The sequence below is a fragment of the Seriola lalandi genome, unplaced genomic scaffold (genome assembly GCF_002814215.2).
Source record: "Seriola lalandi dorsalis isolate HSWRI2012SDOR001 ecotype SW California unplaced genomic scaffold, Sedor1 jcf7180002054893, whole genome shotgun sequence".
Classification (NCBI taxonomy): Eukaryota; Metazoa; Chordata; class Actinopteri; order Carangiformes; family Carangidae; genus Seriola; species Seriola lalandi.
Genome location: NW_019525445.1, coordinates 88,661 through 159,568, shown reverse-complemented (window position 1 = coordinate 159,568; position 70,908 = coordinate 88,661). Strand labels below are relative to the sequence as shown.

Sequence of the window (70,908 nt, the reverse complement as noted above, 5' to 3'; positions counted from 1 at the left end):
TCATCTAAGGTTAATGTTTAAAATGCTGCTCAGTTTAAGTTGGAACGGTACTTATATCTGAACATCGTCACCCATACGTGACTTTGATTTTATTTGGGTCAAGGTAGCTGGAAAATTCTTTTCTGTGCAGTCCATAGCCATTGTCACTTCTTGGTACAGGAAGGATGAGGTCTAAAAAAGCCAGATGAGTTGTTATAGGATGTAGCAGCATGGAACAGTACAGTACGGTCTCTGTGGTCCACATGCACATTATCCACAGGATATACCGAACAGAGTTGGCCTCTCTAAGAAGAACAAATAAGCAGCACCAAAAACCCAGCTGAGGCTGATAATGTGTTTTTTCCTCGTGGTTATTCGCTGACTGTAAATGAGATTAATTATTGTTGTATTATGCTGCTGCGGATGCATGCACAGTATGTGTGTAATGTTTCCAGCTGAGGTGGTGACAAACACGTAAGATAAAACAAATGTGTCTCTGCAGAAAGTTTGTTCTGCTGGCTGATGAAAACATCAGAATCAGAGTGAAGTGAATCATAGTTGTACAAACTAAACTGTGCTGTAATCCTTCTCTTGAAAAATACATCTAATCTTATGCTGTTTATCAGTACATTTCATCCCCCGGATGTTTGTGTGCACAAACAGAGCTGTATTATAGATTGGTCCCATAGCTCGGAAAAAAAAACACTCAATACAGAGACAGGCAATCTGTTATTTCTCAGGAAATTTTTTTTATCGCTTTTCACTTTTACTGTGTATTTGATTTAATGGAAAGTAGCAGACAAGATTAGAGGAGAAAATCTAAAAAAAAGGCCTTGAGAAAGACTCAAATTAATGGTAACCTTAGATTATGTGTTGTCTCTTTTTTCTTTACAGTCATTTTAAAGTAATTATACTGAACTGATAATCGAATGCAGGTGACTAGCAACAAAAAAAAAAAATCCTTGTTGCTTTGTTATCTTCAAAATCAGCCAATTTTGTGTTTGTGAATTTCAAAGTATGCATATATGTATGAATATATATATATATATTATGAACATAATCCATTCACCTATTCATCAATAATCAAACATAACTTCTAGGAGACAGGATTATTGATAAAAGATCAATGAATGTCTGAGGTCACTCATTTACATTTTACTCAAATGGACTCTAGAAGGCACCTAGGACGAGGGAGTGATAAGGACAGGTGACGAGTTTAAAACACACCACAGAAAGAACAATTCTGAGACAAAGGAGTAGAGGAAAAAATGATATACTCAGGAGCAGACTATAGAACCAGGGAGCAGGGATATAATATCAAGGGATGGATAGATTAGCAGTTAGAAAGTGTGGCATGGAGAGGAGAGAGAGAGAGAGAGAAAGAGAGAAAGAAAGAGAGAGAGAGAGAAAGAGGGGAAGGGATAGGACAGGGAGAGGAAGAGGTGTGGGGAGGAATGTGCTGGGTCTAGACAGACAGGAGAATATGGCCATACTGACTTCCTGTGTCTCACTTCCCATAGACAAACATATAAAAGGTGTAATGGAGACAAACAGAGGGGGAGAGAATGTATAGCAAAGAGATGTTGGATTAAAATGCACATGACCTTTTGCCCGTATTTTCTGACTAGCCATGCAATAACCTTTTTTTTTTTTGCTCATTATGGTTCCGGCAGTAGTTTCCCCTGCAGGCATCTAACAAACTGTTTGCAGGCTCCACTGCATTTGCACAAATAGTCCTGACCAGAATAATGACTCCAGATAAGCTGGGTGGTCGAAATCATAATTGACTCAGGCGCTGGGGATGAATCCTGGTGTTTAAATGAGCACACATGCTATCACTAATCAGTATTTTAGGCTGCATGGATGTTGCTCTGCGCTCTTTGACAATAATGCCCCAAAGGATGGTGTGAAAAGAGATGAAACTGAAAGAAAGAGAAAAGAGAGAAGTTCTCACTTGGGTTTAAGTGGTTGTGTTTTAAGCAAATATAACTTGGTTTACATGAACAAAAAAAAAAAAAAAAAACTGGCCACATGAAAAACTTATGATTTCAACTGACATAAATCCCTCCTGCTTCTCTCCGCCTTGTTTGTGATTTTACATCAGCCTCAAACAAACACATTTCACATCATTAACACAAATGAGTATTGATTAGGCAGCATGAATTAACACTTTGTTTGTGTTGGGTTGTTCAGTTGTTGCTGAACTGCTGGAGCTCTGCTCTCAATGAGGCTGAGAGTGTTTGAACTATACCACACGTGGTGCGTGTGGGAGGCTTTCTATGTCCTCTATACAGATGCAGGCTGTCCTCTGTACAGAGGATATAGAACATTGTGTTCAATGACGCAAGGAAATAACTCAGATGCTAGGTACATTCTGTGGTATGTGGGGACTTTTAACGGTTTCTGGTGTCTGTATATAGCTGTAATACTTCTGACTGAGACTACAGGGCTGAAAAAGAAACTGGATGACTGGCTGTAGTAAAACAGAAGAAACAGAAAGTTAATTATATTTTGAATTTGTGTTCAAATGTGTTTAATGTGTGTGTTTAAAAAATATTAGTATTTAATAAAGGGTTATGTTTAGATTGCCCTTTATTGTGTTTTCTTTTTCTTCTTTTCTTTCTTTTTGCATTTCAGTATTTGGAGAGCATTTCCCTTATCGTTTGTGTTTATGGGGCCAAGACCAAGATAAACAACCACACGCTGACATTGCGGCAAGAATCTAGAAAAAGTACAGTGCAATAGTTAGGCCAGGGTGTAGGGTTTAAAAGGACAAGTGTGTATGGATTTAGGGGGATACATTTGCAGATATAGAAAATAATATTTATGTATTAATTAGCGCATAATCCATTCAACAGTAGCCTATCACATTGTTTTACTAAGACCACTAGAGGGATCAGAGTTGGTCCTTTTCAAAAATGTATCAAAGTTAAAACTCTGGTCTCCAGTTCACCATGCTTTGTTCAAATATTTTCTCTCATCTTTTGAATGCTGAACAACATTACAAAGTACAAAGACGAATGTTATTTTGTATTCTGATCTGTATTACAGATCAGTTCATTATATGTAAGAAAACTGGTATAGCTTCAGCTTTAGATTCCACCCTGTTGAAGACAAGATGGTGAATAAATCATGGAATATGAGAGAAAAGTTGTGCTATGCGTTTTGATTTTGACCGACTGACTGGCACCACGCTGTGTGCAGTCTCATAGCAAGAAAATTTCAAAATCTTCAGACAGTGCCATATAATCCTTGAGGTTTTCATTATACTGAACCCCATTTTTGATATTCCACTAAGTGGTAAAGAATGACACCAACCAACAAGAAGATGATCCCAAATGTCACCCTGCATGACCTGCAACCTCTTTGCCAACAATAAACACACAGCATAGCCGTTCCCTCGTGCTGTAACCATGGATATGGTTGCTTCTTTATTTACTAAGATTCCCATTAGCTTTTGCATTGCAGCAGCTATTCTTCCTGGTACTGCGTTAGCCGTGTTGTTTGAAAGTAGCACTTTTTCTTCTTCACTGGCTCAGTTGGTCTCTCCCCAGCTGCATCTGCACCTGCAACCTCATCATCAGTTGTTGAGTCTGTGTTGGGACCTCTCGTTTTCTCTCCCTCTCCACCAGGCTCATTTTGCACGCACGTTAACTTAACAAGGGCTCCAGACTAAACTTTTCCTCTGGTAGCACTGGTGCTACCAACCCCGAGCACATGATTTGGTCGCACTGTGACCAGATGTTCCTCTTTTGCTGTGTTACAGGCCGTTTTAAACTTGAGAACCATCTCATTCTCCTCCATGGAGTGATTGCTCTTATCAAACTACTGAAAGAGGTGGGGAGGGGCCCAGTGTTTGGCTTCCCCTCAGCGTTTGGGTTTCTTACTGTCGTTGTGCAACTTTAAAGTTTCAAGCTTGAAGTCATATGTAACTTTTCCACATTAAAATGTCTAAAAATCCTTTGATATATACTTGTACCTTTAATCAGTTTGAGAGAAGGAAAAAAGTCTCATCAAATCATCATAATGAATCAAAATCTTTTTGCTGAAATTTTATCCCAAACTAAATTGCCAGTTTTAATAAGTGTTCTTATTGTATTTTATTTGTACCTTGGAAAATCATGATACAGCTAAATGTTAATCAGCCTGCACTGCGGGTTTTGGCTTACAGATGTATTCCTTTGACAACAGACAAATGGTAAACCAGCTTTGAAGAAGTGAAAAATCAAAATCACACTAAGTCAGTTATCCATGTAGATTAAAAAACAGGAAGTTTGAGTAAACTCTGGAACAATTATTGGTATAGTCAGTTTAACTCAGTTTAAACTAATTAAAATAAAACTGTACTGGTTGATGAGAACCTGTCTGAGTCTGTTCTCATTAACTGTAAAATAATATAAGTAATGCAAAGCAATTCTTATTATACCCTATTAAACCACAAGAGGAAGAGCTCATATTACTGTCTTGCAGTCTGAACTTTTGTCTTCAAGCTCCTCTAACCTAGGTTCAACATGCAGCCATTTTTTTCAGCAGTACTTAATTTTTCAGTGTGCTTATTGTGGTGTCGGTGTTGTGTACCACAACTTCACCTATGTGAGTGTCTCATTGAAATATAGTGAAACTAATTGAAATGATCCGATTGATCTGATCTGATTGAGTAGGCTAGTGGGATGGAAACAAATGGGAATAAAGTCTAGTAGGGTTCAGGTTGAAGATTTGTTGAACTGCTACAGTACAGCTACCCAGCAGTCAAAAACAGAAGTGTGGTTTTTGTTTGGCAGCTCAGCTGCACTGCAGCCATGAGATATACACTAAAAGCCAGTCCTTGTCCTCTGATTGGCTACTGTCCTGCTGTGATGTCATCAGAGCTTGATTATATAAAGGGTAACGGGCTCAGCTGCTTCAAAAGGGCAAGTGAGTGAGGAAAGAGAGAATGGCAGGCTGTGTGTGTGTCACACACAAAAGTAGACATTCATAACAGCAAGAGGAAGAGAAGCTAAAAGCTGCTGACAAACACATTATGATGATACTTTGTGATGTGGATTTAAAGGCCTCTGGATTATCAAATCACTGGATTGTAAAGCACAGGACAGAGCCTGGAGGTAGGAAAATTAACTGCAGGTCTAAAGACATATGCTACATATACATCTATCTATCATCTATATATATATATATATATATATATATATGTATGTGTATGTGCGTGTGTGTGTGTGTGTGTATGTGTGTGTGTGTGTGTGTGTGTGTGTGTGTATGTGACACACAAGTGTCTAATTATTCACACATTACTGAAGCATAAAAGGAGTTTAGTGTTGAATTACATGGTAATGGATAAACTAGTAGCATTAAAATGTTTATAATCATTTTTACACAGTAAAAGACTCGGATCTTCCAAAGTTTTAACAGTGTATTACAGTAGTTAAAAGCTGACGAATGAAATTATAAGATAAAGTTGAATCTTTTCTAACATATAATGAATTGATTTTGTACATACACGACAGGTGTTAAAACTTTAAAGTCTCAAATATTTCAAAAGGATCGTTCTGATTCTCTTTTCTTTATTCTAACAACAGCCAAATGAAAAGGGGATCTGGCCAAACATAATTGAACAGAAATTAGTCAGATTTTTTCAGCGTGTTTTTCTCACATTTAACAAATCCAAACTAGCTTTCATCTTTGACATATATGGTTTGATTTATCACGACAGCAAAATGTTTTATGACTTGTGCTTGTGCTTTTCAAAGTGCACAAAGACATTTCTCTTCCCTCACAATTTGGTCTACTGTCGTCAGTTTATTCTACTAAGCGCTGCAAAAGCTGGGTGTTTTGTGTGCGTGTGTATTTTTGTGTTTGCACATGCACTTGTGCCTGTGTGTTGTGTTTGTGCATGGACTATTGTGGGCACTTTTGTGTGTGTTTAAGTGCTCAGTGTAATTGCCACCGCCAAGCTTCCTCTGCTTAAATATTGGGCTATTTATGTCTCTGTAAATCTTTTGTGTTTGATTCTTGGCCTAAGGGAGACGGTCAAGTTTCTTTGTGTGTGTGACTGTTTAAACAGCTCAGGGAGGGAGAAGAGCAGAGCCTCTTTGGCAAGCTTGACTATGTGTCAGTGGAGGTAGCCGCCCAGATTATTGATCTAATCAGTGGGGGCAGTGAATAGTCATGAGGCACCATGAAAGATCCATCGATGTAAAAGGTGGCAAGGTTAGCTTAAGGCTTTATGAGGAAAGAAACAAGTGCACTAACCATTTTACAAACATGAATCTAGATGAAATAATTTGGGCGGTGACATTTAGCCTGGTATTAGATGTATGTAGGTGCATTATTATCTGACTAGACGACGCCTCATCCATTACAATTGAAACAGCCTTCAAAGCATCAGTGATGAAACACTGAAACTTGCCCCACACACTGGCACCTCCATATTCTCTAAATGTAAACACGTTGATTTGGGGACACTTAGGAACAATGACAAATTTTGACACAAAGGTGCCTGATGAGGACAGCAGACAGACAGAATGATTGACAGCACACCAACACTGATAATTAACATTCGCTGCCTTGTAACACTAATGTAATGACACTGTAAGGCTCTACTTGTGAGATGATTGTCATAAGAAAATAATCTCATTATGGTCCGCCCTGGCATTTTGACATGCATCCCAAAATTCAACACTTTGCTCATTGACCAAAGGAGAACTGGGTAAACACTTGTGGATCCATGCAACTATTTACAGCCTGTGTTAATATGTGTTGTGAGTGTGTTGGAATTAAGTCAACATACATAAAAAAAACCCAAGTGTGCATGAAAACAGAAGTTAACCAAACAACCTCTGGAGGTGCATTGAAAAACAAATGCCGTACATAAGCTGTTCCCTTTTAACTGTGTGTATGAGAATAATGCAAAAATAAAATAAACTGCCGCACAAAGCAAACAGATAAAATGCAGCTCAAACAGTAATACTGTAGGACCAGTTATGATCCTAAACCATTGCTTACTACAAAACCATCTCTGCTGTCAATTACACCATAAAAGAGTTTTTCATGCTCAGCCAGCCAACCGTGTGTAGATGAAAGCTAATGGCTTTTTTTTTTTCCTATACATACTGTTTAGCCTTACTATGAAAATAATTGAGTAATTAAAAATGCATTATATCAAAATTTCAATTTTATGTGGTGGTGCCTCTGAGCCAGTCCAGGCAGACTCATACACAACATACAGTATGTATTGTACTCACTGCAACATATGTTCAATGCAACCATAGCAATAAGACAGTATATTTAAGCTGCCTGGTCTTACTCTGGCAATGTTACTACGGCTGCTGCCCTTTTGCAGATACTATTGCATATGCTGCTTTAGCATATGTATCATTCCATAAGCCCCAACTTCCTCTGTGAAAGTACACATATGTTCATATCTGTAAGATAATGGCAGAAACTTTAACCTGCTGACCTCCCTCATGCTACTTGATGTTGACCTTATATTCTGATATCGTATGCACACTCATCTCTCTGTGCGCGCACACACGCACGCACGCGCACACACACACAAATATATATAGCATGTATACAGGCACAAACACATAGGTTTGGCACTTGCAGGAAACGCCCTTCTTCACTTACCACTACAGGTAACTGCTGCTGATGCTATAAGTGTGTTTGCAACATTCAACTTGTAGTGCAACATATAGATAAGTGCAAGGATTTAAGGATGATGTAGCCCATCTTCATCAACACTGAGGGGAGTAAAGAAAGACTTTAAGCCTCAACTGGACACACAACCAATACTGAAGACGGCAAAATCCCACAAACAGTGCAAACAACTAAATCCCCATAACACACAAGCAAATGTAAAAACATAAGCCACCCATCTCTTAGAGGTGCTCCTCCTATTTAAACTGCTCTCATACAGGATGACTCAAATTCAAAACTGCAGCTGTTCTGAATTTCAATCACTTTAAAAACATATATAGCTAGTCTTTATTTGTTTTAATCCGTTATGAAGGAAGCCATGTTGTTCTGTGTGTGTTATGACTATAGATCATGGAACCTGTGAGCACTGTGTCAGCACAGGTTAACCAATCGCAGCACAGCAACTCCTCACTGGCCTCTGATTTGTCAGCGAGCTCGTCGGAGTACAGTGACCCTGAGCTTGTGCTGCTGGGTGCTGCAATGGCCATTCTGGTTCTGGCCATAGTTTTTGGTAAGTTACAAAACATTTCATCGTTTCAGTTAGTCAGCGGATTTTTTTTTTTGGATTAACTGATTGTAGGGTCAAAACTAAAAAATATTTTTTACAGCTGATTTAGACGACATTCAACTGTCTCAAGTTACATTACTCTGAATGTATATTTTCTTCTGTCAAGGTAACGTCCTGGTGATTACCGCCATCCTGCGGTTCCAACGACTCCAAACAGTCACCAACCTCTTCATCGCCTCTCTGGCTGTCGCTGACCTCATCATGGGCATGGTTGTGGTGCCCTTTGGCTCCAGCTACATCCTGCTGGAGCGTTGGCAGTTTGGAAACTTCATGTGTGAGTTCTGGACGGCCACTGATGTGCTGTGTGTGACAGCCAGTATAGAAACACTGTGTGTGATTGCTCTGGACCGCTACCTCGCCATCACCTCGCCACTCCGATACCCAATGCTGCTCACCAGGTATGACCCAAGATGCTGACATTTTGGTCTGGTTGTGTTGGTTCAGAATCAAAAGTAATTCTTACTGAATAGGTAATCATATAACTTTTCAAAACTTCAGGCCTGGGTTGCTAAATGAATATAACATTTAATAGATAAATCTACAGTCAGTCACATAGAGACGATAACTGCCGCTCCAGTCTGCATGTTCAAACCTTGCAGCATGTTGCACATCCAGCCAAGCCACAATCAGTGATGTCACAGCAGGTGTTTTCTATCTTCTCAAAGGCTGTTGAAACCACACGTTTTGGGTTATGACCACAGGTGCACCATGCTAGAAAATGTGAATCCATAAAGATTTACAATGGTAGCATTCTGCTCTGTATAACTCAGTGTGGTTAAATCCTTCCTCCTGCATAGCTGGATATGTTCTGTAAATCTTCACTGCCACTAGATATCCCGCTAAACGACCAGCATCTCAGACCAAAACAAACGCTTTCCTCGGCCACAACTTCCCCTCCCCTCCCTTCAGTTCTCAGTCAGCAAGGTGTTAAGAAGCCGAGTGAAAGCGGCCACTAAGCACACAACAAAAAGTACAATGGCATGCAGTTACCCTGTGTACATAAGAGCCAACAAAAAACAATCAAGCCACAACCATTAACCCAGGCTAACATGGCCGTGATATGCTCCACAGCAATGCTAGCAGCTAGCCAGCTAGCGATAGCGACATTTGCCGAACAAATTCATAACAGCAGTTAGCTAACGTTACCATGGCAACTGTAGCTCCTCATTAATGGAAAAAAAAAACGTGTAACATTATGTAGCCATTAAGTTACTTACATGTGGAGGAGAAGAAGCCATGTCTGAGTCAAGCTGGGGTCCTTTAGCCGCTGGTGGAGCTCTCCTCTGCTAAAGCCAGAGCAGTACTGGCTCCAAGGTCCGACTGAGAAAGAACCGGACGCACAAATGAGACGGTAAAAACTTTATGGATGTTTTTATTGTCCACTGGCCGACCAGGATTTGAGCCGGTAGTCCCCATGTCCAGTCCCTGTGCCCTGGTCTTATCTCTTTCTTTGTCTGGGATGTTTTTGGGCGAAAATGTGGTTCTATCAGTGGATGACATTCTGGATGTTCGTTTCACCTGAATGCTGCACACTGCACTGTGCAATCTCACCTGTGGGCGGTCCATATGTGTTTATGAACATGGGGAAGGCCAATGGTTTAACAGGAGGGATCCACATGCACTGACGCGCACACATACATGCACTAACATGCACGTGTACATGCAGTAACAGGCACATGCTGCCAGACCAGATACCAAAACAAAAAACAGAGAAACTCAGAGTACAACATACATAAAAGTTTGCTGCTACATTATTGTTAAAACAGCTAAAACGTTTGTTAAAACAGCTATAATTCATACTTTTTCTGAGCAATACCAATGCATGATGAACCTACAGAGAATTATCTCCTGAATCTGTAGCGCTCCTTGGTTTGACAGAGCTTTTTTAATAGTGATCATAATGTCAAACTAGCACAGTATTTCTCACTTATCTGTGTTTTCACTAACATATTTACAATATCGTCTCTTTCTAACAGGGGTCGTGCCTTGGCCGTGATCCTCGGGGTTTGGGCAGTGGCTTCCCTCATCTCTTTCCTGCCCATTCATCTGAAGCTGTGGGTGTCACGTGAGGATGAAGCTAAGCGGTGCTTGGCCGATATGTACTGCTGCGACTTCAACACCAATGCGGCATATGCTGTGTCCTCCTCCATTGTGTCCTTCTACCTGCCACTGGTGGTAATGATTTTCTTGTACAGCCGGGTTTTCCAGGAGGCGCAGAAACAGCTGGAGAAGATCAGAGGCAGGGAGAGGCATTTTTATAACTTGCATTACACTGCACAGCTGGCTTATCCCAATGATAGCCCTACAATGAATAAACTCAGGGTAGAAACTGAGGTGGGAGAACAAGCAGGACAGGACAGACTAAACATGCAGAAAATGGGAGTAAGGACAGAAAAGGGGGAAGGAAAACACTCCACTACAAAGCGTCTAAAGTTTTGTCTTAAGGAGCACAAGGCTGTAAAAACTCTGGGGATTATCATGGGAACATTCACACTGTGTTGGCTGCCCTTCTTCATCCTCAACATCCTCATGTCCTTCCTCAACTTGGGTGACATTAAGCTGCTCTTCAGACTCCTCAACTGGCTGGGATACTCCAACTCAGCTTTCAACCCGCTCATCTACTGCAGCAGCCCTGACTTCAGACACGCCTTTCAGGAAATACTCTGTCTGAGGAGCAAAGTGGGAGGCTGGGGAGGGAGGAGAGGATGGGGATGGTGCAGAGAGAGAGATTGTTACTCCAAGTCCCCAGGTAGGACGAATGGGGACTCAGACCTGAGTGGTGTCAGGGGGGTGGACAATCAGCAGACGTCAGCATGGGAGGGCCGTCAGGAGAGCTCTATCCGAGACAGCCCGCTCACTCTGGCTCTTCCAACGTCTCACTGTGAGCAGGTTTTAGAAGTAGCTCCAGGTTCTCTGACAAACTGGCGGGCCAACAGTTCTGCCAATGGGAGCTTTAAGGAAAATATGGCTTCTACTGCTTGACCAAATAGGATGTCAGAATACACACTGTGCAGTAAACACTAGTTTGATGGAGCTTATATTGGTTGTGTCTTTTCGGTCATTTTGAGGCTGCAGCTCAGTGCGGTTAGAAAATACCCCATTAAGTGTGCTTCAGTCAATGTTACTTTTACTTGTGTTCATTGTTCCTCTTTGCTGCTCCAGATCACAACTACGACAGCGGCTACACAAGTAAACAATGTTTAGCAAGATTCTTTAAAAGAGGCCTGACTTAAACCTTTAAGTGAATATTCAAGGCATCGCAACACAATGTATTGAGGCACCAAAAAGCTGAATCGCATTCACAACGATTCAGTGCAAAAGTTTGCAAAATGTATCGCCTCAAAAATTATGATAAACACACAACAAGAAAAGCTGCATTCACAGAGTGAAACCAAACAGTAGGAGCTTCATCAAACTGGTATAACAGGTTTATTATTGGAAGGTGTTTCTGTTATTTTGTCAACCCTTTGTTTATAGAAAATGGACAGCAGACAGGCGATGTCATAATGGACTGCATATGAATTGCTACTGAAATACAGGACAAATAAGAGTAAATTATTTAAGGATAAGTGTGCTGTTCCCTTTATCACAGTAAAGAAGAGAAAAGGCTTTAATGACAGCTGGACAATAAAATACCCCAAAAAAACAGGAATCAAAATATCTTGCAGGCTCATGCATTCCAAAATGCTCCTTTACTGAAAGCTGCTCATTTTTATGGAGTGATACCTGTGATGTCGTTGCACCAACTGCTTATCATCATGGTAGAACATTCAGAAGGCAGAGAGCAACACCTGGAAGGATAGCAGCTGTGAATGTGTCTCAGTTTATTGCTAAAAAAAAAAAAAGAGTTGGAGCAGTAGCCTTTTGTTTTTAACACTGCATACGGTATTTTATACCAGGGCCTGATTGGTCAGTTTGGATGACTGGGATTCACATGAAAACATGCGTTCTGCATTTTCTTAAAGCCTAAATAAGCATCAATCAAAGTTAAACAATACATTAGTTACTAAGAGTCAATAACTCAGCTGATCTGCTCCATTAAGACTGTGTGGGTGTGATTTGATCGCAGAAATCTCTCATGTTAAATCATGAAAACTCGAACTTTGGCAGAAAATTGTGTGTTCTTGTATGATCCCATCATCCACAGTAAGAACCTGACGGAGAAAAATAAGTTTTCAGGGCCTTTTGAGGTGAATTTGAATAAACATTTAGATATAATCCCGCTGCAGTTGTTAGGTATTTATTAATTAAGACCTGCCTGTGGCCAAGCTGCAACACAAGGCAGGAAGCACAAGCAGGAATTCAGCACCACATTTACAGGGCTAATAACTCTGTCTGCCAAGAATACAAGTGCAAGTCGCAGATCCAAACAAAGCCTCCACAAAGCAGAGATAAAAAAAAACATTTTGTCTGCCCTGTGGCTAAAAGTCTTATTTGAAAGAGAGGGTCACATTTGAGGATCACTTGTAATAACCGACCTCAGACTATCAGACTATCTCCCTGTTATTCATTCCTTCCTAATAAACCTCATAGCTGGTGCAAAACCATTTGTGTATCAGACCTGAGACCCAAACTTGTGACTACTGCTCTTTCTCTCTCTACTGCTTGTTCCTTTCATCACATATTTGCTGGCTCTATTTTCTCTGTGTCTCTCTCCAAACATTTCTATCTATCAACTCGTAACCGTTATCCTGTCGGCTTTACTTCTTTTATAGTAAGGACATTGTAATCTGTCAGACGGAGCTGGGGAGATCACCAATTCATGCAGTGGAATCTGTTCCCATAACATTGTGCTGCTGCACTCTGTAAAACCATAGCAATCAAACAACACATATTTTAAGTGCTTACCTTTAACATTACTCAGAAACTTGGTTGAAGGGAAGATCAATATCATTATTTTGCAAATTCATCCTAAATACTGTGTAAAGACTCCCTACATCAGATCACATTATACTCCAAATTACATTTGGGAAATACCCTCCCCAGCCCAGCCTCTACATGTATAGCTAATTATTTAATTAGAGTAATAAAAAATAAAAAAACCTGAGGGTCAATAATTGGCAATGGTGTACTGTAAAAATGATCTACACGTGTCTGCTTGCATGTATGATTTGTGTACTTGTGATTATTGTGTACTTGTTATTATTGTGATTATTGATTATGTGTGCATTTTAAAAAAAACTTGAAACATGCCACTGAATATTTGTAATGTACTGAAGCGTGAGTGAGATTAGGATTAACCAAAAAGTCAGAAAAGACAGTAGTTTAGTTTTCTCTTTGAAATCCAATTGAATTTTCAAATTCAACAGAATTTGAAATTAAAAAAAAAAAAAAAAACAACTGAGTTTCAAATGCTTTCCGACGGTTGTCTGAATTTGCTGTCATGTGTAATAATTGAATTTATCCGAGCAAGAGTTGAGCCAAGAGCTGTTTTATTGTGCTTTTTGTATCACATCTGTCTTCATCAGATTACACACGTCGAGCAGCACTGAAACACTGAGTCTACACTTATGGTATTAGTGTGTCTGTCTTGGGAAACTTAGCCACATCTGAAATGTGCTTTGTTGAAACTGAAGTTTAGCTTGTCAGTAAAGGAACGGGATTCTTTTCTACCTCCATCAGAGTCACATGAATGTCATCTCATCTCTGTAAATATTTATTTGAACGCTGTTGTACATGTGTGTGTGTGTGTGTAAAAGGACGAAATTTTGAAATTGTATCGTTTTGAAAGTGTTGCTAAGCTATGCCTGTGTGTGTGTGTGTGTGTGTGTGTGTGTGTGTGTGTGTGTGTGTGTGTGTGATCAACATAGTCAGGTCGAAGTTAAAATGTGCCAAACATGACTGCAGACAAATAAGGTGAAAAATCAGCTTAACATCTAATAAGACTGTTCACAGCTTCCTTTCTAACAAACGGCCTGGAGCTATTTGGCCAAACAAGTCAGGCTCACTTAGCCGTCTATACAAGTCAACCAAATATGTGTAGCTTACAACCTTCTTTGGGATTTGTTGCGGTTGTTGTTTGGTTACAAATTGCTTTTGAAAAAGAGCAGTGCGGGAACAGATTCTTAGACTGATTGCTACTCTAATCCTTCCTTTTAACGGGGCCGGCTGCTGCATAACAACGTTCCCATCTTAGCATTGGCGCGCGCTGACAATCGATAATGGAAACAGCGGTTTTGTCATGTAGCCAGCTGGGCTAAAAAATCATTCTGACAGAGAAGGAGCTGCACGCTGTTGCCCAAACCCAGCATTCATCAAACAATCTAATCAAAAAGCCGGCCATAGTTTCTCCCAAGGTGTATCATAAAAATTTCCATAACCCTGGAAACTTGAAAAAACTTCAAGAGGCTCTTTGTCAACAAATAAGATGAGAATGGAAATGTGATTCACATCGCACTGCAGCTTTAACCTTTTTAACTAAGCCCACTGGACAGACGCCTTTTGTGCTTATCCAGTCATCCAAGTCACTCTTGAAGACTCGGCTCGTCTGTTTGCATTCGAGTTTACGCCTGTGAGCGTGTGTTTGTGTGTTTGTGTGTGTGAGGCATGACGTACAGTGACAGGTGCAGGCGGTCACAGCAGCTACAGTATCAGCTGCTGCAGGGGAAATACAATCAGCTATACTGCCTCAATACACACTCACACACATACACATGCACAGCAAGGCACTGTGTGTGTGTGTGTGTGTGTGTGTGTGTGTGTGTGTGTGTGTGTGTGTGTGTGTGTGTGTGTGTGTGACCTGTTTCCAAGGAACAACTTTCCACTTTAGGTATGTTAAAGTTAATGTATGCCCTTATGTTGTGTGTCCTGTATACCAACTGTATGTACTAGTGTCCTGGGTATTGTGTTCATTTTCATTTGTGTTTGTTTTTTATTAATAAAATGTGCAATACGATTGTCCTCAAAATGTTCGCAAGTTTTGTGGATCGCCTTTTGTCAACTCAACACCAAGACGTTTTACAAGTCTGTATCCACACACCTACCTGACACACAGTACGTGCGTCACTGCAGCAAGATGAGAACATCAGAAAGTCCATGAAAACAACATTTTCATCCTGTGTTAAATTTAAATCATTAAATCTGTGCAGATAGTGATGGCAAAAATAAAAAAAAATGCACGCTTCACGTCACATGGCTCTGACCTCGGTTTTGGAAAGAATCATGTGAAAAAAATTTCCCCTCGGTTGTTTGATTACATAAAACTGTTTATTTTTAATACTGAGAATTTAATTTGAGGGATTATTTATTCTGAAACCATACCATAATGAAACCTTTAATTGAATGTTCTAATGTTTTATTTAATTTTAGATTGATACATCAGATATCACATGGATATTAATTGCAGATCCTATTCCTGCTCTGTTTATTTAGATCTTTTCTCGCTCTGTGTCTGTTCATGATGTTTTTGCATTATGACACCAATTGAAAAAGGACCAACTGAAGGAGGCATGTTTTGAAATGTTTTACATCCTGTCACCTTCCTTTTCCACACGTGAGCATCTGCTCTCACTTCCCTGTCAAACATTAGTCCGGACGTGTCTGTGCTTTGTCTTGTTAACTGGCATTACAGAGCTGACAACAGGCAATCACAAATATCCTGTGTGATCACTCACCCACAAACACACAAACATTTACACCCGCAATTACAGCCCCACACATACAAGAGGACACACATACATATATGCACACAAACACACCCCTGTTGACAGGCAGATGCAGTTTAATCCCTGTGAATAAAAACAGAGACCCTCTGGGCTGTGCCTCAGGCTTTTGTACACAGTACACAGTGTAGAGGTATGCCCTCCAGATAAATACAGGCACACACACACACACATACACACACTGGAATACATATGTAAAAAGGCAAGACATGCACATGTGCACACACCCACAGATGCTCGCACGTCATATGGCAAGTACACATTACTAGACACGCGCGCACATACACAGACACAAATGCCAACACACACACATACACGTGGCATTGCAGAATATGCAGAATATACATGCATGGATACACAATGTCCTGAATGTGTGTGTGTGTGTGTGTGTGTGTGTGTGTGTGTGTGTGTGTGACTGTGTTAAAGAGAGTTGTGCCAAGTGTATCTTATGATCACGTAGAGTTTATAGATGGGGAGCTTGTGTTGCTGCCTGAACTGAAGCCGACCCAATATCTCCTGCCAAAAAGCAGGAAAGACAGTGAGAACACACAGGTCTTCTGTGTCGCCGTCAAACACGTACAAAAACACCACATTTCTGAGAAAGTGTTGTGGGGCTTTCCAGCAACTAAACACAGCGATCCTCCTTATCAAATATCAACAACCTGCATATTATCTCTAGTTGCGACACATATTAATTTTTCTTTTTCAATTGTAGGATCAGTTTTATACTTGTCAGTCACATAAAGGAGCTCCAGATACACGGGATCACACAGGTGTATGTAATGTTTGAGCTCAAGACACCATGAAACACATAGTTTCATTGAAGCAAAAAAATAGCGAGGCAGCTTCCCTCCCATTTTCTCCTTTTGGAAGAATGTATGCATGGGTGCCTGGATGCATCTGTTTGTGTGTACATGCATGTGTATGTGTGTCCCGGGGTGACTACTCTCCTACAGTGTGCTGCTGTTTGCACAGAGACATTACATAATGTTTGTCTGTCCTTGGGTGCTAGGGTGGAGGCATCTGAGAGTCACTTGATGCAAGTGTCCTCCCTGAACTGAAGCAATAAACTGAAAGATAGCAAGAGCGGAAGAGTGAAAGAAGAGACATAGTCAAGTTTTGCACATCAGACTCAACACAGAGGCCCAACACTTTATGAATTGTACCCATAAGCAGTGGGTAATGAGCGGTATGCTATGCTTCCCTAAAAATGTCCACAATTGCTTATTTACCTTAAGCATATATCTTTGGTGTGTATGTCTTACTGCTGCAGTAAATCTTTTTATTTACAGATGGGTGGCTGAGAAATGTCTCAGAAGCTCATGTGTCTCACACCAAACACATTATGGTGTCTTCACACAGTCAATCTCAATCTGGTTTGTCAGACAGATTACCCACCGCTATCGCAATGCCACTCACTGCATGATGATCGCAAACTACATGGAAAAATCTAGAAAATAAAATTGACAAAATAAGATAGATGTATTGTGTTAAACTGTTGCTATAAAACAGAAAAAAAATGGTATAAAATACATCTGATTTGTGAGATTTTAATGCATACTGTGTGTCTATTTCAAACCATATCGCTTCAGAGAATACAGCAAAAAGGCAAATGTAGTGTTCAAGTTTCCTTTCAGACACTTCCAGTGCAGTTATGGCCATAGAGATGGTGTCTTTTGTGTACTAAATTAGCCCTTTCCTCTATCAACCACAACAACAACAACGACAACAACAGATGTGACAATTTTCTATCATAACTTTACCCACCACCTATGCAAAGGTCTATTAAACAGCTATTAAGAGCCCTCTGACTCCGAGACTCAAGGACACACACAGACATGAAGCCTTGAGATGATAATCTGTCCCTTGTTATAGTTGCTTCAGTCAGGCTCATGTCCATAAGTGAGAGAAATCCTTTCACCCTTCACAAACTGAAAGCGCCGATGTGCGTTTGTGCTGTTACTGAGAACACAACAACTTTTCACATCCAGCAGCAGCCTCAGGGTTGTAACCCCTGTGAACGCCTGTGAACTACAACCAAACAACCACACACATCAGCTTATGGGAAAAAGCAAAACCCTGTCCAGCCACAACATGACTCAACACTGCACTGATCAGTTGTAGTTGGTAGCTTTGGTCTATAAATAAGGCCTCGCTATCTTGCTCGCACGTCAGTCTGTGGTAGCACACACTGATCCAGTGAGTAACTGTAAATGAGACCCTTGATCTGGCTTTGGATCATGGCCCTGATCACTGCTGCTGTGCTCAATGTGGAAGTGGGAGGTACATAAATTCTGTATTTGCTTTGTTTTCTATTTTTCGGTTTTTGTTGTCTTCTATAGCCACACATAACTGCCATTAATTTGATACTGTATGAGTTGCGATAAAATGTGATCAAAAACACTTCGATTTTTGTAGAAATTACAACAAACAAGATCAAATCTGTTAATTAGCGAGATGTGGAGGTGCTGCTAGGTGGATTTCTTTTTAACTTTACAACTGAGAGTGCGCTCAAGCCTCTTAAATAACTCTTTTCCAAATTGTGAAGCCATTCCTCAAATAGCTTGGAAACTAAGATGGACAAGGGAGATGGTAAACATGGAGAACATTGAAGGTGAGGCATCTCAAGTGACACCTAATCTGGGCTGCACCATAGTTAATGCGCCAGAGTTCAGTTTACGTTCACATCAAACATCAGAAAGGGGAAAAAATGTGATCTCAGTGACTTTGACCGTGGTATTATTGTTGGTGTCAGGCGGCTGGTTTGAGTCTGAAACTGCTGATCTCCTGTGATTCACACATGACAGTCTCTAGAGTTTTAACTCAGAATGGTGAATAAAACAAAAAAACACCCAGTGGGCTGCAGTTCTGTGGACGAGAGAGGTCAGAGGAGAATGGCCAGACTTGGTTGAGATGAAAGGCTATGGTGTCAAAACTTGAGGCAGATAAGCTACAACAGCAGAAAACCATGTCAGGTTCCACTCCTGTCAGCCAAGAACAGAAACCTGAGGCTGCAGTGGAAACAGGCTCACCAACACAGGACAGCTAAAGACTGGAAAAATGCAGGCTACTCTGATGATCTGGATTTCTGTTGAGGTATGTAGATGGTATAGTCGGAATTTGGCATCAACAGCATGAATCCATGGACCCAACCTGCTTTGTGTCAACGGTGGAGGCTGGTCGTGTAATGGTGTGGGGAATGTTTACTTGACTCACTTTGGACTCTTAATACCAGTCAATCAAGGTTTGAATGCCACAGCCTATGTGAGTATTGTTGAAGACCATGTGCATCCATTTATGACACAGTTTACCATCTTCTAAAGGCTAATTCCAGCAGGATAATGCACCATGTCACAAAGCAAAAGTCGTCTCAAAGTGGTTTCATGAGCGTGACAGTGAGTTCAGTGAACTTCAGAGGCCTCCCCGGTCTCCAGATCTGGGTCCAACAGAACACCACTGGGATGTGGTGGAACAGGAGATTGGCAGCATGAAAGTGCAGCTGACAAATCTGCAGAAATGATGTGATGCAGTCATGTCAACATGGAGCTCAAATGAATGTTTCCAACATGTTTTGGAATCCATGCCATGAAGACCTGAGGCTGTTTGGAGAGCAGAGGCCCCATCTAGTATTAGTATGGTGTTCCTAATTAAGTGCTTAGTGAGTGTGCAGTGTGAGCTGTTAAACACTCACAGCTGTCATACCAACACACACGGGACCTGTAGATCCTTACAGATGATGAGAAGTGGAGATGTCTTTGTACCACACAAATCCTAAGATCAACCTTCAAACTAAGAACAGCCTCTTAAGTTGTGGATAGTATTTGGGGCCTTAGTGGTGTTCTGGGAGTTGAAAGTCAAACAGTTCTCAGCTTGAGGTGTTGAGCCTCCCATACCCTCTGTATAGATGTCCATGACAGATCCATATCTTACTGAGGCCAGCAGGAGTTCCCATCCGGCTTTTACGTAGCTGAGAGAAGAATTTCAAAAAAACTTTTTTATGATATGTTTTATTCTACTATTCTTGTTTTTTATTTTACAGGCCACCCTAAGTCCTACCAAAAAATATATTTTAGTTTGTGTCTGGGAAGATTGAGATATTAACTTTTTTACTTGTTTGTTATTAAGTTTATACGAGTGAAAAAATGTGTTAGAGCCAAGTATTTTTTGAGATGTTCAATGGAGTGCCACCCTGGAATAGCTTAAAGGAGGTAAGTAAGTTCTGCTATCGCTACATAGCCAACATTAGCATTAGGAGCTGTTTACTCACCAGTCTAGAAGAAACATTGTGAATCCATAATCAAACCTCATTCCTTTACTCACCAAGAGTTGTCTCCAGTGATGGAAAGCAACGCCAATGTTAACTGTTGTCTCTCTCACGTCTTTTCTTCTACTGAGATTAGCATGCTAACCAGCTAGCCCCGGCTGGTCTCGTCACTTTTCCGATAGCAACTCACAGTAGCCTCCAATCAAGAAACCATGGATAGTAGATAGATAGATAGATAGATAGATAGATAGATAGATAGATAGATAGATAGATAGATAGATAGATAGATGGATAGATAGATACTATCTATAGGTATTTTCTGTCAGTATTTTATGCAGGTGGAAGTTTAATAGTTTTCAAACAAGTTTTGAACAAGTTGCATAGAGGTGATTTTCTTTGTTACATTGGAAACAGCTTGATGCACACAGGAAGTACTAATGTATAAAAGCAGCCACCTCTGGACGTGCATGACAATATAACTGATGTTAAAAATGACATGAAAAGAATATTCAGTTATTGAACCGCTGTCATGGGTGCTTGAATATTGTGATTGTTTTTCCCATGAGCTTTGTGGTGACTGTGGGTTTTGATCGCTCAGTCACATGCTAGGTGCCACTTCTGCTCACTATGCAGGGTCAAAAAAGGTCAGCGAACAGTGGTGAAAAGAAAAATTGATACTTGAGTTGTGTGTGTGTGTGTGCATGTGTATGCGTGCGTGCATGTGTGTGTGTGTGTGTGCGCATGTGTGTGTGTGTGTGTAATCATTGTATAACCTTTTTGTGTCGCAGCTTCAGACAGGTTTGTAGCTCACCGACTGGACACTTGTGGTGCTGCCAACACTGCAACATATGCCGTCACACCAGCTGACTGGGCTGCCTTGGCAACAGGCTGCATGTGTGTATGCATGAGTCCGTGTATGTATATGTGTGTGCATATTCATATGTGTGTGTGTGTGTGTGTGTGTGTATCTGTAGCCTGTGACAATGAATGCGTCTGTGCAACACATACTGCCTGCCTGTCTGTGTGTGTGTGTGTGTGTGTGTGTGTGTGTGTGTGTGTGTGTGTGTGTGTGTGTCCATGGTACAGTTCCAGGGGAGCACAGGAAGTTAAATATTCCTGATTGTCCTGCTGTCGGTCGGTATTCCATTTGGCAAACGCTGTTGGCCGTGTGCGTTGTCCACCATCCAACCTCGATCTGACCTACAACCAAAGGTAAATGTTGTATAGAGTTTATATGTTGTTGAATGCCATTTGCATCCACTCATTACACATACAAGATTAACTTTATTTCTCTCAGTACAAACTTGACACCAGTACTGAAGGGAGTCTTTGGCAAGAAAATGAATGATGATCGGAGTTTTCTCACACTGAGAAAATAAAAGTCACACTGACCTCAACTGTTGCTTCCACTGTACATTAGGCTTGTCTGATGTCAACATAACAATATTAGTAGCACTGGTGTTTACAACTCATAAGTTGTCTGTCTCTGTCCCTAAGAAGCCACTGTACAATCACCGCAAATGAACAGCATCAGATTACATTACATCAGGCCCGATTAGATCTAATTATCTCAGGATTAGATCATCATCTAGACACCTTTTTACCCGGGCAGACTGAGCGCCACGCCAACAGAGAGAAGAGAGACTAAGCCACTTTAATTCACGCTGGTTGTCTGAGGTTGTCTTCGCTCCTGTCGTTTCATTGTGACTTTTATTATCCAATCATGCCAGGATGCATTAGGAGGCAACTCTGACAGAGAAATCTAATTTGACTCACGCTGCTGCCGAATAATCCAAACGAGGAATGGAGGTGTCTCAGGCTCACATTGTGATCACATTGCTGTGTTGCCTGGAGGCAATCCAGCTATGACACACACAACGGCAATGTAAACATACATAAGGAGAGGAATAATGGAGATACACAAGTAAGGAGGAGGTGCGCACTTTCAGGCCTCTGAATGCACCATCACGACAATCAGATCTCAGAAAAAATATGGACACAAGGCCTTCATGTTCAGAAGTTTTGTACCAAGCTACCAGTTAGTAAAGCACCTATTTAATCCTTCCCTTGTCAAACAGGAGACTCAGCTGGTTTATTTCATTATGCAGCTAATTGCCCTTTAAGCTCTGCCAAAGCCTGCTGGATTTTTCCACAACCAAGATGGAGAACAAACGTAGAACGTAGAATGACTTCTTTTTGTACTCAAGGATGGGCAATACAGGATGATGATTGGATTTTGAACTTTCTCATAAAATTTCATCCACATTTGTTATAAATGACATACAGTGTATTCATAAATGCGCTGATTCAATTTCCTGCCTTTTCATTTGATAACCAGGCTACGGCAGAACAAAATTTACAAAGGCTACTCAGAAGTCATCAAGATATGCACTATTCCTGTTTATGTTGAATTTAATATTTTGTAATAATCCACAACCCTCTCTTTGTCTTCTTTCTGGCGGCGCCTGAAGCTGTGCTGATGAGGACGATATCTATCTGATCATGTGGGTACCTGCTGTAAAAGCTGAGCGACCATACGAGCAAATGACGAAAGTAAATGTTACGACCGTGAATGGCTAAACTAACTGCTCACAGTCGTGTCTTTGTAAAGCCTGATTTAGCCTCCACGCTGTGTTATCTCCCTAACGTGGGTGGTGGATCCGAAATTTGAGACTGTAGCTCCTGAGGTTTATCACAAAGGAACATTTTATCAGACAAACTGAGAGAACACCAGCAGCCTAAAGCAAAGAAAATAGATGTCATAATCCTTTCATAGTCATATGTAGAGTTTCTTCGATATACATTGATACCATGCCATAAAGCTTTAAACAGATGCTTTGATGTGTTATTATAGAAACTTTTTCGCTATTACTAACCCTTATTAAAAATCATCCTAGATAGATAGGGACATAAATGTCTGCACCAACAACTTGGCAATCCAGCCCTCAAAACTACAAATGTGAGCCGCATGGATTTATTGTAAGGGAAACATGAATCCACTAAATTTTGTGCCAATACTTAATAATAGTAGTTGTTGAGAGGTATTTAATTGGATAAAGGGATAACTTTGACCTGCTGCTGGTGCCAGAATAAAAAAAACAGAGATCACCTAAATTAGTGGGATTCCTCCTCTGAGCTTCATAAATGTCAGCACAAAAATTCATGGCAATCCGTCCAATAGTTGAGACATTTCTACAAACACACCACAAACATGGCTAAAAACAGTGTATTTGTGCAATTAAAATTGGTCAGAACTTTTATTTGTCGCCATATTTGTTATAAATATATTAATGGTCACTTAATTCAATGTAGTTACTCCTTTAAATGGGTCTTTGTTTGGCCTGTTGTATATTTGGACCTGATTGGGGCTCAGATGATTAGGTCCCTTTTTTGGTCACAAACGTGTAAGAACAAAAGGATGAATCATGCACAGTAATTTATCACACCTCAGGTTAGTATTTCACTGTTGAACTTACTCCTTGAAACATGCCACTGTCCTAAATCACCAGCCGCGAGCAGCAAAGTTATGTAACAAAGATTTGTCTTGGACCTCGGCGATACTCTGGCTGTGAGTTTACATGTGCGACAGTGTAATGCACCGAGTGTAAAGGTTTACATCAAGGGAGATTAAAGTTGTCCTTTTCCAGCAAATGGAGCATATACAATAGGTGGTGAGAGAAAATGAAGACGCATCCAGAAGAGAAGCAAATCTCCATATGACTGAGCTTTACCATAACAAGTCAGGTCTGTGTGAGGGCTTACACACACACACACACACACACACACACACACACGCACAATAAGAGAGAGAAAAGCAGACTCTGGAATGATAAGATATACGAAGCCACCAGTACTGCAGCAGTAATGCCCAAAATTAGTAAGGGGAGGTCAGCTCTAGCTCTACCATCTCCTACCACTTCCCTCTCTCTCCCTCCCTCTCTCTCCCTCTCTCCCTCCCTCTCTCTCTTTCTCTCCCTCGCTCACTCTTTTGTAAAAGTGAGTCAAAGCAGTCCTTTCAACCATAACGATGCTAATTTACGGTTTCATTATGGTTGTGTTGATGTATTAGTACTAAGTTCTGCAAACTGGACGTCGGCTATGGTCTCATGACAAAGTGTTGCATGTTGATAGTAATACTGATAACAAATAGAGTAATTGTCTAATAAAGCATCCATTTCATTACATTACAGCACCTTAACGTCCAGGCAGTGTAGTTTAATGTAATGTGATGAGTTCAAAGACTAAAGTTAAGATTTGTGACAGCACATAGAAGAACTCAGATACTTTTCTGAGACCTCTTTTGTTTCAGCATCGAACACGCCTTTGATTCATCTGTGTCAGATTAGCGCGTGTGGATATTTGGATACTCCCTTTATTCCTCACAGATTTGTCCCGGTTTGGTCAAAATTGAAAGGGGAGTGTGCATGAATCACATAGTTGAATTGGTTGGAAGGCCCCCACCCACCCACCCACCATCCACCAAACTCACTTCACCAAGCTCACAATTGTTTTTTCAGCTGCGAAGCCCATCCCGACAACATGATGCTGCTCCCATGCTTCACAGAAAGGATGACACGGGAAAAGGAAAACACAAAGTTTTCAACAGAGCTCTAGTGCTGCTGTCACGTAGCTCTGAGCTCTGTTCTATACATTTTGGATTTGTAAAGCGTTTGCACAAGTTATTGTCCTTCCATCGACATCTCCCATTGCACCGCTACGCTGTTCACACTCTCAACGGTAATCCTCAGAGGGGAAGATATTTGATTTCATTGTGAGATTGGAGCTGCAGTTGTGGTATTGGAGACACGTATGAAAATGCATCTTTGCTGTCTGAGCATTTAAACCACTTACAAACAGGAAACAAAAGGCCCATATACATACATACATACAAATGATCGATATATGAAAACCTTCTGCTCACCCAAAGGAAGCCATTTTCATCACCTATATTTCCCTTGTTTTGTTTTTCACAACAGTCAATCACATGATGACGGAGGTTTTAAATACTGAGTTTTTCAGCACGAATTAACACTGTTTTTGTTTAGCAAGTCAAGTTTTAGATGGGAAAGAGCAAAACAAAGTGGCCACGTGGTCTTAGCTACATTTAGAGCATCTTACACTGAATAGCACTTTTATCCTCAGGGTCAACTTGACCTGAATCTTCACTCTGCCTCCATCCTGCCCTGTGTCTCCATCTCTCTCTGTCTTTTTCTTTTTTTTCCCGTTTGTTTGTTTTATCAGGGAACTGTGACACACTGGAGAATCAGCGAGGGGTTGCAGTTGGAACTGAAGATGCAGGTAATAGCAAATCAATGAAGGGACAATCAACTGTGCGCCGTCTGTCATCCTCCTTTACACACAGCTGGATGTGAATGCATTTAAAAGCTCCGAGCAGCTAAGTCTCTCTAGTAATCATCAAATACGTTCCGTGGTCATATGGGTGGGGGGTAGTGCTTGACAGATAACAGTAAATCAATGGATCAACCAGCAGCGCTATCTCCAACACAGATGGGGCCGTTGAACAGCTTCAAATGGCCAGAGAATTTGAACGGCAGCATCAGACAGATAATAGGGCAGATGTAAGGGTGCAGACTTTGGGCCAGTTCAAGAACCGCGCTGTTGAGAGTAAATCAATGACAAGCCTATTAACCTCTGTGTCAGCTGCTCCGGTGGCTGGATGAAAGAGATAGAAGGAAGAGAGGCTGCTGAAGAAGAAGAAGATGAATAGTGTAAGAAAGGATGTGGGTAGAGAAAGCAGAGATAGAGATTACAGAGAAATGCCAGATAAAGAAAGACAACTTCAAAAGTCTGTGAAAAGAAAGGAGTGCTGGTCAGTGTCTGGAAAAGTCTGGCTCTTTTCTTTTTTTTCCCTTGATCTCTGTCACGTCTGTCTCATGCCCCCCGCCCCAAACTGAAAAATGATGCCCTGCATGGTTATTTGCCTGCAGAGGAGAGACAGCTGAGTAATTATTGCCTCAGTGGCGAGGCAGTGAACCACCATGGTGTGGCTATTTGCAATTTTCTGCTTGTTGGATCAGATGCCTCAGATGCATCTGATCCATGTTTTTGTTTTGTTTTAACTGCATATGAATGAACAATACGAAATACATCAACATAAATGTGACAGTAGTTGGTCGACATCAGACATGAAAACCAACAAAAAGGGGCTGATAGTGCCGTAGTCTTTTAAGTAACTACAGTAGAAGAGCAGGTCTAATATTTTTATTGATTTTCAAAACACGAAAAAGAAAGCAGTGTTTCCTGAACACGGACACTTCACCACGTAGCCTCATCACTCCGATTTTCTCTTTTTTCTTTGACCAACACACACACACACACACACACACACACACACACACACACACACACCATACACACACACACACACACACCACAGGGTACCTCAGGCCGCAATTCACACTCTCCAGCACCATCTATTGACCGAGACGTGCACAAGCAGGAGCCTTTACATTTATTCTTTTGTATCATGATCATGCTTCAAAAGTTAAAGCCGCCTCACACAGCAACATTTCTAATTGATCCATGGCTGGAAAAAATATGTTCACAGCGTATAAATAAAACCATAGGAAGAAATACTATCTGAACATAGTAAACACTACATAAGTGTCCGAACGTGTGCATCTTTTACTTCTGCTCAGTAAGAGACAACATTTACTGTGGCAGGTTGCACACACACATACAGAAGACGCTGCATTTTATTTTTTAAACCAGAATACGTCATATTACCTCAAAAACATTTTTTGTCATATACATTTCAAACCTGTTACAGTAACACAGATGTGTTGTCTTAGCATACAAGGTCGACCAAAACTGAGTTTCATTCATTTCATTAAGAAAACCATTTAACTGCCATCACAGTTAATTAGTCTTTCTGCTGATGAAATGCTTTAATGACACTTTGTGGGTACTTTGCCATGATAACTATAAAACAAGGTCACTAGAGGTCACTATAGTTCTCTCAAATGAACTCGTCACACTTTCCACGTGTGTTTAGTCAATAGCCTATTCTTGCCTTCAGTCAGTCTGTGTGGGTAATATTTCACAGCCTGCTGGGGCCTCTAACAATGCTACAGTGAACAAACAACGCTAATAGTAGTCTGATTCAGTCTAGTTCACATATATATATATATATATATATATATATACATATATATATATATATATATAAGGCAGGACTGAGGATTCTGCTGAATCTCCTGCTGTGACCTTGATCACAGATATGCAGCAACATGTCAAGTGTATTCTCAGTAACTTGTTACATCATCAGACAGTCAGAAAAGGGTTCCTCCTACATAAATGTGTCTTCTTTCTTTCAGTTCCAAGCAATGGGAAATTATTGTAATTCCAGACAGCTTTGTTGTAAATTTACCCTCGCTATCCCGTTGCTGTTGTGTGTGTGTGTGTGTGTGTGTCGGTGTGTCAAATTACACTCAAGTCTCTTTAGGACAGTCCTAAAGATAGTGACCAGGCAGGAGTGTGATCATCTGGTGTAACATTGCAGCATTCGGATGCAGAAATAAAGAGAGTATAACTGCTACAGCATGACAGGAGGAGAAGAGAAGAGAAGAGAACTGAAGATTACAACACATTGTACAACTGTTGAACATAAAAGAAGTGAAAATTAGAAAATAGGTGTTAAATCTGACAAACCTGTGTTAAACATTAAAACCATTGATAGTAAAATCAATAAAATGCAAGAGAGAATAGAATAGAAAAGAAAAGAACAATAACCACGTGTCACTATATCATATATAATATATCATCATATAATAGATTAGATCAGAAAAGAAAAGAAAAAGAAAAAAATGTAACATCACTCTTTTATCTTGTGAAATGTGCTCTGCCTTTGCTGTGTACACTTTAAAACATCAAAAACTACTGATAGTCTAACACCTGGAAGCCCAACTAAGCAAGGGAGAGTAGAATAGAACAGAATAGAATAGAAAAGATGACCCAGGCCATCAAATGCTGGATGACAGGGCCCATCGGGACAGCAGGAGGGCTCCCTTGATATTCAAGAACACGGGGATAACTTGATGTGTCTTCTTCAGGACAGAAAACTGCTTCTCTGAACACAAAACCGTACCGGCACATTTTTGTCACAACACATTATCATCAACAGAGTCCAAACTCTAAAGCAAACATGTGCTTCCCCAAAGAAGATGGCATCCTTTTTGTGTACTGTGCACTTCTCCTTTGTTCTCTCTTCCTCCTTTCTGCCCCTCTCTCTCTCTCTCTCTCTCTCTCTCTCTCTCTTTCTCACTCCTTCGCTCCTCTGTCGGTCACCTTGTCATGATGCGAGCCTCTCTCTGTCCTTCTTCCTTCCTCCGCCTTCCCCACAGATGAAGAAGATGATGATGATGCCTTCTGCGCCCCGCCAATGCTGAGAGGAAGAGGAGAGGAAGGAAGGAAGGAAGGAGGAAACTAAGGGAGGACGGGAGAGAGAGAGGCGGAGGGGGAGGGAGAGGAGGAAGGAAAGAAGGGAAGGGGAGGGGGGAAGAGAGAAAAACGAGAGAGAGAGGGGAGGGGAAGGGAGGGGGGCTAGTGGATGTAGCTCTAGCTGTGGGCCGGGGGGTGAGAGCTACCTAGCCCGGGCTGCTCTGCCGAAACATCCATGGGTGGCTGTGTCGGGAGCCACCACGACTCCTCGGGCAGCTTAAACGAGAACTCGGACGGCACTGGAGGTAACTTGCAGGGTTTAACAACGTCTTTAATGCCTACTAGCTTGGGTTTTTTTGGGGGGGGGATAGGAAGAGGTGAGAGGGGGGGTTCCCCGAGGCTTTCTGCATGTTGTCCTGGCTGGAGGTCTTCTTCCCTTCCCTTATATCCGAGCCAGACAGAGCCGGAGACAGACCCAGCAGCCCTCCCGGGTATCCCCCTCCACACAGCGGGCCTTGAAGCGACAAATGACGCCTCGTCTCCTCGCTACTTTACAAACTGGGAAATATTTACTGTGCGACGCTGCCTCCCTTTGTTCTTTGGTGTTGACTGAGCTAGCCGGCTAAAACGTAGCCTGGTTAGCTTGCTAGCTTTTCTGCATAACAAATATGGGTCACAGACGGCGATGGCATGCAAGGGAAAGCACAGAGGAGAGAGTCTGATTTGAATTAGGTCTGGACTGTGAGACTGCTTTTAGGTTATTCTTCGCGTAATGCAAGCTGCACTTGAGAGTATTGTTTGGCTTGTGTTTCCATCACATTTTGTTATGTATAAGCGATGTTGGGAGTATTTTTAGTGCTGCAAAGTGTTGAGGGGGTGTCAAAACTTACGGGGTGCTGCAGCTTTATGTAAAAGGAAGTGTGTTTTTGATACTGCAACTTGGACTGCGGTTATGTTTAGTGTACAAGGCCTGAGCGCAGAGAGCAATAACATGCTGTCCGTCGACTGTGAGCAGAGCAGAATAAATACATAACAGAAGACTGCAGGTTTATCGTGTTTATTGAGCAATAAGCAGTAGTGCATGTATTGAGTAATACGTTACTCAATAATAATGCATTAAATTGTGATGAAATGCTTATTTTTAAGGGTACACCAGTTCTTTTCTGGTGTAGAATAACTTGGATGACTGCTTTCAAACAATCAAGTTGCATTTTGTTTGTGGGCTGGTACAGTGTTACCTTCATTACGTAGTTTACAGAGGTGACACTGATAATTTTGGAAAGAGAGATGGCTCCAGTTTGCATAAAGGTCCCAGTATAGAATTAAACCGGGGATTGCAATTAGATAATATGCATCTTAACCACAAGGCCCATTTTTTTTAAATAGAGATTTCTATTAAGATGAGATGCTGTAGACAACTTTGCAGTGCAGTTTCCTGGTTTGTCTGGTCTGAGGAAAGGGTTCAGCTTCTGGCCAGTGAGTTATTTTTAATCACAGATGGGGAGACAGAGTGGGGCTGGGGGCTGGGGACCGATCTCTTAGAGAGGCTGAGATATAGTGTGGCTTTCTTGATGCCAACCTTTTTTACCTCTAAATATGTTTTGACGACTTGCTTGACTATCTCCCAGACTTCCTACCTGTCTAGATGTCACATAAACAGGTTTTAGGGGTCCCTTTATCTGTGAAATGTGTTGCTACAAGAGGCTATGCAGTGTTAAAACAGAAGCATCCAAGCACCTGGTACTTGACATCTCGCTTGATGCTGACAAGAGACAAGGCAATTAGACCTCAAGACATGTAAATGTATCTGCTTTCACCAAAGCAGGTGTCATAACCAGGTCTACCTACTTCGAGGGTGTTATTTTTTTGTAAAATTGTTACACGCACCTATCCCTATGTATTTTCTTGCGGCTGAAACAGATTATGGGCAGACACATGAGCTGGAAAGTATGCAGGAGTATGAGGACATGGCTGAGCAGTCAGGTTGGCCATAACATAAGAGCCTATACACAGGAATTCATGCATGCAGTTTCTACATGTTACAATTTTCAGAATATTTTTAATGTGCATAACCTGTTTTCATTTGAGTAAAAAATAAAATCCATTAATTTATATTTATATATGCTCTTATCTGTTTGAGTTTACTAGTGCAACACCTGAATTTCCCCTCACGTACATCTTAAATCTAATCCTGTACCAATGATCCGCTGTCACTCAATTAAGTGCCATAATCTGGTGGCTTCATTAGATATTTTTAAAAAAGAGAGCATTCTCTTTGTGTGAGTTATAGTTATACACAAACAAATAAGGAAAATAAAAGTGAGCATAAACCATCCGTTAGAGTTCTTACTTACTACAAACAGCCAGTTGAAGGTTGGTGTTATCAGACTGTGCCATGTGATCATCACAGTGCATGTGCACCAGCAGCAGGTGTAATGCAACACCTTGATCCATCATCCTTGTCTCTCCACTTCTCTCTCTCTCTCTCTCTCTGTGTTGCAAACACACACACACACATTCTGTACACAAAACACGTGTATACTCTGTCCTGTACCTGTCGTCCCCTTCAGTGGTGATCCAGATGGTGTTGTTCATCAGCCATTCTGCTGCAGATGTTAGAAGCTATAACGCTAAACCTTTGACTGGGTTTAGTAACATAACACTTCTAGCTTCAGTTCCTCTGTGTGTGTGTGTGTGTGTGTGTGTGTGTGTGTGTGTGTGTGTGTGTGTGGTGTAAGCTCATGTTTAATCTGTCATTTGGGCTTAGTGTTGTACTTGAAAGACTGTTGATAAATACTAACTCTTCTTATTCCCTCCTTCTCCTTTACTCTCCATCCCTACTCGTCATTTTTATCCTCTGTGAATTCCCCTACCTTCTCTTTCTGATTGACTGATCTTCTATTCCCCGTCTGACTACTTTCTCTTCCCTACATCCACTATTTGTTTCTGTTTTTGTTATTTCCTTATTTTGGTTATCTTTTCCTCACCTACTTTCCCCTCCGCTTTTGTCTTCTTTATCCACCCTCCTGTCTTCCTCTGTCTTTCTTTTCGCTCCATCTCTCCCTTCCTCCCTTCCCAGTGGCTCTAGGGCGTAACCAGCCCCTGAAGAGAGAGCGGCCTAAATGGAAAAGTGACTACCCGATGACTGAGGGCCAGCTGCGCAGCAAGAGAGATGAGTTCTGGGATACGGCGCCAGCGTTCGAGGGCCGGAAGGAGATCTGGGATGCGCTGCGGGCTGCGGCCAGCGCCTTTGAGAGCAATGACCACCTGCTGGCTCAGGCCATCCTTGACGGAGCCAGCATCACACTGCCGCACGGTAACACACATTTCCACAGTGGTATACGCAGCAGATAGTGTTTGTTTGTACTCTCCATGAAATTTCAGTTGGGTGGAGGGGTTTGGTTTGTGGAGGACATTACAGTTGATGATTACCAAACTCAGGAATTTCAACTCCCTCTTTCCAAGATCCCTAGAGAAACTAAACTCAGGAAATCAGCTGTAGAGAATTTGTTTTGTTTTTTTTTTTACAGGAATTTAGATTTTGTTTTTTTGGGTTAGTTTTCATGAGAATCGAGAAAAAAAAAAAAAAAAAGAGGCAATTAAATCTTTGGAAAAACATTTTTGATATATAATAGCGTATGATGCACAACTGACAGTTTCTTGCCAAAGTTTTTCAGAAACTTTGGTGCACAGTCTCAGAATAGCCTTCATGCCTCTCCAGCTTAAAAAGTAGAAGCAAACCCCATGATGAAGCAGCAAGTTCAAGCACGTTTATGAATGGTTCATATTGCTTATCTGGATGAAAGAGAGAGCTGTCAATGATCTATTGTCAAAAAAAGAAACATCAGTTTGAAACTAACGCATCTATGGACCTACAAAACCATGATAAGATAACATTTCTGCCAGATCATGACAGACGTTCCTGCCGCTAGACAGCACATTGATAAAGAAAGCTAAAGGTTGTAGTAAAGCTTCGCCAGGAAGTGTCTTATACTTACTCTGTAGTTTCATCTAATGTTGAGCTTCATAAACAGGTAAACTGTGACACACATTACTGTTCATTTGTGTTTGGGTGAGCGGCTTCTATTTGCTATCTTACACAATAATTGACTTTTTTTAGTGAATATGGATCTAATTACAAGCGTCTACAGAATTCAGCCTGCAGTTAAAAGGAGTTAAAGATCCTCTAAGTGTATCTCAGTGACCGCATATTAGAGCTTAGGCCATCACAAGGAACATCCTGAGAGAAGGAATCGGTAAATAATAAATGGAAAGGGGCGTGTCCTTGGTCTTCTGAAAGTAGGATTTAAAGAAGTAATCATTCACGTAAGTATAATAAAGATAGAGCATCTTTTAAAAAAAACACACTCGAGAACGTTCGCATAGAACAAATCAATATAATTGACATGGCTCAGATTCAGGAGGCCAAACAACGCTGCTCTGTAATTATAAGCTGCTTGTGGATGTGCGTCATTCTCTTTATTCCTTATTCATTTCACCTCAGAGTCATATTACCTCAACTGAGGAAAGGAAGGGTCACCTTTTTTGTGCTGAAATGTTGTTGCCGTAGTGAGTTTTGGAAGGTGTTGTGTTTTGTCCAGATGGTGGCATTTTCGGTTTCCACTGTGTCTTCAGACTTTCATGTAACAGTCCAGAAGTGTTCTTGTTTTTTTTTCATTTTTAGTGAAAATAAACGCCATTAGCTATTTTAACACTAATAAAATAAAAAACAAGCTGAAATGACTGGCTTGCTCTGATATAAAACATGTTCATGTCCATAAATAACATGGTGGTAAGCAGTAATTATGATTCATTTCATGTTTATTAGAAGTAAATTATTTCTGAGGGTCTGGCCGGTAACCTTCGTTTTATCACAGGTGAACTCCCCTGTATGGAACTGGGGTGGGGGGGGTGGGGGGGGTATTCAGTTAATGGGCCACACTAAATCTGAATGTCTCAAAGATATAAAATTGCTTCACCTGAATCAGATTTGGGAGGAACAGTTACCAACTGATCCGTTTTTTTTTTATTGCATGTAAACGTTGTCTGTGTCTTGCCGTGCTCCCTTCCTCTCAGTAGTTTGGCCAGGTCAGATCAGAGCCCGCTGGGCTGCAGCTGTAGATTCCCCAGACCTGATGTCACCGTTGCTCTCATCCGGCACTCCAACTACAAAGAGCAGTCAAATCGCTTTTCACCACTCGCAACCTAATGCTTCGCCCTTTTGCCTTTTAAGACTTTAAGAGTGACGGTAATGGTTGGTGTCAGATCTTAGTTTTGGTTTTCTGTCGCCCCCTTCTTTGTTTTCAACATTCCACCTGATTACTCTTCATGAACAATACGTACACACGTTCGCTCCACCACTTAGCGGATGAAAAGGATGTGAGCAGCTCGGTGTAACTGGTGATCAGTTTCCAGCTGTGCAAAAGGTGATTGTATTTTCATCATTTCATTACAATTCATCCTGAAGGGGACATGGATGGCAGTAATTGTGACATATCACTTCAGTCCACTAAAGCGAACCTCGTGGTGGAAGTCCGTAGACTTTGACTGTATGAAAATAGAAATGAATGGCAATCCAACCAGTAGTTACTCCATTACTATAAAAAAAAACATATTATATAGTGGAGACGTCGCTGTTGCCATTCAGGAAATAGAACTGAGTATTTAAGGTTTTTTTTTTTTTTAAACTCTCACTTTGTTCATAATGGAGATTTTTCACTCTCTTCATCAGATGCATCAATTGATGGGCTCATTTTTTCACTGTATATAATTCGATTGGAGGCTAACTTGATCCGTGGTCATCAAATGTGTCTCTGTGAAGCGGATTCACGTCTTTGTACGCATGATATCATTGTATTAACAACAGACTACTTTTATGTCGGTCATGCAGAACAGGACTGAAGCAAGAAAGCATTACTCACGTAAACAAATGTGTTTCTCGCTTCGGTAAAATCTAACCTCTTTAATTTGGTGCAGGTTTGATCCCTCCTCACAGGGATGTTTTTCAATCTGAACTCTACTCTTGATTCATAATGAAAGTCCACTACCAAAAGCATTAGCACCACCTGGAATCCATTAGCATTCTGCAGCTGAAAGATAAACACCAAGGTGAAAGCCAAATGGACAAGAGGAAAAAAAACAAAAAAGCATGTGAGAATTACGGACAAAGAGATTTATATCCAAATCATGTTTATACATTGTCAGTGAACTTTTTACGTTTTTACATTTATCTTGTCTTTATAACAGCCTTTTTAGACATTAGCTATGACAGCTTCCACATTTTCAACTCTCTGTCTCTGCTGGTATCTCTCTGTTACATGAAAGGGATTTAATGCATTTGTAATTCTGCAGTTGGGTGTGCTGACATATCGACACACGTCAGCCGTATCAGAAGCTGTTGAGTCTCAGTCATCAGATTCACTTGAACATGTTGATATTTCAGTTATGTTCCTGGCAGCAGCAGAGAGCTTTAATACTTTAAAAACATGCTTCCCAGTGGTGTCACTGTGTTGGTATGCCAGTAAATTATTTGGTTGCATAAGCTGAAAGAGTTTTCCTAGATATTGTTAAAAGCTTTCTCACGATCCGCAGTAAAGTATGTTGTTATGGGGCTTGAAGTAATTAATGTAGTTCAGTTCACACCAAGTGGACTGTGGTGAGGGCTGTTGTCATCGGCGTTACTACACAGTTCAGCTTTAGACACAGAGTAAGTGAAGTGCTTGCTCTCTGCCTCTCACGCTCGCTCTGGTAGACCATGTCCTGTGGCGTAGAGCGGCCTTAGCGTTCTCACCTTGACCACAGCAGCCGTCATCTAGAGCAACATCATGTGGGCCTCTGCTGACTCATCTCAGCCTCGCCTCGTACCACAAACCCGCCTTCTCTCTCGAGTGGCTTGTGTCTCAGTTTGAGTCATGAAACAACAAAAAAGCACTGGAGAAGTGGACTTTTTTTTAATCCTGCTCTTTAATTATTTGGCTCTAGTTTTAAGTGTATAAAGGGCGACATCATTACTGTCTTCCCAAATCAGTTAAGGGACAAACAGGCTGTTTTTTGGATTACTCTTAAAGGTAAAAAAAACTAAGGCAGGTAATCCTTGCAATAAAAACATCTTATACCACAGTACAATTACTTTGTGTGTTCAGGTATGAAAAGCAGAGACGAACTATAATGCGAGCGGACCTGTCTGAAATCCCCCTGACGACCCCTGGGGTCCCCCCCCCCCCCCCCCCCCCCCCCCCCGCGAATACCACAGTATCAAGTTTCTGTTTTCAGAATAATTTGACCTCTTCACTGCAGCTCTCTCCACTAAGTCTTTACTCTCACTGTGTGAATCACAGTGGATCAGCAGAGTTTTTTAATGTAGTACTCCAGCAGGCGCATGACACTCCCTTCTCTCCTGCTTTCACTCAATGGTCTTCCCTCTCAGGTCTTGTTATCTGTTGAGTCCTACTCTCATTTCTCCATTTCATCTTCATTCTCTGAAATGTGAACTGGTTCTTGGCTTTGTTAGATGGAAAAATGATGTGAGTTTTTAACCTTCTGTTTATGAATGGACACATTTATTTCAATACAACATAAAAGTGCCAAAAAGTTACCCGGCTCAGAAAAAAAAAAAAAAAAAAAAAAAAAAAAAGTTCTACCCCAAAACTAACCCAGAAACTGACTCACCCAGAACAGTCATTTGAAGGGTGAGGTAGAGGGACGATAAAATGTTCCCTTTTGTTTATTTTCTTTTATTGGAACTTCCCAGTTAAAAGCTAAAAACTAAAACTAATCTGGCGTATTCACCATAAAGATGTGTACACATTGTTTTGTTTATATTGATATGTGGGTTAATGTTAGCCGTGACCTGCTTCAGATGATGGTTAATAACTGAGTATACACTGTATACCTGCATAAAGCCATGATGAGTACAGTAGATCATTACAGCCGGTTGAATCCTGTAAACTGACAATGTTTCGCTTTTTTTTATGTGAAATAAGTGATTTAGTTAACTGGGTTAAAATAGACTTGTTTCTCTGAGACTAGTGACCTGTGGCCCACCACACCCTCAGTGTGAGAGGCTCAGAGCCTCCTCTCTTCTGATTGGCTCTCTGAACTGTTGTTACTAGAGCTCCAGGAAGAAGCCTGAGAGAGGAGATGCAAAATGACGTTGAGATGGTTTTTGGTGTTTAAAACCACAAATCTATCTTCTTATGGATCAACATTTTAAACATTAATTAATTTTAAACATACATTTTAAATTAGGGGGATAAAAAGCGTTAACACTGGTTTCCTTTCTTCCAGGAGCTCTGACTGAATGTTACGATGAACTGGGGAATCGATACCAGCTGCCGGTCTACTGCCTCTCTCCTCCCGTCAACATGATTGAAGAGCGCTCTGACGAGCCTGACGGTTCAGATCCGGACTCTGGGGCTGCAGACCCGTCAACGGGCAGCGCCAGTGACCCCGACTCAGGAGGGGAGTGCCAGCTTCGGCTGCGGCTCTCCACGGGTCGCGACCTCCGGCTGGCGGTCCGCTCCACGGACACGGTGGGCATGATGAAGCGTCGTCTACAAAGTCAGGAGGGCGTGCCTGCCACAACCCAGCGCTGGTTTTTCTCAGGTCGGCCACTGACAGACAGACTGCGCTTGGACCAACTCAACATCTCCAGGGACTATGTAGTGCAGGTCATCCTCAGCCAGCCGCCACCGCCAGAGCCAGTAACTACAGCAGGACATATACCAGAGGCGTCTGGGTCAGTGGCAGTGGAAGGAGTGGCTGCATTGCCCCAGGAGCCCACACCAGTGGAGAACTAACTACCCCAACCTGACAGCCTGGAGGTGGGCTGGCAGTATAAAAGGAGGAGGATAACGAGGGAGAAAAAAATAATAAAAGTTGACTTTTCTCTTTTGGTTTGCACTCTTCTTCTCTTCTCTTCTCTACTTTCTTCTTCTCTTCTCTTCTCTTCTTTCTTCTTCTCTTCTCTTATCTTCTCAGTCCGTTGTTTTTGCTGAGAAGGGCTCTGTTTGGGCAGACGTTGGCTGTCTGCTGGAGCAAAAGGACTCTTGAATTGAGAAAAGACTCCTTTTGGTTTTACACGTTAAAATTTTGACCTTTTTGAAGTCTTTTTAACTGTTCCTATGGAAACCAAACAACAAAAAGAGAACTTTGTCAGATGGCTCAAAGGGTTTTCTTAGCAACACTGATGTTCCAATGTTTCTGTGTTTCACTTTCCATTCAAGTTCTGCTCTCTGGCAAAGCTGGGTCAACACAATTCTGTTTATGAGGCTACAGGGTTATACATATACATTTTCAGTAAGGACATTTTTAATGCAGATAGTTTAACAATCATGACGGTTATTCAGGCAGTTTACTCTTAATAATGTGTGAATCAAATCATCAATCATCACTTCTTCACCTGCGGATTAAGTCAGTACGCTAACAGCTGTAAAAAGGTATTCTATTTGGTATGTCTAGTTAGCAAACAGAGGTGCCCTCCCTCTTGACAAGAGGTTGCAGACAGGGTGCGTGACTGGATTAGATATTTTATTTCACTCTGCTTCACAGAACAATCAGAGTAATCATGTAATAAACGTTAAGTAGTCGGCCTGTGTGTGTGTTTATGTGTGTGTGAGTGGGTGTGAATAAATGTGTGCGCGCGTGTGCGTGGATGTTCATATATGATCGACTCCACTTCATGTGGCAAAAGGATGGACGTCAGAAACACAGTTACATATTTTGATTAAAAATAGAATGTTTTTAATTAAAATTGATCATTGTTTCTATTCCTTGATCCTTGTCTACTTGTTTGTTTTGAACATTTTCATGTTGTCTTTTTACTAAAAAAACATAATCAGATCGATTCAATTTTATTTATATATCACGAAATCATAATACATTACTGTAACGTGTCATAAAGTAATGCTTCACTGCCCAACACTGGACACAAGTGGTTTCAATCTTCTCCTTTCACTCTTTTTACTTGAAAGAAAGTGAATAAATATCAAATTATTCCCTTAAAATCCCAGCTATGATATATTGGCCAATAATGATACAACAACAATAAGCTAATATTTGTCATTAATAACATCACAGCTGATTTACCGGTTGAGCTCTATCTCTCACAGGAAAAACATGGTATAATAGAACTGCTTCCCTTTTCCTTTTGATTTCCTCCTTTACTTATTACAACTTCCTTCTTTTAAGGCTGCTCATCCCAGCTACACGGAACAGGGAAAATTTCTTGAAAAAACACTATGATGTAAAGAGGGCTTCTCAAGAGAAGAAGCCATTGTGAGAGTTGCATTTGAAAAAAAGTGCGGTGTCATTCAGCCAGTGATGGAATGAGGAACTTGTCCGCCCGCGAGGAAGCTATCTATCCATCCACGCAGACGTGTGTAAACTGAGCTCTTGAGTGTGAATGTAGAGGAAGAAGGCGAATTAATGACCCACATTGATGGTAAAAAAAATGTCACTGGTAATGTTTTATATCAGGCAGAAGGGAAGTGGATACGGTATATGGTCAGTGAGGTATTAATCTGAAACAGGTTAGTGGCTTGTTTTCTGGAAATACCTCTGAATATGACACCTGCTTGCGGTTACAATCTCAACATTTCATTTTCACTGCTCGGACACGCAGCAAATGTCAAAAAATAGGAAAATATCTTGTATTACAGCATTGTGTGAATTTCAAATGTGTGTTAGGGTTTTCTTTTTTGTCAAGTTTCCAGTTTGGGACAAGTGTATGGTAATAAAGTGAGTGGAAATTTGATTCAATACAAAGGTGAGTATGTTGAGTTGAGTAGTACACCTGCCTTGAGCGATACTCATCTATTACCTTTTTCCACCAGTACATACGTAGCAATGTTGAATGAAATGAAACCTCTATAACTATCATTACATTTGAGGTGTACTTACAGGAAATGGCCTAATATCATGACAGGCAGAACTACAGTGGTGTAGTTAAATGTTAGCGTTATATATATAAGAGCAGAGTGAATGATGGAAACTCCTCCATAAATAATATTACTCGACAGGTAACTTCCCAAAATTGGTATTTACAAGTTTTTACTGTGTGCTCAAAGATGTTCACAAAACGGATTCAAATAGCCTTCAATGTGATTCTTTCCCTTTCATTTCATACTGACTTTATTCTCTTTTCCACTTCCATAGAGGTGTCAACATTGACATTTTTACTTTCTTGTACTTTTTCCTGAGAACTGTCATGACCATTTTCTAGGGTACCTGTTGAGTTTCCAGTGATGCACCATCATATGCAAACAGATATCCAGTTCCCTTTCCCAGAGGTTTCTGTCTCTTTTGTTATCCTGACTTCCCACACATTGTGGCTGCACAATCACACACACGCTATGTCACAATGGAATATAGTATAAATGTGAATAACAATTTTGTCCTCAACTTTTGTCATCTTGCTCATGACTGAGTAAATCAAAACCAATAAAAGATGACTGAGAATCAGGTGAAAAACCACATCAATCTGTTCCTCACATTTATTCATGATTCATTTTATATTGTCCTCGTGTCTTTTGTCATCAGCCCAATTCTCAGGTGGTAACACACACACACACACACACACACACACACACACACACACACGGGAGTTCCACTTCATGTTGGGATTTTTTAACTGCCGTGCATAAATACAGCCACAGCATGCTGAGTACAAGCAGACAAGCTGAACACATCTCACTTCTCTGGCGTGACGATCAGCTTTCATCAGCAGTGAGAATTTTGGATCAAATCCACTTGTCAAGGTAAGAGCTACCATGCTCACACTCATTTTCTGTTATTCATCCTGTTTTTTTTCTTTGTTCTTTTTTTCCTCTACAACAATTTATTTGGTGTGTATTTATCTCAAAAGTAACACCTGTTTCTGACATTAGCTTCAAACTTTTATAAAGTTAGGCTTTCTCGAAAGAAAGTGATATATTGTTGGTATAAAAAAATATTTATAACTTCAACACAACTGAATTAGAAGATGATTTTCTCATTCAGTTTGAGCACATTAAAGCATCTTTGGAAAGTACTTAAATCCCAGTCTGGGGATTGGGAGCCACTGAAGGGGACCTGAGGGGTCATGAGACTAAAGCAGATAAATCTTTTTGCCACACAAAGTTTTTTTTTTTATAAATTACTGGCCAATTTTTGTTCAGCATCCTAAAAATATATTCCAGTAAAAGAAAGAACAACAATCCATGGTTGAACTGGTCGCAAACATTTAGACATATACAGATGAAACAGGGGGTCATGAATAGACTTTCTACTTTATTTTAAGGGGTGATAAGCCAAAAATTATTCTGTTGTCACTCTACGACATTTCAGGGAAAATATTGTTTTTTTTTCATATGACTTTAGTTAATTTTCAAATTAAGACTTCACTTGTATCTTTTTACACAACATGAAGAATACCCTTGTTATGGTTGGATAACAAATTAACTGGCTGGTGAAAATCCATATTTGTTATCATATTTATGCTCGTTGGAGAACTTCATCCATATATGATAATAAATTCAGCAGAACAGTCAAGGTTTAACTGAATATACCTTCTTCTTTTTATGTAGGTGCCCAAAATTAATTAATTATAAGTTATGTCTTAGTCCCTGTACTATACTAACTTGTAGTCCTTCTTCCAGATGAGTTCATTGCTCCTCATTGTCATGTATGCTGCACTGTGCGGTGCCAACACGGACAGCCAGCAAGAAAACATAGAGACTCTAATGGATAATGGTTGGTAACACCTCCTACACCTCTCTGCTGACTATTCAGCTTCATTGCCATTCTTCTCCTCACCTCACATGAAGTAAATGTTGATTCAAGCCTGACTGTGTGTATATCTGTGTTTTGCCTATGATTCAACTAGTTCTGGTCCTGAGGGTGCCTTATGGTCAGGGCAGCATGGTGTATGTTCCTCTGACCTGTGGAGAAGCTTATCAAAATCAGCCTGTGACTTGGAAGAAAAATGGTAATTCAACTGATACTATTATTGTAGATACTAGATCTACTACAACTGGTGCTTATAACAGTACCTGTGCCAGTATGCTAAGTATGATATGATACCATACCACACTATATGATTAATCTTTAAAAAACAAATGTATTTTTATTCAAAAGTAACATTTGTGACACTTTGAATCACTGACTTTGCTGCTTCATTGACTCATGTCCTTGTCTCAGGAATGGAGCTTAACCCACCTCTGCAGGGGAACCAGATCAAGGTTCTGGTGGAAGAGATGAACGGAGGAAACTACACTTGTCACCTCAGCCCCAATGGAGAGTACCTCAACCATACTGTGATCCTGGTCCAACTGGACCCAGATAACAGGACAGTCATACTGGAGGAAAAATCCCCCGAAGAAGGTAAGATAAGGTAGATGCAGAGAGCGAGGCAGGAGGGAAAATTACACAGAGGGTACATTCACACTGAGAGAGATAAAGATTTGTTGTGTTACTCAACCTAGCAAAAGGTATTTCACTGGAACAGACATGGGATAGATGTCGCTGAATGCCTGAGATAAGAAAGATGGTGTGAGAGGGAGATAAGATGGGCAGAAATAGGCAGAGGTGGAGGGCTGTGGCCCAAGAGGAGGCAACACTCAAAAGATAACAGACAGTGGGGCACACGAAAAGAGATAGGGAGGACCAGAGAACTGAATAGAAGAAAAAAATGATGATACAGCAGCATGAATCCAAGAACAGGGAAGGAAAAAAAGAACATTAAAATGGAGAGACAGCAAAGAAAGTAAGACGGCACAGTATGGTGTGGTGATACTTTAATATAATTGCTGTAGCATAAACACACTGGGCAGGCTTCACATCCATCATCATATTGTTGGTGCTATAGTGATTCTCAAAAAGACTCCAACCCTGTTGCTTCTAGTCTCCAAAAGGATTTTCTTATAGGTCAAAGCTTTTTCTTTTCTGCTTTATTGACAAAACTATACAAGTTTTTTTTTTTTAGGCCTTTTGCCACCTTTTACAAAATGGAACAACCTGTGAAAGCTCCGAAAGCGTTAGCAGTCATTGTTCTGAAAAAACATCATCCCCTCTCTCCGGTTTTGTGCCTTAAGTCAATGTTTTTTGTGGCTAATTTGAAGGAACAAAAATCTATATACAGTGAAGAGGCTAATATGAAACCAGCAATCTTCTCCTCAGCTGTCAGGCTGTGTTCGCAGCAATTATAGTAATGTCCTAAAATTGGTCTCGCAATGATTTATTGATATTTAAATAATGGGATCTTCAAAAGAAAGTGCTCTGAAACAGAGAAAAGAGAGACATGAATTGTTAACAGGAAAATTAAACACAAAGAGAGCGAGGGACTCTGGAGCTCTAACAGAGTTTCTGTTCCCCCAGGTCACATCCACTGTTCCGCATCAAACTATAAAGGTGCCTTCGACTGCACCTGGACAATAACACAATCCAGATCCAACGCTGCTGTGCTCCTGGTGAAGGCAGAACGGTGAGGACAAAAACCAAGCAAAACAAAAAACCACTCAACTCATCCTCCTTATTTCAATCAGGAGTATAGATCAGCAGCATTATCTACAACCAGCCAGGGTATCTGGTATCTCATTCACAAAGGAGCCCCCCGATGCTGAAATATATATGGAACATTTCATTTATAAGGCGAAGATTACAATGTTCTCCTGCTTTAGATAGTATTGCACCAACCACTCCGTCTTTGTCTGCAGTCATCTGGAAAAGATACCATGTGAGCTGAACGCTGATGGATCAGGGGTTCACTGTGATTACGCCAGCTGCCCATACGGAGAGGAACAACAACGCATCTCCCTCACCGTTTACATACACAGCTACTCTCGCCTCGAGTCCTACACAAAGGTTTTCTACCTGAGAGAGATTGGTAAGTGTTTGTACAGTACTTGTCAAAAAGAGGTTTCGGCAACATGTGTCATGATTTGTTTTTAGGTAGCTATTGGAATGTAATAATACTTATGTGATTATGTGACAATATTTTCATTCATCCACCTTTAATCCTTTCTGTCTTGTCCTCCCCCCATTTCCTTTTCCCTCCATTTTTCACCCTCCTTCTTCTCCCTCCTCACCCTATTTTAGTGAGGCCAGAAAAACTCTCTCACCTGCGCATCAGTGAGGGGAAAGTGTTCAGCTGGAGCTACCCCGACACGTGGGAGACCCCCGTTACCTACTATGGCCTGCAGTTCCAGGTCAAGTTGGTCAACCACGGACATTCCTGTAACAGCGATGAGCACATAATGGTAATCAATACATGCATGATTTATACCAGACTCAAGTTACTCTTCGCTGCAGTAAAAATTCAGTTACTGACTTCCACTTTAACCACAATGCTTTTTCTCTCCTCAGCAACATAGCATCACTGACGACACCAAGTATGAGGTTACAGTCAAAGCCAAGAAGTATGTTTTCTGTGTGCGAGCTCAGGACAGGCACACCAGAGGGCCATGGAGCCACTGGAGCCAATGCACGTGAGTATATTACTTTGATCATGAAATGTTTTTAACTGGGTTTGTTACCATTTATAATTTATCCAAATCCTCACTGTTTCATTTCAACCTGTCCCATCTCCAGAGTGAACAAACAGGACGTGCACTGCTAGCTGTTCCCCTGGGCTGCAGCCATAAGAAGAAAGGATAGACAAAAACCTTTTTCTAAATCCCTTTTCTTTTCTTTTTTTTTTACTTTTCATACATTTTTTAGAGCAAACCACACAAACAGGTGCTGTGCTTTGTGATTGAATGTACAGTATTTATTTTTCATTTATTCTAGGTGCATCTAGGGACCTAAAATATTTTGTAAAACCAATTATTTTTATATGATTCCTTTATGCTTTTTGTAACTCTTCAAAAACATATTTAACTTTTAATAATAAATTGATGAACATGATAATTTACTGCACTTTCCTGTCATTTTCTCACATTTATTTCAATAACGGTGGTAATTTATTGTAATGAAATATTCTGTGATTACTCATTTTGAATGAACACTACAGACAGTTTAGGTACAAAAAAAAAAGTTTATTGTCGTATTTACAGCCAGGATGTCTGGGATGTGATGGGGGAAAACATAAAAAGGCAGATCTCAAGAAATGAAAAAGAGAATGTCCAAGAGAGCTGTAAACCAGACATCATCTGAAAAAAATCACACCCCTAATGTTCCCAGGGAAAGGGGAACTTGTTTGATTATCCTCCCCCTGACACTTCCCCTTCTTCATCCATGACTTCAAATAAATGTTGACAATAAGTGCAGACACATTAATTCCAGAAGCTACAAAAAAACAAAACAAAAACAAACACTAAATGCATGTTTTGTGCTGTCAGTTTCTGTCCCATCATCATCCCTCATCCTCACTTTGTTCAGTTCAGTAAAAGCTCTAAACAAAACACACTAATAACATTTTCATGAAAAAACAAACAAAATAGAACCCATCCCTTACATGGACGAGTGTGTGCGTCCAGCAGTGCAGCAGAGCCAGGACACAAAAACATTTCTGGGCAAATACTCAAACAAACTTAACCATTGTAAACTTTGACCATCTATGTGCACATTATGTGCATGTACGACGTCCTTGGCTTGTGTCCACTGACCTCTCCATACAAGTAACAGCAAACGGCAGATGTTTTCCATCAAAACGTGCACGGCAGTCAATTGTTTTGATGAAATATTTGCTTGATCTCTCTTTATGACACATCAAATTGTGTTGGTTACAGGCATCAGTCTGATGCTCATGGACTTGGATTTTGATCATTGCTCTCATCACGTCCTGCCATTCCAGTGTTTCACTTTAATTCTTCACCACAATTTTAAAAAAATGGACTTACCAGACTTGTTGGACTGAAAATCATATTTGATATTGCCTATATTGGGGGTATATGCATTCCTCTTGTTGAATTTCCCATTCAATTATTACTTGGCTTATTGGCTTTTCAATAGAGAATCTCAGTCACTTCAGCATATACCATCCGTAACATCTCAGCTTCCTAGAAAGTCACAGCAACGTGTGCCTATCTGAAAAAGATCTCAAGTATTTTCACATATCATTTAACTGTGGACTTCGAGATGTATTTTAAACACCTTATTGAACCTATGAGTAGCTTTTTAACCCACGTGGGTACACTCTACGGTTACCACGCAATCACTGCCATCGTTACTGTCGTAAATGCAAAGTAAATGCACATTTGGAGAAAAAAAAGCCCATCAAGTTCCGGGAGAGACAGATAGCATGCAAATATATCAGTTGGGAAGCCCATCTCAGTCCTGAGCTTTTGAGTGTTGGCAGCTGCAGGATTAGTGTAGGATTTGTAGTAAGGTTTGAAATGAAGGACTTGTAATATCCAAGTTTGTGTGTATGTGTGTGAGAACTGGTTTAAGAGATGGTGGCATCCAGCCCAAGTCCTTGACGCGGATGTAGTCCCTCTTCAGTGGTGCTGCCTCTTGGATAGGTACCTACACACACACACACAGAAACACACACATGTTCAGTACATATTTCAGACATATTCTAGTGAATTTATGTTGATTTACTTATTAATTTCTTATGTATGCTGCAGCTGCTGCAAACAGTTGTTCATATGACTGTTTAGCATATGTGTGCCAACCTCTCCCAGTGTTTGTGGTTGAGTCCAGTGAAGTCCTCAAGCTTGGCGATTTCTTTGAGGTATTGAGCTAGTTTATACAGCTCCCTGTCCTTCTCCCTGTTAAGATGGGCCTTCATGAAGGGGCGGATCTAATATACAAACACACAAAAAAATAAGTTCTGGCAAAATATGTTATGTAACAATGACAATGATGATGAGAGAGAGGATAGGGTCAAAATAGTAATGATGACGTTGGCCGCCTACCTTCAGTCCATTCTGTGGGTTCATGAGGAAATTTCGTCCGATGTCGTCAAACATAATGGTGTTCTTCCTGTTGTAAAACTCTCCATACTTCCCCCATATCACACCCAAGGGCTTCACCTGGAACAGAGCCATCAAACGTCAGACAAAAACTCCATGGTGAGAAATGTTATTCCTGTGTGTGCATGTGTGTCTGGCCCTTTCTCAAACTGATCCGTCACCACCAGAACTTCACCCTAATGTTCTCTCCAGAACATAAACAAATAGGTGAAGCATGCAACACACATGTCACTCTTCACCTTACGCGGGAGTCGGCCCTCAGCACTGACAGAGTTGCTTGGCAAACATGGTGCCACATACATCCTCATACTGTTATTACAAGTCACCCCATTTCCCCTGTTCCCTAGTTTTGTCCTCACTCACATCATGGAGAGATGAAAGGCTGTAACAAATCTAACACAGATAAAGGCTCAATCCCTAATCCAAAAGGTAAACAACCAGATCTAGAAATAAACACTTTCTTTCTGCTGTGAAACATTTGTTTATATCAGTAATGTGTGTAACCACAGCAGATGTGCGTTTACCAACCTCTACGACCCCTCTCTTAGGGGTGTGCACTGTGATCATGGCTGCACTGTCCAACATGAACGTGATCTTGTAGTTGGGGTTGTCTGTCACTCCCAGCTCCTACACACACACACACACACACACACACACACACACACACACACACACACACACACACACACACACACAGAGTAGTGTTATCCTGTGTTCCTCTCTAAACCCAAACACTGTAGGTTAAATGGGTTAACACTGCCACCTTTTGGCAAAAAATTGTACAGTGCAGCGAGAGAACCAGTGAAACAACAAATAGAATACTTACTTTCATTTTGGCATCAATCCACTTCATACTTGTAGCAGCTAAAGAGAAAAAGTACATATGTAAGATGTACAAGCCACAGGCAGAAACTGCTGTGTATCAGTGGGCAAGCGAATTAGGATAACTAATGGCCACAAGATATGTACTTTGTAGTTAGTTAAGATGCACTGTAAACTGCCTAATAAACAAAAAATTATTCTAAAAAACGATGTTAATAAGAGGAGAAGAGAAGAGAAGAGACATACACCAGATGACAATGTCATAGTCCTCGTAGGCTGATGTCAGAAACTCATGAAGGTATGGTCTCATCAGCTCCTGACCCGTCTCTGCACACGACTTGTGATCTAAACACACACAGGACGCAGACATCAATGCACAGTGTCCAATTCAAAGTAGCAACTCATGAATGAACAGAGATGAATTTCTATTTTGCCAGTCATCCTGTGATTTCAACAACCATTGTGGCAGGAATCAGCAAAATACAGATTATATGTCAAACTGTCAAAATTTTACATCAGTCTGTCGACACGAAGAGATGAAGAGAAAAAACAGTGGAGATAAAGTATGCAGGCAAAATGTTACATTGTGTGCTGCTTAAGTAAAACAGTGGTGTCCCGGTCAGATTCTTAAACAGACAAATGTTGGTGCCACAGTAACTCACCAAACAGCGTGTAGTCCACATCCAGTACCAGAAGCCTTTTGCCTTCTCTTGGAGGATTCATCTCCTCCACCTTGTAGTCTTTCACTCTGCGGGCAATTTTAGCCAGGTTCTCCTCTCTAAAGGCATCGACATTGTTTTCTCAGACAGACAAAGATACATTCCCATACACCCTCTCACAAATTTCATCTTTCCTCTCTACATCCACAGACAAAAAAAAAAAAAAATGTAACCTGTTCTCCACTTCAATGACCTCCTCCTCGATGTCAAAATCATTGACCACGTCATCATTCTCTGGGGGAGGGGCTAAAACCTCTTCCTTCACAAAACAAAACACGTGTACCAGTCAAGGGAACATTCGAGTCAATCCCATGAATAAGCTATTGTTAAGACTTAAGATGTCAGAGACTAGACCATCCAAATGGCTAGCTATGTGTCATGTAAGCCCGCATAAATGACAACAATGTAGTCAACAGCTAGCAGCATCATTGCCTCAACAACCACTTATTGAACATTTGACAAGCTAGTTAGTGGCACTCTTCAATAGCATTATCAGTTAGTCTTTCAATAGCTATCATGTTTGGTAGAACTGCAAATTAGCCAGTCACTCAGGCACTTAGCCAGTCAACCGGATATTTTTGGAATCAGTTCATTTCTTTGTCATCCTGCCACCTACCAGGCTCTCCTCTCTGGTACCCATCATCATGATCTTAGTGTTAGGCTTCAGCTTCAGAGAGCCCAGTTTCACCTCATCCTCTGCAGGTTTACCTGGGGGGCAGGGATAAAAGAGAGTGAAAGAAAGGAGAGAGAACATAGAGGTTCATTTAGCTTGACCCCCAACATATTCTATAAATAAAATAGAAATAATTTATAGACTACAGACAGGTGGAGAAAATTGACATTCAAGCGGACTGAGAAATGGACATGTTTGTACATATAAAACATCAGCTGATTATGAATGTGGATTCACATAGCCAAAGCCTAGGGAAATGTAGGGATGGATTTATTTGTTCAGTGTTATATTTCTCTCACGAGAAATATTTCTTACATATACAAAAGATAAAAATAGCGCAATGATACAAGGGAAATAGCGTCCTGATTTCTTGTCCACCTGGTTTGGATATCATATGGCATAATTTACACAAGCTCCTCGGGTGTGATCGATGACGCCCTCTCACCTTTGACCTTGAGTCCCAGTAGTTTCTGTCTTTCAGGCAGCACCCCAGTCAAGGTCTTAATGGACTGTTTCAGGTCCATCACAGTGTCCTCCTCAGACAGAGAACTGATGGAGTACTCCTGACCTCCCCACTTTATGATCACTGACACTGACATGGCTCACACGGGCTCTTCACACACATACACACACACTTGGCTGCAGCTGGAGTTGGGTATGCACACGCACAGACAAGTGCACACACTTTCAAGCAAATATTCCAAGCTACAGTAACAAACATGCACACGTACACCTTGCAAAGAGAGGGGAATAGGTAAAGTAACAGGAGAGGTGTCAGGAAACACAGAAAGTAGCTAATAATGAAACAGAGAGCAAAACATGACATCACCGTTGTTAAGCATGTGTTGTTTTGACTGCCTATTTCCAGACACAATGGCCAAATGCCACCTAATCAGTGCAGACACTTTGACAGTCCCTGATGTTGATATTTTTAGCATGAGATGGCTAACACTGACTAGCAGCAATGTAAACACGAGCGGTAACCAGTGCAACTAGCTAACATTAGCTTACAAAGCTATATGGTTTGCGTATCCTTACCTGGTCAAGCAAGCTAACGCGTAACGCTTGGTAAACACTGTCAAATTTCGTCGAAGAGTTGAATGAATGAATGAAGTTTGCCGTTTAGTTTCATTCATCGAGAGGCGCACGCTCTGTTCTTCCTGGCGTCCTGAATTTTGCCGGTAGTGACGTAGGAACAAAAGCTTCGTTACCATAGTGACCATACCTCAATAGATTAATTAACGTAAGATCTTTGATGGCTGTTTCCAAATAATTCATCCTTAAATGTTATCTAGAAAATAAAATAAAATAAAATAAAATAAAATAAGATAAAACAGAAGACCACGAAAAAAAATCAACACGAGTTGCTTTAGATATTTTCTCTGATTAATCACAATATTTAACAATGGAGAAATTTTTTCACTTTCCAACCCATAGATCCTGCAACCTACAATAAGTTCATTTAGGGCAGAAATGTAGTGTAGTGTTACAAATGTTTGGTATGTTTGGGCTACAACTACAACAATTATTTTCATTATCACCTAATGCGGCAATTATTTTCTCGATTAATTAATTGATTGTAGTATGTTGCAATTTATTTATTGTTTGTCTTTAATATGTATCCTTGGAAACTAGCAGTGATACTTATTTACATGGTGAAATTACGTAATTGTAATTGTAGCTTATTAAACACAATATTTATAAATTGATAGACCGTTGTTTTCTTCTTCACTACCTAATTAATCACCTCATGACCCATCAGATATATCCACTGGTTAGGAACCACTGGGCTAATACCAAACTCTAATTACAGTGGCTAATAGCAACTTATGCACTGATACATCAATGTTGACAATCTAAAAATATATTACATTATAATATATCAGCCAGTATATCAGTAGATAGATATTATAATATACTGTAATTATCTGTACAAGTCGGGTGATTGTACTCAAGTATCATTTTGAATGCACAACTCTTGCTTGTAATACCACTTCTTGCACCTGTCAAAAGTTGATCAAAATAGCTTGACTTTCCACTGTTGGCATAATAAGTGAGGGGCCAAAAGATTTATAATTTTAATGGGACAGACTATATATTGCGCATGCTCACTATATCCTTCTTGGTACTTGGATAATGGCTGCTAGGTGAGATGAGCGGATGGGCCGCATCGTTTGAGTGTGAGGCGCTTCCATCGAAAGGACCGTTAACTCGGGCGGTGCCGAGTTAAGATGGTCGATATCCGACCCGAAAAGCATCCCGAAACCGTTGTACATATTTCGAACATCGTCCTTCAAGTGTAAGTTCTGTTTTTTTCTTGTAAATCTTGGTCGGGCGCCATAGTCTGCCTGTTAGCCTGCCTGCAGTTGGACTTAGTTGCTAGCAGCGGTACAGTTTGTGCTAATCTTCAAAGCTATCTTTAAGCTATCTGCTTTTAGCGTTATGTGAATGATTGTTGATGTGTCTAAAGTAACAGCGTTAGGACCGAGCTAACTCTTCGGGTATGTTTTATTTCCGGTTGTGTTGAAGTGAGCTCGATTGTTGACAGTAGCTAAGTGACAGCGATGCTAGCTGACTACGTTAGCTTGAATTATTGGCACTGTGCCTGCTGCCTGCTCGTTGCAGCTCTTCATCTCTCCACAACACGTACACTGTTACAGCTATATTTCCTACTCGCCTTGAGAAACCGAAACTGTTTATTTGCTTTGCCTGTCCCATATAACACCGTTACATATAGACCAGTCTGGTTAGCAAAGTGTTTGCGGCAAAGCTAAGATATCTTTTTCTTCAGTCGAGACGGAGGGGTTACTAGAGTTCATGGCGTACCACAATCGATGCAGTACTCACTCATCCGTAACGTTTGTAGTGCCGGTGTTTGAGTTAAGCTAGTAATGGTATAAATATACCCGTTTAGACTAAGTACTACTACACCATACCCTGTAGCTGTTAATGGCTTAAGACAGATAAAAATACAGTGGTAGACGGTTGCGTTATATAAGCTTGGATTCTGCGAAGTGATCTCACTCTGGCCAGTGATAGTCGTGATGAATTCACAGTTATGTAAGTTATCAGGATCCTGTCCCGGGGTACAGGGATATTAATGGATGGGAACTCCGCTATTGGTAACTTTGAAGTTGTCCTGGGCATTATAAGCATATCGGAAACTTGTAAGTGCCACATTACAAGGTTGAAGTTGAATGATCAAACTCAACCCGTTTGTTTGGAAAATAGCTCCCTGAATGAGATTTCCCTTTTAAAATGTTCTTCAAAGTGGACTCACAAATGAAAAGGTCGTTTAGCACCTTAATTGCAGGGTTATAAACAAAGAATTTCCGTAAAGACTACAGGAGCTGTGTTGTTTGGAGTCAGTTACATTGGCATTAAAGAAAGGGCATTGTCTTGCATCCTGAAATTTCACTTTTTGTTACTGTGAATTACGCGAGCTCATTTGCTGCCCCCGCAGGAGAGCGTGGTTAACGGTGATTGATTTATTTGAATTCCTTAAAATCAATCCATTTTATTGATTAGTTATTTTGATACCTGAGAAGACACTTTGGTGTTTACTGTGTTAGGATTCAGAATCCAGGATTCAGAAATCGAAAAGGATACGATACAGAACTACAATCTTTACTATAAGAATAAATAAACAATATATAAAGTACTATGTTACAACAATATTGATGATGACTCCAACACAATAACTAGATTGTAAAAGTGGGAAGTTACATGTGTTTTATTATAATGGTAAATCTCAGATCTTATGGAATAATCGAATGTTATGGAACATGTTATTTACTCATGCAAAGTCACATAGATGTAAGTAGATAGGCAAACATGGATCAAAAATAAATATTTGCTCTTCTACATGCAGGTATAAACAGTGTTGTGGTTTGGTGACAGAGTATACTGTGAGGCTGAGGTGACAGAAATCTTAGCTTTCAGAGATTTTGTCATACTATTTACTGAGGGATAAATCTCTTTAATATCTTTGACAGTGTTAGGCCATTGTAGCTGGGCAATACTGCAAATCAATGAGCTGGACATTTTTTTTATGGAAATATTGGGTTTAAGATTTTTGCATTAATGTGATGAGGTGCCTCAGTCCAGACTTATTAAGATATTTAATTCACAGACATTGCGACAGTGTATTCTCACAGTTGCCTTTGCAGTGCTCATGTTAAGTTCTGTGCAGCTGGTAAGTGTGTGAAAGCAAACAGATAAGCCTGGACTCATTTTCATTTAATCAAGTCTAGGTCGATTATTGTCTGATAGATTTGACTATGCAAATCATAATAGTGGGTGAAACAATTCTTAATTTAACCACTTCTCGTCCCAGCAAACATTGTTAGTGTACTGTACCATACATAGCCTCACTTTTGGAACTGGAACGGTATTCCTCTGGAGCAGTTACATCCTTTTCCAGACTTGCTGTTTTCCCAGGTTCGTGCTTCCTGCATTTCTGTCTGAGCAGCAGAGATGTACATGACACTCATAAGTGAGAGAAGAGACACAGGAGGGGAAACAAAATTAGTTTTATCTGGCACTAGGGTTTAGTTTGGTTAACGATCAGCCTGATCCACCCTGCACAAACAGACAAAAACAGGTTGTGGCACGCATTCATTCAACAGCATGCTCAAGTTTCAGCACCAACCTGTAGCACCAAGTCCAAAATGACCAGTGTTCACTTTTTCTGATTTAGAAATCATGTTAAGTGTAATTTCAGTGGATTTACCCCAGTCATGTATAGCTTGGTACACATTACCCTCTGGGGTTTAACTGTCGCCAGTAACATCACTTCTGTAAATGTATTTATGCGTCACATTGTAAGTGTATCAGTAATTCTTGTCCTTCTATAGACTGTATTTGCCAGGAATAATTTCATGGACATCTGTTCATTCTTTAATAGGCCGTTCTCAGTGTTACAACAAGGCTAATGTAAATGGTGAGATATCAGTTTTATAGCTTCCAAGCCAGGTGAAACCGTCTGTATAGTTTGACTCTCTCATATAATCTTAACATCCACAATGAGAAGTTATGTTGGTTTTTTTCAAAGACTCTGCAGGTAGATGTAGGTGTTTGTTTAGCTTCAGCTTAAAATATGAAAGGGCTCAATGAACATTATACAAATTGTTACAATGGTGGGAATTTAACACTACCCATCTGCCAAATACAGAAAATATCTTCTGTTAGCAGGTAGTGAAGCTGTACTAGAGGGGGAAAAAAAATATTTTGGTTCTTAGAATAGTTAACAATTCATGTCAGAAAATGTGCTTTTTCATGCAGTGAGAAATGCATGTTTTTAGATGCGTTTCTCACTGCATGAAAAAGCACTTTTTCTGATGTGATATCTTGCTTCATATAAATCTATTTGTTTTCTCTTTGTCTCGCCTGCTTCCTTCTACACTCCCTCTGTCTCTCTGCCTTTCTGTGACCCTCCCCCTGTAATAAAGAACTGCATCCCACCTTCCTTGCATTATATTAAATCTTTTTCTGTGCCCTCTTTTTCTCCGCAGTGCACCCACTGTAAACATCCCATCTTAGTGGCCAGTTCTGCCTGCCGATCAGAGGTTAAGCTGAGGCCATGGCAGTGAAGGACCGCGTTGAGGCGGTGCTCAATGTGGGACTGCGTGTTCCCAGCATCATGCTGCTGGATGTCCTCTACCGCTGGGATGTCAGCTCCTTCTTCCAGAAGATCCAGCGTTCCAGCCTCTCCAACAATCCCCTGTTCCAGTACAAATACCTGGCTCTTTACCTGCACTACGTAGGTTAGTGTTGGTTTCTCACACACACAATCACACACAAGCTGTTCCAATACAAATACAATCCCCCTTTATTAACACTTGGAGGATTAGCACAAAACAAACACACTATACAAATGCTTAGCTCTGACAAAATGCATAGCCTTTTACACATTTGATAACGTAACACATGTATAAAGAGCTGTAGCCGTTAGTTTGTCAGTGTTATCTCTCAAGTTATCATGACCCGCAATGGTTGTTTTGTTTGGACTGTTTGACGGGGTTATCGGCTAAAGTAGCTTCTGTTCTGCTGGCTTTATCAGTAGGTCAAGTGCCAACTGTCATGGTTTTACCTTTCTTAATTAGATTTGCATGATTTATTTTTTTCAATCGGCATTGTCAGCCCTCTGTACCCAACCTGGTCAGTTTCAAAATATTGCATGGTGGTAGGCTGTAAGCCATAAGGTTGTGCATTGTAGGTTAGTAGTAGTAGTAGTAGTAGTAGTAGTAGTAGTAGTAGTAGTAGTAGTAGTAGTAGTAGTAGTAGTAATTACTAGTGCAGCAACAAGGACATGATCCTCAATTACTTCACATACCGACACTAACAGTTGTTTGCCGGAGCAGCCGTCCGAAGCAGAGGCACCACTGTCTGGATTTGTACTCTGGGAATTTGAGAAGTGTCTGTGATAGTGGGAGCACTGTTTACTTAGATTTTAAGTGAAATTGTTTTCTAAAATAATGACTGGAATCAGTGGATCTGTATCTCAGCTCTACAATGGAGCTAAAATACACAAGCCTTGTAATGGTGGAAATCCTCTTTTTTCCTTTTTTGGACCACCACCACAATTTTTCCTTATGTCAACAATGCTATCATCTATGAGGCTTGTGGTGATATTTGATAATACAGAATATCATGATATTTCCAACCATAAGCAATATTTTTTATTTATTTATTTTTATTTTTTGAAATTTTTATCCTGCCGAGTCTGACCATCATTTCACTGCTTTTCTTTCTGTACATTATAATTGGCAAAAAATATAGTAATGTAATTATATATTAAAAACATAAAATACAATAATATAATTTTGTATTTTAAAGATCCTTCAGATTGCCACAAAGCCCATCATGGACACTTAAAACAAGCTCTGTGCAGCAAAGGGAGCCAGTCAGGTGTATTTCCAGTGACACTGAAGCACTGAAAGACTAACTTTGATGTGAGAGTGAAGTTGACAGAACAAAGTCTGACGTGCAGAGTGTGAAATGGCTAAAAGAAAACCGACAAGCATAGTGTTGAGTTTTCTGTGTGTGTTTTTATACGTCTGTGTTTGTGCGTGTGCGCTGTCAGACTTGGCTGCAGTTGGTTAATGAGCCAATAGGCTTGGTATGTGCTGATGTGTGCTGTGGGTGGACAGACAGAAAGAAAGGGGAGAGAGAGGGAGAGAGGCAGTAAAACCAAAGTAACTGTTGCTATGCACTGAGGAGTTTTTTGGACATGGTTTTAGGTAGTAGACTGTTGTACGATAAGCCTATTGGCAGCAGTGACTGTTTGATTGACTGTCAAAAATAGCTCCCTCCAATTACATAAGAAACATCTGTCACACACATGCACATTCGGTATATCACTTTTGTGATTGAAAAGAGGGTACAGTCTGCAAAACAAGAAGCATTAGAGATGCTTTCAAAAGGCACATATCTTCACTTTTTATGTATATCGGTTGTGTGTGACTGTTTGCGTGTGACTGCCTTGCAGGTTACATCCTGAGCTTGGTGCTCCTGACTCTGCCTCGCCAGCACCTGGTTAAACTCTACCTGTACGTCCTTACGGCCCTGCTGCTGTTTGCTGGTCACCAAGTCTCAAGGTAAACACACACAGACAAGGCTGCATGATATGTCAGACACCAGACAATATATATTGTTGGCTGATAAGTAGAAAAATTAAATTGTTGCAAATAGCTTTGATAATGGGCTTCCACCCGATAATGACGTCCAGTAATGCAGACCATGCAATGGACCGAGGATGCCAAGTAAAATCCGGTTCTGAGAGGGAATTTTTGCCTCTCAGCCTTTCCTCTTTCTCTTCTCTCCTCTGCTGTGTCAGTGCTTGTTTGCATGAGGGCGGGGTTGAGCTCCCCACACTCTCAGAGCGGACAGCAGTGTAACTTCAGAGAACAGAGGTCACAGTGGAGCAGGTTATCTGCAGTTCTTGAAAAGTTCTCAGGCCTTTATTTTTTAAAGGCCTCTGAAATGTTTTCTTTATTCTGTCATAGACAATAATGTTTGGCTGTCTGGACATGTTACAGACCTGTAAACTGAAAGTGGGATTGTTGTGACAGTGGATTGTGTGGACAGGGGGGTGTTTTAATCCTAAACAAACCCATAGCAAACAATCATTACTGCTAGCTACAATAGTTGGGAAGAGTGACAGATTTAGCGGCAACTTAAAATGAACTGAATTCCTAATTTTTCATAGATTTAATCTATCCCTTTTCTGCTGCTTATCCAGAACCAGGTTACATGAATTTAATTAATTGTATTGTTAGGAATTAGTATTGTACTGCTGGGAGGTATTAAAATAAGTTTGTTTATGCTAATAAATAATGCTAGACCTTATTATCAGCAGAAACCCTGCAGAGAGACGGAGATGGACTTTAAATTATATTTTACTTGAGTCAACAACGACAGCACTCTTATTCCATATGTGCAACAAAATTGTTCGGAAAGCAATTAAGAAAACACCTGGTGAACAAGCAGAACATGAACTTGCAGAAATGCAATGTGTTTGACTGCTCCCCCTGCAGTCAACTCTCTGCCCCTTCCTAATCCACAGCTGGTGCAGTCCTAACTGATAATTGCATAAGTGATCATTTGTTTCTGAAATACCATATCAGTGCATCTCTAACGTAGATTAACATCAACATAGAGACATGATTAGATGTAGCTATCCCATGTTCTGTTACTCAGTTGAATGTGTGGGTGGTTATAGTCTGTCAGATACACAAAATGCATTTATGTCATACTGTCAACTCTAATTATTTGTCATCATCATTAGATTTACAAGGACACCAGTGCTTTAGTCAGCAGTCACTGTACAGTATAATGTACTGTATCTTTTTCAGTGAGCTATTCAAGGAGTTTACTCGCAACATATAGCTATAGTTGGTTTTAGTTCATGTTAAGGGCTAGACATTTTCGGGTTGAGCTGCACTGTAGATCAATTGTAATACAAAAGATTTGATCTGTTAATTGAGCATTTTGACTCCTCTTTGTCAGGGACTACGTCCGCAGTGAACTTGAGTCTGGCTATGAAGGACCGGTCTACCTGGAACCTCTCTCCATGAACAGATTCACCACGGCACTCATAGGTATAACGTTACACATGAATGCATGAAGACACGTTTATAAAATATACATGATGAGGCATGAATGCATCATGCTCAAACCCAGACATAGTTTGGAAGATGCACTTCAGTAGTTCCTTTATCAGCTACATGGGTTACTCTTCCTCTGTTTCAATATGATCTCTCTCTTCTTATCTCCTTCCTGGTTGCACATGCGTCTGGGAAGTTTAGAGAAGTATGGAAAATGAATTACTTAAAAGTCCCTTTAAGGTCACATCACCAAACCACTTTTAGCATAAATCTTACTCGAGACCAATTGTTACTCCCAGTACTGTCCATTTTGAAATGGAAAATGTTGCTGTTTCTGGATCTATAGGACCTGGTTTCATCTTGCTACAGAGTAGTGATGGAGTCTCCTATACTATAAATAGACCATACTGAGTGCTGATTTCACTGCAGAGTGAAAGCCTGAGAAAGCGAAAATAACATGGTTACAGTGACAAAGATACTGCTGTAGAGAGAGGTGGAGATTAAAGCTACTAAATACACAAGTGGTCTCATATTGTCACCACTTTAGAAAAAGATACATAAATATTCTCACAGGAGGTCTTTTAATTAGACAAGAATTACAAATGATACATCAGCATGAATCATGTGTGTACGTGCATCCTCTTTCAGGTCAGCTGGTGGTGTGTACGCTTTGTTCCTGTGTGATGCAGACCAAGAGGATTTGGCTTTTCTCTGCTCACCTTCTCCCTTTGGTGGCCAGACTGTGTCTGGTTCCACTGGAGACCATTGTCTTCATCAATAAGTTCTCCATGATCTTCACTGGCCTGGAGGTCATTTACTTCCTGGCTTCTAACTTACTGGTACCATATAACCTGGCTAAGACGGCCTACAGGGAGCTGGCTCAGGTAATAAACTATTAATGTGGTCTAATGTTGCAAGCTTTTTCAGTTTTTATTACAGGATTTCAGCTATAGTAGTCCTGAGGGATTTCCTTATATGTAATATTTATGGTGTTCTGTCTTTGTCCCAATTACCTCCATCTCTCCTCATTTCTATCTCTGTATCTATTGCTCTCTGTCCCCAGGTGGTGGAGGTGTATGGGCTGCTAGCTTTGGGCATGTCTCTATGGAACCAACTGGTCCTTCCTGTTCTCTTCATGTGTTTCTGGCTGCTGCTTTTTGCTCTGCAGATCTACTCCTACTTCAGCACCAGAGACCAGCCTACCTCAAGGGAGAGGCTCCTTTTCCTCTTTCTTACCAGGTAAGGCCATAGCACTGGTTAAGCTGTGAGGAACATCATAGATTGTACCTCACAGACTCTTATATGAGTCAGACCAGTGCATCATAGGACTATGATTTTTTTGAATTTGCCTTGAGCAAATAATCATGTATCCTGCTGTATCTGCTTCATAGCCTGACGGCACAATATAATAGTCTTACCATCCAGCAAAAGCTCCATGTAACACAGAGGAAATGATTTCCATGTTTTCTGCTCAATTAAGTTGCCTAGAAGCTTCACCTTCACCTTTCTCCTCCTCTCACATGCTCTGTCCTCCCTTCCTCTTCCCAGTATTGCAGAATGCTGTAGTACACCGTACTCCCTGCTGGGTCTGGTTTTTACTGTCTCCTTTATCGCTCTGGGGGTCCTCACACTCTGCAAGTTCTACCTGCAAGGCTACAGAGCCTTTATGAATGACAACACCATGCACAGGTCAGTCAGTGTGTATGTCTGTATGTGCACGTGTGTCAGGTGCTATGTGCTGATGGTGTCAGTTGGTATGTATTTCTGCTTTTAATAACTTCTGGGGTTTGGTTTTTGGTCTGTCTGTGCAGGGGGATGACGGAAGGCATCACCCTGCTGATCCTTGCTGTCCAGACTGGCCTCATCGAGCTGCAGGTCATCCACCGAGCCTTCCTCCTCTCCATCATCCTCTTCATTGTTGTTGCTTCCATCCTGCAGTCCATGTTGGAGATAGCAGACCCCATAGTCCTGGCTCTGGGAGCATCCAGAGACAAGTACGATAAATTTATCATAGGCCTAGTTTTTATTTTATTTTACTTATATAATTTTTTCTTTGGCTTTTATTGTTAAGAACCTTAAAATGTATTTTGATTAATTAAAAAATAAATGTATGCTGTTAAAAATGGCAAGTGCCAATTAAAATCAAAAAGTGGTAAGTCAGTAAAATCTAAATTTTGTTTAAACTTTGTGTGAGGGAACTTGGAAATGAATCGGGTATAAAATAAACTGGTATCTACATATCAACTTGTTCATTCTCCTGTCACATAATATCTCAGACACAACTAACTTGATATGGACAAAACTTGAAGAAGTGGTTTGGCTTTTGGACCAAATACTCTAATGTGTGTTTAAGATTAGCTCAAAGAGCATGTAAAAGTGCCCTGACTGAATATGTGCAAGAGGATTGCTCACATCAGCACAGATAAAGCAGATCGTCTTCATTTTTATTCTCTCCCCTGTCTGTCCTTCAGGAGTTTGTGGAAGCACTTCCGAGCGGTGTCTCTGTGTCTGTTCCTGCTGATCTTTCCAGCCTACATGGCCTATATGATCTGTCAGTTCTTCCACATGGACTTTTGGCTTCTCATCATCATCTCCTCGTCCATCCTCACCTCACTGCAGGTAACACACAAGCACATAACAGCTCATGCACACATACAGAACATATACGCACAATACCGTTGCACAGTACTGTTGGTTTTGATTGAACTATTTTAGAACATTAAAAAACAATGAATGTAATTACTAATTTTGCTGAAATCCAGCTTTTAAAACAGTTTTATCTGCTGTGCCAAAATGTGAAGCTTTTAACATTTTGTGATTTAATTATTGAATTGCATCCAAACACTTTTCCTCTGTCACCCCCAGGTTCTTGGCACTCTTCTGATCTACGTTCTCTTCATGGTGGAGGAGTTTCGTAAGGCTCCAGTAGAGAACATGGATGAAGTTATCTACTGTGTCAATGGGACTTATCGATTGCTGGAATTCCTGGCAAGTGTCCACACACGCAAACACCATATACAGTATTAAGTGAGCATAAGTGAGAAGGCAGCATGTGACATTGACAGTGTCATATGATATGGTCTCAATCTCTGCCTCACTGTCACTGATTTCCTCCTTTGCCAGGTTGCAGTGTGTGTGGTGTGCTATGGCGTGTCGGAGACGGTGTTCGGGGAGTGGAGTGTGATGGGAAGCACCATCATCCTGGTCCACTCGTACTACAACGTCTGGCTCAGAGCCCAGCTGGGCTGGCAGAGCTTCCTGCTCAGGAGAGATGCTGTAAACAAGATCAAAAGCCTCCCCACAGCCAGCAACACACAGCTGGAACAGTACAACGACATCTGTGCCATCTGCTACCAGGTATGAGCTGAAGAACTAATTGGAGGGGTTCGAGTTAAAGCTAGGCCAATGTAAAATTTTATTTGATGCATGTTATCATTGACAAGTGGTTTTGAAATAAATGAAACATGTGTTTTTGTACTAATTCCTTCCAGGACATGAACACAGCTGTGATAACTCCATGCAGTCATTTCTTCCACGCTGGCTGTCTGAAGAAATGGCTCTATGTCCAGGAGACCTGTCCTCTTTGCCACTCGCAACTCAAGAGCCAATCAACAGCTGCTAGCGTCCCCAACCAAGACGCCCCTGCAGCCAATCAGAGCCCTGCAGGGCAGGAAGAAGCTGCAGCCAAGAATAAGGAGAACGATGGCGCTCTTCCAGATGATGGGAGGGAGGAGGAAAGAGGAGAGCAGGAACGAGGAAAAGGACCTGACATGCCAGCTGGAGAAACGTCTTCCTCTTCATCTTGTGTGCCCACTGCTCCCCAGCACCTTGTCAAGACTCAAATAGCTTCTTCTTCTCCTTCTTCCCTACTCATGACTGATTCTTTACAGAACCAGTCGCCCACAGATCACCCCTCTTCGTCTTCCTCCTCTTCCTCTGACACGTTGGACACACCCCCCTCTCCATCTTTCTCTCACACCTCCATCCCTTGCATCTCTCACCACTCGTCCTCACAGCAACAGGCCCAGGCAGAGATAACCCCTGCTGAACCTGAGTTTAATCCAGCCTCCCCAGCGGACAGCCAGGAGTCATCTTCTGTTCCATCATCACAGCCTGACCAGCCCACTTACCCCTCTGAGGAACAGTCTCCTCCTCTGCACAGCCTCTGAACCCCTTCGTAACACACAGAACATACATGCATGCACATATAAACACAACATTTAAATACTCCATCTGCCTATATTCTAGCAGTTGGCCATCATGTCATAAATTCATCTCCAAACCCCTTCATATCCATTTTGAGAGAAAAAATCTAGAACAATCTCTAAGCAGATATTCATCACTCAGCATTAAGAAAAATTACAGATGATTCCAATGTCACAATATGTTGCCATTTTAAGGCAATTCTCTTGGAACAGTTAATCTAAATGTGTCTGAGTTTGACTCATGCCAGCAATGATTTCATCACAGTGGGCATAACTTTTCTCATGTTGTTTTTTTTTTTTTTTTTTTTTTTTTTTTTTTCTTTCTTTTTTGGGGCTGGGGGTTTAAACTCAATGCAAAAAGGTGAAAGCAGTAATCTCATCTCAAAAACAACTGGGAGGTCTATATCATGTCCACGAAATGTGAAATCCCGAATGAAACTGAACATTTATTTTTGCTCTTTCCCAGATTTTTACATTGCTATGACACACACATTGACGTTTCTAAAAAAAAAAACAAAAAAAACATGCTTTGTCCTTCTCATTTCAATCCCAGACTTTTCATGTGATGGTTGCTCCCACATCCTGCCTTTTGTTTGTGCAGATTCACTCTCATTGCTCTACATGTCATAGTGTTTGGGTTTTTCGCTGTAGTCCTGTATGTGCCATGATCTCATGAGGAATGGGTCAGAGGTTTGGAGAGCCTTGATAGACTATCGATAAGTGATGGTTGCATTTTAAACAGTGACAAAGTCTTAACATTTCATAAAGTCTACAGATTTCTCCATCAGTTTTGATAAAGAGTTTTGGTTTTCACTGTTGGATGACAGGAGTTATTTGTATTAATGAATACTAAGCACTAACAGACTGAATGTTGTTTCTTGAGGCCATCACATGACCTGAAGCCTGGTGCTAAGCAGAGGATACATGGTGGGGTCTAGTCAAGTGTTGCAGTGTGAACAAATCAATGGGTTCACATGGAGTAAGTCTAATTCATTTCACGTGTCAATCTTTCTCTATTATACTGCTTCAATATTTGAATCGAACTTGTTTGGCTGGTCCCAGCAAAAACAGTTGTACTCCTCATCGCCAAACTTTTGTATTATTGTTGAAGAGATGTTATTTTTAAGGTAATTTTTACATTATTGCTCTATTGGATAGCATGCAGTGCAGATGGACTGAAAACAGGGGAGGGGAAAGACAGAGGAGGTAGATAAAATGTAACAGAGGCCACAGTTTGTATTTGAACCGGCAGCATTGTGAAAATGTGGAGTGTAACTTTGCCCACTGAGCCGGCGAGGAGCCCGAACTTATATTTGTCGTTGGCCTCACTTCATTCATGGTACTCATCCGCGCTCTTTCTCCCCGCTGAACCAGTCCATCCCAAGTTTGCCTTGGGTCCTGCAATTGTTGAGGCTCTTTCACAGCAGGAGCCAATCACCTCGCTCCATCCAATCACACCTAAGCACCCTGCTGTGTTTTCTAAGACCATCATTATCCTGCTGCTCAGTCACTTCACTCCATGAAATGTTACTACCAGCAAATTGAGCCGTTTGATAGCTTTGCTTTTTGTTTATTTTTTTTTCCACACATGCTAGCACGCATGCACACACACACTCACACACTCAGTCAGCGCCTGTGTTTAGCAAATGGGACAGGCTGGTGAGAAGTGTGTGTGTGTGTGTGTGTGTGTGTGTGTGTTGAAAAGTCTGAGTGTTTAAATGAAAGACTAAATCTTCAGAATGCTAAGTCCTGATGCACGCTTATATGTAGAGCTTGCACGCTGCCACTGTTACCATAGCATTTGTTTGTTGTCCCCAATGTGTTCTAACCTTGCTACCAATGTATTTCTGCCATTTCTTTCTTTTCTTTGAGTTGCATTTGCACTAATGTCATTTATACTAGCAATGCTCCAAAGCTGTTCTGTGGCTGTCAGCAACCAAATACCCTCTGATGTGTTTGTGGTACAAGGAAACAGCCCAATCTGTTTGTGTGTAATGTATATAAATGTTGCTCTGTATGGCATCTATATTAAACCAGAGGAGTGTTGTTATATAAACAAGATCAGGGCTTGAGTTTTCCAAAGCTTCCCAGCGGTTCAGTGTTCTTTGTTTCTTTACTTGCCTGTGAACAGAGACAAAACCTCTGGCTAAGAAGCTTTTGAGAAATCAAGCCCTCTGATCTGTGAGACCAGCCAGTGTTGCTGCTTCTCCGGTCTGTATGACGCGTCCCCAAGCTGGTGTGATCACTCCAGTGCCCTCTACTGTTAGGAGTGGGATCAGCATGGCGCAGATGGACAGGAGATGCACTAGTTAACCCTCAACAGTATTACTTAATACCACTATTACTAAAGGTCTTATACTATGAATGACTTTATTCTTGACATTGGGAAGCATTGGCTGTGGGGCTGAGAATGAATACATGATCAATGTAGGATCAAACCTGGCCAATGCTGTTTAACTGTTTGTGTTTTTTTTTTTTTGTTGTTTTTTTGTTTTTTTTAAAGAGATGAAATGTAGAGTTTGATGTATTTTGCACATGTTCCTCTGAAAGGTGAACATTAGGACTTTCTGTATTCTTGAACGACTTCATATTTTTATTATTAGCTCCATTCCTTAGACTTTGATTTAAACAAAGCACTTGAAATGGTTACAAAGATTTGAACTGCTTCATACACATTTGGGTTTCATGGTGGAGTTTTTGAATGGTATCGTGCAGAGAGGTTACCTGCAGGATAAAATGTCAAATGCTCCACATGCGGATGTCATTGGCAACTGTACGTGGATTTGCATTGCTGTAGTAAGTGATAAATAACTGGCAGAGAAGCCTGTCAGCTGTTGATTCCACATGTATTTGCTAAGTTTATACTCCATGTTGGAGACATTGCAGTTGTTGCAGTCTCTCTCCAGCCTCTGAACTGTGACTTTTTTTCTTTCTTTCTTTTTTTTTTCATAAATACTGTCTGGGACAGTTTCACATCAAATGTTTTACAATAATCTAAACTCAGTATCTAATATTTGATTATATAACCTATCCATTTGATACCTAGAGAAATCTTATGGACACTCAGTATTTTATTTTGAATCTTTAAATGCATTATTTGCATTCCAGCACATCTCTGAGATTTCAGCTGTGGGACTGACTACATGTAAAATGCATCAGTGCCTGTTTAGGCTATTTGTCTGTGAGCTTAAGTGCCAAACAAATGCATCAAGCCTTCACTGCTGCTCCTCACGCTGAGCAACATCAATTTTGCATTTTCCCCCTCCCCCCTGTCCGGAGCTTTTTTTTTTTTTTCTTTTCTTTTTTTTTCTTATTGACTTGCAAGTTGCCAGTGTGTCCTCAGCATCCTAATATTTGTCATACTGAAATGTTACTACTACCAGACATGTAGTTTAATTTGACATTTTTTTCCACTGAAATTGCTGGAGATGAATACATATGATCAGTGGGATTGTTAAAGTCCCTGAAATCCAGATGTTTCTGAGACTCAATTTACTACAGTGCTTTGCAAAATCATAACTATTATGTTGGACATGTAAGCAAATATGGAAATGGAATCTATAGCTGCCATGTAGTGCTCTGACCACGTGTTTATTTTCTGATGCGTTTTAGAAAAGGAAACAGTTAGCACTGCTGTCCGGTACTGTCGCCTCTGGCTGACAGATGTGTTGAGATTTACCTCAAAAGAGCCTGATTGTGTTCTGGGCTGCTCATACTGAGACTCCCTACAGAATTTAGATTCTCTTTTTATTTTTATTTTGTCTGATAAGTTTTTCCACACAGATTTAGGACCTTGCTCTGTAAAACCTGACTCTGAATGCCAGTTGTATTCTGTTAACCTTCTCCACGGTTGGTTTTGGATTCTATGCCTGGCATTGCCTTGGTTATTTTACAAAAATTGAATGTCAGAAATAAAATGAACCATCCACTCTAGACCCTGCATTTATTTGATTAAGATTCTTCTTTTTACAGTATATTAAAAGTGCAGTAGGCTCGTCAAGTGTGAAATCTATCACTATTATTGTTATTTAGAGAAGTAGTTGTAGTCCTAGTATTTTTAAATTTCAACTTGTAAATTATTATAATTACAATAACACGCCATATATGATATATATTGATGATACTGTTGATGATGGGTCAGGTGCACGAGTTCCCCTGTAGTTGCACCGGTCAGACACATGATGGCGCTGTTGTATTTCTTAAGACAGAGTGGGAGCCGATCCAGGAGACGAACCACCGCTGGAGAGAGAGACACACACCGAGGACTATTTCTGTCACAGTGCTGCAGGGAGTCACTGCGCACAACAGTGAGTTGTGGCGGGTTTGTCTCGGACATGATGTGTTTCTCTTTAATCTGCCATGTTGCTCCTGTTCTTCAAAGGGCTCTTGTTTGGCTCGTGTTTCTTTCTGCTTTATTAGGGTCCTTAATTATATTTCAGCTTCTTATTATTTCTTGTGATTTTTGAAATGTTATTTTAATATTCATGTAGGTTAAATTATGCCTTATGTGATGTTTAATTCAACTTTAAAGTGGCCTTTTTATCCGCGGTTCATTTGTTCTTTACGAGACTATTACAGCTTTGTATTATATAATAATTCTATTGGGAGGGAGAGTTATTTTAGCCGGTGTTCAATGCTGAATTTGACCAAATTAAAACAAACTTCAGGGTGCTCATACGTGGATAATATCCCTCCCTAACAGTTCTTGCAGATAGATTGGATATTTTGAATAATTATAAAATTGTATGCTTTTATTTTTTAAGACAATCAACTTTAATTTCCTTAAATTAAATTGTAAGCTTTAAATTTTAGTTTGAGTTAAGATGCAGAGATTCATCTTTTCCTTTAATATTTTTCGACAAACCCTCTCCCATCGATCCAAGCACCAAACTCCTCCATTCACGTGGACCGTTTCTTCCCTCAGCTGTGAACTTGCTTAAATCCTATATGGGCTGATCCGCCACTGTCTGTCTCTCTCTCTTTCCTTCTATAAGCAGGAAACTGGAGCATAAAAGACTCTTATTCTCCATAATCAAGGTCAAGAGCGTTTTTCAATAACCTCTGGGAATTAAAGCCTGGAACGGCGCCAGTTCGTCCTGCCAGTCATTTCCACAGCCAGCTGAATAATATAAAAGTTGTTGACCTTTTGCACCTCGATGGATCAATACGTTGTCGCTTTATTCAAGAGAAAAAAAAAAAGGAAAAAAGGACTTCAGTGAATTATCTGTTAATATTTGTATTTTGTTTTGGATCCCCTCTCGGCGCTGTGATAAATAGTTTCAAATAACAGATGGTGCTGGAGGCTGAGACAAAGCAGCGAAATCTGGTAGCAATTATCCTCAATTATGTTCATTGTTATTTTGAGCTAATTATTGTTATTGTCACTTTAGTTTGTGTGTCTTGCGGCGCTGCAGCCTGCAATAATGGAGCCTACGGAAGACAATGGGGAGCAGGGACATGTTGTGACGGTGAAATATGGCTTTTATAATTGAACCCAACCAGCCGCTTTAAATAAAACAGAGATCTAAATGTACAGGCTGAGGTTTCACCTCACATTCACCAAGTGTCTGCGGATTAAATAGTCTAATGGGCCCAACAGACTGTATGATGGCTCCACTGTTGTTTTCCAGTCAACTCTTCGTCGAGCGGCGCAGAGAGCAAAAGGCTAATTTGGTTAATGTGATAAAAATGAGAGATTTGTTTTATTAATAAAAATTAGAAATGATAAAATATTTTTTATGCATTAAAGGCCTCATACTTCAGAAGTCATTTCCCGCCCTATTTAATATTTCCATTTATGTTGCTGTTGGTAGGCCCTAAGTAAAAGTAGATGTGCAGAGACATGAGGGTTTTCTACTCATTCCAGGTGAATGAGCGTCAGTCTGCAGCCCATCTGTACAGGGAGAAACTTTCCCGGTCGTTTTTCAGCCCTGTTATTGTGCGCACATGAATTTATCACGTTTACATAGAAGCGTTTTCACCCCTGAATCGTTTTTGTAAAATCCCTTGAACAAGGACAGAGCGGTTACCGGGCCAGGACAGCGGAGGACAGCGGGGGCAGAGCGGAGGAGAGGGGCTCCGTTGCCGCTGCATGAGGAGGACCAGTCTCCACTCCCGTCTTTGTTTGGGGGCGTCTCCTCTCCCTCTCCCTCTCCCTCTCCTGTCCCCTCCCCTCCTCTCCTCCGGTCCCCTCCCCTCTCCCTTCCCATCACTGGCTCCCTCTCCCTTCTTCCCCGCGGGGCGGGAGAAACCCGTGTTTGGTTCTCAGAGAGAGAGAGTGAGAGAGAGAGAGAGAGAGAGAGAGTCCTCTGGGAAGAGTCACAAAGCGTTTTCCTCAGAGAGAGAGAGAGAGAGCGCGGAGTGGCGAGAGAGCTCGGGAGTCATCCGCAGGAAGCAGCGCTGCTCTGGACCTCAACACACGTCCCGGACCAGTGGGCCGAGGGACGAGAAGAGAAAGCAGAAGAGCGAAAAGAGGAAGAGAGAAGTGTCAGACAATGATGACATCTGATCTAGGTGCTAGTTGATCTCTCTTTTCTCTGTGACAGCTTCAAGTGTGGATCTCCGAGCGCGCCAGGAGTGTCTTTTTCGCACCTTTCCACGCTGGGTCAGTCCGCTTCCTGGCGTCCCTCTGGCGATTTATACCCGTGTTTTTAAGTGACTGGCATTTTTGGATCTTACTGTTCCGATATGATCCCCCCTCCGTTTTAAGCGCCCACTCCCTCCCCAGGACTAGAATTAAAGGAATTAAAGAGTTCACCGCTTGGTTTCCAGCGAAGCGCACGCAGCAGCAGCAGCAGCAGCAAAGAGCGCACCCACGTTACTCTGCCTGAAAATCAGAGTGAGAGATCAGGAGAACAAGTGCACAGCGAGGCGTGGGAGAGACACGAGGGAAGAAAAGAGGCACAGGCACTAAACTACGGAGGTTTGTTCATGTTTGGGATCCAGGAGAGCATCCAGAGAAGCGGCAGCAGCCTGAAGGAGGAGCCGCTGGGAGGAATGAACGCTGTCCGGGGCTGGATGCAGGGGGGCGGCGTGCTGGACGCCAACACGGCCGCCCAAAGGTGAGCTCTGCCCGGCTGGAGGAGACGCTACCACCTTCCATTTACCAAAAAACGTGGGAACAAGGGGATATTTCTGTCAGGACCTTTGCAGCAGCCTGTGCAGGACATGGGGAGAAACAGAAGCTGCTGTCCGGAGGAAGAGATTTGGATTTAACTGCTTCTATGATCATTTGGGAAATTTAGATTCTCTTAAGAGAATAATTAAGAGAATAACACATTGGTTTGACTAATTTTAAGACAACACACTCAACAATTCATGGCTAAACAGTTACATTTCTACACCGCCTTTTCCCACAGTTCTGAGTTTAATGAACATGAAACTAAAAGAACAAATAAATAAAACTTGGCTTTTGTTTTGGGTTTAAATGAGGAAAAGAAAAATCGGTCCATCACCTGTCTTTTCTAAACAATCTCAGTTGTTTTCAAGGGGAATAAAATTCTCCTCTTGTCCCACAGAGTCAGTGATGTATACATTTTGAGCTCCTGTCACACATTATCATGAAGAACGACCTCCAGTAAAAAAAAAACAAATCTGCTTCTAATTTCAGAAAATGTAAATAATATTTAAATTTTGATAAACCGGCCTCTCTTGATAATCATATCTTAATAAACATGTTAAATATCAGCCTTAAAACGTCATTCAAAGCAAATTAAAAATGTGCACACACTGCATTCACTCTCGCTGTTATCTTTATACAAAGTCAAAACTTTACAGCCTCTCCACTGTTCTAACACCGACTCGCTCACGCCTGTGTGTCCGCAGTGGAGTGGGTCTGGCCCGGGCTCACTTTGAGAAGCAGCCGCCCTCCAACCTGCGGAAGTCCAACTTCTTCCACTTCGTCCTGGCTCTGTACGACCGGCAGGGTCAGCCGGTGGAGATCGAGAGGACCAACTTCGTGGACTTCATCGAGAAGGAGAAGGTCGGTGCAGAAACTCACGGTGCTTTGATTCATTTCTAGATTTAATAACCCGGAACATTAATTACTATTTAAATTTTTAAAGGCCTGAATATTCCATTGTTGCGTGTGACATTACTGATGTCAATGTTTAATAACACATTTGAAACATTTAAAAGAACTAAACTTATCATTTTATTATTATTGTTTATTTTATTATCAACATATTTTTTATTTTTATTATTGACAATTTATAATAAGTGTAAGAGACCCAGATAAAAGGCAATATATAACACGTGCTGTAACTGTAAAACCTCCTTCGATTCATTTGTGCATTTGACAAATAAAAAATCTCTTTCCACGTTGAAATAGTTTTTTAATTTACGGCTCAATTCAACACATCCACTTGTTCTGTATAAACAACGGCGGGCCGACCTCTCTCCTCATCAATTATGACACCGTTTAAATGAGATGAAATGCAGCGGGAGAATTTAGCATTGGATTTATTTGCCCTGCAAACACAACCAGTAATTACAGAGGAATTAAAAAGCCACAATAACACCGTGATTACACATGGAGAAATTACAGGGGCTGCCCCGCTTTAATATGTCCGCTGTGAACATAAATGTCATGTTTATTTAATGAATGACCGGTGTGAAGAATTCAATTACTTCTTGGGTGTATTCTGTACAATTCACAGGCCTGAATGTGCAACAGAGATGCTTTAAAAAAAAAAAAAAAAAAAAAAAATCCTAATATTTTCAATAATCAGCTCAGTGTTTGTTGTGTGTGTGTTAAGGAGACGAGCGGAGAGAAGACCAATAACGGGATTCATTATCGGCTGCAGCTTCTTTACAGTAACGGTGAGTGAGGAGCCTGTCACACAAACACACACTCCTACACTTATTATAATAAATTTCACTAAATCAGCTTGATGGGCTGTTTGCACCTGCACTAACAGAATATGCAC

The 70,908-nt window shown here is 40.9% G+C and overlaps 6 protein-coding genes across 7 annotated transcripts in view; 5 read left to right on the top strand and 1 right to left on the bottom strand.

The window, feature by feature from the left end:
- Positions 1-4,897: 4,897 nt before the first annotated feature.
- Positions 4,898-15,146, top strand: adrb2b (adrenoceptor beta 2, surface b). The gene is made up of 4 exons (XM_023429474.2): positions 4,898-5,081; positions 8,020-8,182; positions 8,346-8,637; positions 10,216-15,146. Exons 2-4 carry the CDS (start codon positions 8,023-8,025, stop codon positions 11,219-11,221), a joined length of 1,458 nt encoding a protein of 485 aa, XP_023285242.1. The 5' UTR covers positions 4,898-5,081; positions 8,020-8,022; the 3' UTR covers positions 11,222-15,146.
- Positions 15,147-28,728: 13,582 nt separating this feature from the next.
- On the top strand, positions 28,729-38,339 carry ubtd2 (ubiquitin domain containing 2). Its single transcript, XM_023429423.2, has 3 exons — positions 28,729-28,869; positions 31,644-31,880; positions 36,851-38,339. Exons 1-3 carry the CDS (start codon positions 28,800-28,802, stop codon positions 37,360-37,362), a joined length of 819 nt encoding a protein of 272 aa, XP_023285191.1. The 5' UTR covers positions 28,729-28,799; the 3' UTR covers positions 37,363-38,339.
- A 1,883-nt stretch (positions 38,340-40,222) lies between these two features.
- Positions 40,223-44,450, top strand: il12bb (interleukin 12B, b). The gene is made up of 9 exons (XM_023429347.2): positions 40,223-40,320; positions 41,200-41,293; positions 41,427-41,528; positions 41,741-41,923; positions 42,917-43,022; positions 43,255-43,424; positions 43,637-43,797; positions 43,904-44,025; positions 44,129-44,450. Exons 2-9 carry the CDS (start codon positions 41,200-41,202, stop codon positions 44,154-44,156), a joined length of 966 nt encoding a protein of 321 aa, XP_023285115.1. The 5' UTR covers positions 40,223-40,320; the 3' UTR covers positions 44,157-44,450.
- A 103-nt stretch (positions 44,451-44,553) lies between these two features.
- ublcp1 (ubiquitin-like domain containing CTD phosphatase 1) lies at positions 44,554-49,863 on the bottom strand. The gene is made up of 11 exons (XM_023429349.2): positions 49,708-49,863; positions 49,115-49,402; positions 48,613-48,704; positions 48,170-48,255; positions 47,940-48,055; positions 47,524-47,622; positions 47,282-47,319; positions 46,984-47,082; positions 46,399-46,515; positions 46,156-46,283; positions 44,554-46,003 (listed from the first exon to the last, which is right to left on the bottom strand). Exons 2-11 carry the CDS (start codon positions 49,266-49,268, stop codon positions 45,976-45,978), a joined length of 957 nt encoding a protein of 318 aa, XP_023285117.1. The 5' UTR covers positions 49,269-49,402; positions 49,708-49,863; the 3' UTR covers positions 44,554-45,975.
- Positions 49,864-50,832: 969 nt separating this feature from the next.
- Positions 50,833-65,914, top strand: LOC111672135 (RING finger protein 145). Its single transcript, XM_023429455.2, has 12 exons — positions 50,833-50,968; positions 54,183-54,434; positions 56,159-56,267; positions 57,679-57,770; positions 58,425-58,660; positions 58,840-59,015; positions 59,325-59,465; positions 59,588-59,770; positions 60,248-60,395; positions 60,642-60,764; positions 60,900-61,133; positions 61,268-65,914. The coding sequence occupies exons 2-12, from the start codon at positions 54,251-54,253 to the stop codon at positions 61,943-61,945; spliced, it is 2,304 nt and encodes a 767-aa protein (XP_023285223.1). The 5' UTR covers positions 50,833-50,968; positions 54,183-54,250; the 3' UTR covers positions 61,946-65,914.
- Positions 65,915-68,282: 2,368 nt separating this feature from the next.
- The window catches only part of LOC111672108 (transcription factor COE1), an 88,884-nt gene continuing 86,258 nt past the window's right edge, over positions 68,283-70,908 (top strand). For both annotated transcript variants that reach the window (XM_023429405.2, XM_023429403.2), the window contains exons 1-3: positions 68,283-69,042; positions 69,806-69,962; positions 70,738-70,801. In XM_023429405.2, the coding sequence (XP_023285173.1) occupies positions 68,912-69,042; positions 69,806-69,962; positions 70,738-70,801 (352 nt within the window). In that variant the 5' untranslated portion in view covers positions 68,283-68,911. The remainder of the gene's footprint in view (positions 69,043-69,805; positions 69,963-70,737; positions 70,802-70,908) is intronic.

Coding starts and splice junctions, on each gene's coding strand:
- adrb2b (XM_023429474.2), top strand. CDS start 8,023: ATGGAACCTGTGAGCACTGTGTCAGCACAGGTTAACCAATCGCAGCAC. Junction 8,183..8,345: donor GGTTCTGGCCATAGTTTTTG/GTAAGTTACAAA, acceptor TCTTCTGTCAAG/GTAACGTCCTGGTGATTACC. Junction 8,638..10,215: donor TACCCAATGCTGCTCACCAG/GTATGACCCAAG, acceptor TCTTTCTAACAG/GGGTCGTGCCTTGGCCGTGA.
- ubtd2 (XM_023429423.2), top strand. CDS start 28,800: ATGGGTGGCTGTGTCGGGAGCCACCACGACTCCTCGGGCAGCTTAAAC. Junction 28,870..31,643: donor GAACTCGGACGGCACTGGAG/GTAACTTGCAGG, acceptor CTCCCTTCCCAG/TGGCTCTAGGGCGTAACCAG. Junction 31,881..36,850: donor CAGCATCACACTGCCGCACG/GTAACACACATT, acceptor CCTTTCTTCCAG/GAGCTCTGACTGAATGTTAC.
- il12bb (XM_023429347.2), top strand. CDS start 41,200: ATGAGTTCATTGCTCCTCATTGTCATGTATGCTGCACTGTGCGGTGCC. Junction 41,294..41,426: donor AGAGACTCTAATGGATAATG/GTTGGTAACACC, acceptor TGATTCAACTAG/TTCTGGTCCTGAGGGTGCCT. Junction 41,924..42,916: donor GGAAAAATCCCCCGAAGAAG/GTAAGATAAGGT, acceptor CTGTTCCCCCAG/GTCACATCCACTGTTCCGCA.
- ublcp1 (XM_023429349.2), bottom strand. CDS start 49,268: ATGTCAGTGTCAGTGATCATAAAGTGGGGAGGTCAGGAGTACTCCATC. Junction 48,705..49,114: donor ACTGGGACTCAAGGTCAAAG/GTGAGAGGGCGT, acceptor CCTGCCCCCCAG/GTAAACCTGCAGAGGATGAG. Junction 47,083..47,281: donor GGATTGATGCCAAAATGAAA/GTAAGTATTCTA, acceptor GTGTGTGTGTAG/GAGCTGGGAGTGACAGACAA.
- LOC111672135 (XM_023429455.2), top strand. CDS start 54,251: ATGGCAGTGAAGGACCGCGTTGAGGCGGTGCTCAATGTGGGACTGCGT. Junction 56,268..57,678: donor GCTGGTCACCAAGTCTCAAG/GTAAACACACAC, acceptor CCTCTTTGTCAG/GGACTACGTCCGCAGTGAAC. Junction 59,771..60,247: donor CTGGGAGCATCCAGAGACAA/GTACGATAAATT, acceptor TCTGTCCTTCAG/GAGTTTGTGGAAGCACTTCC.